Here is a 72,089-nt window from a genome sequence, read left to right on the forward strand (position 1 = left end):
GTTTTGCTCTCGGGGTGTTCAGAGCGCACACTGGACGCTCTGGCCGAGTAGTAGGGTTGATTTGAGCGCTCTGACCTGTAGAGGGTTCTTTGCACAGTGCTGATATTCTCCTATTCTTAAACTAACTTTAAACTTTAGAAAATTACAAAGACAACGGCTTCTGAGTATATGTAAAATATGTTTAGTTATGCAATTGCAGGCAGAAGTTAATACAGAGTCAACAGCAAAATGTAGCTCTTCATAAGTTCTGCAAAGTGTCTAAAACAATCTCTTCTTTTTATACTAACACTCACTCCCTTCCCATAGCCTGACCCTGAACTTGCCCTAGTATCAACAAAGTATTCTCCTAATCCTGTCTTTCCACAAACTCAGTATCAGGGGGTGAGGTGTCAGACAATGTGGCAATTGTGGTTGCAGGTTTCTGAGAACTTTCTGCTGTCAAGGCCTCCATAGTTTTTAAAAATGTAAGCAAATGCGCATAATAGATAATATATTCCCCATCAGACCTAACAACAGCAGTCAAGCACCCAAGCTAACTGGCTAATGTTGGCTTGCTACTTCCAGACACAAATGAGAGAACAGCTCACTCTGACAATTTTACTCGTCCTAGCAGAGCTGGTTAGGCTGTTTTTATGTTATCCAGAGCGTTGGTGACTGCAACTGTGCTGCTGGCAACAATTTAATACAGTTTTTTTGCCAACGTTTACTGACACCGGCCATATTCAACGGGTGTTGAGCGTTCATAAATTCATCAGTTGCTCTGCGCTCTGGCACACTCAGACGAGAGTGCTCTGTAATCGGAGTAGATAGCCAGAGCAAATTTACCAGCTACGTCTATTGATAGTTGTCGCAGTGACAACATAAACATTCTATTGAAATAGTTACTTGCATAGTGGAGTCTTTTGTTTAGACATGTAGCTAGCTAGCTAAACAATGAACCATAATCCCAACTCATAACGTTACTACCCTGCATGAATCTGCAGGTAGCTAACCAACGAGGTTCAATTTTAGCTAGCTAACATTAGGCTATAACTAACAATGCAAATGACTCTGAGATACGAATAATCTTACTACACAGATCATACATGTAATGTTAGCTAGCTAGCCAGCCAGCTAACTTTAGTTAGCAAGCTAACAGTACACTTTAACTTGAAATTAAAATGACTTTCTGACAAAATTAGAAATGTGTAATATCTGAAAATGTAGCTAGCTAGACTCTTACCCGTATACATGGATGGACGTTTCTCCCTCTCTGTCACGGATGCCATGGTTGCCCTTAGTTTGAAGATGTAATCCAGAGACAGGTGTTTTATACAACAACTCCGTCTGCATATTTGCAATCAAACGTCAATCATGGCTAGCGGGAAGGTTGCTGTGTTTTTCCGTGGCTAAACCAACTAGGCTCATCATTGTATTTATATATTCGTATTTACAGATGGCATACAAGTTTGTTATTAAGGTACATGAAAGTTCACAGATTCCCGAAGGCATTTCTGCCCAAAAACGCATTTTGAGTTTTAAAAAAAAGTTTACGTTCAAATGGCTCTCCTTTGAAGTAGTGACGCGCGACATACGCCTAGTCTCCTGAAACGAGTCACATATTCTGGGCGTTCTGCCAAAAGGTCTGATGAGGCGGTCATGACCATCTCCCCCTCATATCTCTACCCAGCACCTACAGGAACCAGTGGTTGTATGAGACAAGATGTACAATTCAAGGCTTACCCTCCAGACTATACATTTTTCCTCCATACCTGTTTGAGTAGAAAGTGTACCCTTTTGCTTTAGGATTATGTGCTCGCCAGGCATCAATGAGGTTGTAATCAGAATATATGCTGGAGAGCCTTGGTTGCATGTGAATTGTAGTTGGTCTTATTAGATTTGTCCCGCTTGTCCAAAATGGCATTCATGTCTGTCCCAATAACCAGATGGAATTCAGTTAATTCTAACAATATGCTGTTCAGAGAATCAAACAAACATAGGATCATAAGAATCTGACACATACACATTAATAAAGGCAATATTCTTTGCATTATTGATACATTTAAGGAAAGTGATTCTGCCTTCTTGGTCTTCAACTTTATGATTACACCTTTAGTTTTGTTTGGGGTTGATAGAAAAAGTAGTCAGTTTGTACAAATGGTTCTCTATTTTATGTGAGTCCTTTTGGAGCAGGTGTGTTTCTTGGAGCATTGCTATATCAACATGGTTTCTTGCTAGGACATCAAGACAGCTGGAACGTTTAATAGGACAGTTTAGGCCTTTCAAATTCCAAGTGAGAATAGCTAGTGTTGACACACACACACACACACACACACACACATATATATATATATATATTTTTTTATTTTTTTATTTTTTTAAAGAATGTATTATTAATGATGTCATTGTTATATTTAGTGTTAATGGTCAAAACATATAGATTTAATGTAAAAATGGGGAGAGGTCTGTCCGTAATAAAGAGACACCACACTCCAAAAAGTCCTGCATGCTCTAGTTTAGTATTTTCTTGATTATTGTCCAGCCGTGTGGTTGAGTGTTGCAAGGAAAGACCTAGTTAAGCTGCAGCTGGCCCAGAACAGAGTGACACGTCTTGCTCTTCATTGTAATCACAGGGCTGATATAAATACTATGCATGCTAGTCTCTCTTGGCTAAGAGTTGAGGAGAGACTGACTGCATCACTTTTTTATTAGAAACATGAATACCACCAGGGGTCTTTTCACAGTCCCCAAATCCAGAACAAATTCAAGAAAGCGTACAGTATTATATAGAGCCATTATTGCTGTCACGATCGTTTACTGATGAGACGGACCAAGGCGCAGCGTGATAAGCGTACATTTTATTAAGTACTTAACACGAACCAAAACAACAAACAAACGATACGTGAAGTCCTAGGTTACAACAAAACAAACCTTTACGGAACAAGATCCCACCCCGACTAGTGCCAAACAGGCTGCCTAAGTATGGTCCCCAATCAGAGACAACGAGCTACAGCTGCCTCTGATTGGGAACCACCCTGGCCAACATAGATCTACACGATCTCGAAAACACAACATAGAAAATATGACATAGAAACTCCACACCTTGGTTCAACATTTAAGAGTCCCCAGAGCCAGGGCGTGACAGTACCCCCCCCCCCCAAAGGCGCGGACTGCGACCGCGCCACACAAACACAACAGGGTAGGGGCCGGGTGGGCATTCCGCCTCGGAGGTGGATCCGGCTCCGGGCGTGACCACCACTTTCTCTCCACCTCCCCGTTGCGCCCCTGGTCTGGTCTGGGTCTGGCACCGCTGACTGGAGCTGGCCCCGACGACGGTGGATCGATCTGTACAGGCTCCGGACTGGAGCCGCTGGCCGGAGCTGGACTGGGCACCGGTGGAGCGGATTGCTCTGGCTCCGGAGTGGATCTGCTGACAGGAGTTGGACCGGACCCCGGTGGAGCGGATTGCTCTGGCTCCGGAGTGGAGTAGCTGACCGGTGCCGGACCAGGCACCGGTGGAACAGGCACGGGCCGTGCCGGACTGGACACACGCACCACTGGCGGGGAGCAGGAGCGGGCCGGACCGGGCTGACGACGCGCACCACTGGCTTGGTGCAGGAGCGGGCCGGACCGGGCTGATGACGCGCACCACTGGCTTGGTGCGGGGAGCAGGAATGGGCCGCACCGGGCTGACGACGCGCACCACTGGCTTGGTGCGGGGAGCAGGTACGGGCCGGACCGGGCTGACGACGCGCACCACTGGCTTGGTGCGGGGAGCAGGAACGGGCCGGACCGGGCTGACGACGCGCACCACAGGCTTGGTGCGAGGGGCAGGAACAGGCCGGACCGGGCTGGCGACGCGCACCACTGGCTTGGTGCGAGGGGCAGGAACAGGCCGGACCGGGCTGGCGACGCGCACCACTGGCTTGGTGCGAGGGGCAGGAACAGGCCGGACCGGGCTGGTGACGCGCACCACTGGCTTGGTGCGAGGGACAGGAACAGGCCGGGCTGCGAACACGCACCACTGGCTTGGTGCGGGGAGCGGGAACAGGCCAGGCTGGACTGTGAACACGCACCACTGGCTTGGTGCGGGGAGCCGGAACGGGCCGGGCCGGACTGTGGAGGCGGACTGGAGGTCTGGAGCGAAGAGCTGACACAACCCGTCCTGGCTGAATGCCTACTTCCACACAATACGTGTGAGGCATCAGCACAGGACGTACGGGGCTGTGCACTCGTACTGGCGCTACAGCACGTGGCACTGGCGCAGGATATACGGGACCGAGGAGGCGTACTGGAGACCACGAGCGTTGAGCCGGCACACCCTGTCCTGGCTGAATGCCCATCTTTGCACGACACGTGCGTGGTGCTAGCACAGGACGTACAGGACTGTGCCGGAACACTCGCGGCACAGTACTTGGCTCCGCATAACACGGAGCCTGCCCAGTCACACGCTTCCTAGCCTGAGTACGGGGAGTTGGCTCTGCACTAACCCTAGGCTCCGCCAACCACCCTTTTAGCCCCCCCCAAAAAAATTATTGGGGCTGTCTCTCGGGCTTCCTCCTCGGCCGGTACCCTCTGCGCTGCCGCTGCTCCTCTCTATAGCGCGCCTCCACAGTCTCCTCCCAAGGACGGCGATCCATTCCGGCCTGAATCTCCTCCCAAGTCCAGGATCCCTTCCCGTCCAGGATCTCCTCCCAGGTCCAGGCTGTCTGTTCCTGGACACGCTGCTTGGTCCTGTTGTGGTGGGATCTTCTGTCACGATCGTTTACTGATGAAACGGACCAAGGCGCAGCGTGATAAGCGTACATTTTATTAAGTACTTAACACGAACCAAAACAACAAACAAACGATACGTGAAGTCCTAGGTTACAACAAAACAAACCTTTACGGAACAAGATCCCACCCCGACTAGTGCCAAACAGGCTGCCTAAGAATGGTCCCCAATCAGAGACAACGAGCTACAGCTGCCTCTGATTGGGAACCACCCTGGCCAACATAGATCTACACGATCTCGAAAACACAACATAGAAAATATGACATAGAAACTCCACACCCTGGCTCAACATTTAAGAGTCCCCAGAGCCAGGGCGTGACAATTGCATGAAATTCCGTTCCATCTCATATTGCTCAAATGAACAGCAAACCTGGTTTCAAAAGACAGATAAAGCAACATCTAACGGCACAACGCCTCTCCCCTATTTCACCTAGATTGTTTGTGTGTATGTATTGACATGTACAGTGGCTTGCGAAAGTATTCACCCCCCTTGGCATTTTTCCTATTTTGTTGCCTTACAACCTGGAATTAAAATGGATTTTATGGGGGTTTGTATCATTTGATTTACACAACATGCCTACCACTTTGAAGATGCAAAATATTTGTTATTGTGAAACAAACAAGAAATAAGACAAAAAAACCGAATTTGAGCGTGCATAACTATTCACCTCCCCCAAAGTCAATACTTTGTAGAGCCACCTTTTGCAGTAATTACAGCTGCAAGTCTCTTGGGGTATGTTCTATAAGCTTGGCACATCTAGCAACTGGGATTTTAGCCCATTCTTTAAGGCAAAACGGCTCCAGCTCCTTCAAGTTGGATGGGTTCCGCTGGTGTACAGCAATCTTTAAGTCATACCACAGATTCTCAATTGGATTGAGGTCTGGGCTTTGACTAGGCCATTCCAAGACATTTAAATGTTTCCCCTTAAACCACTCGAGTGTTGCTTTAACAGTATGCTTAGGGTCATTGTCCTGCTGGAAGGTGAACCTCCGTCCCAGTCTCAAATCTCTGGAAGACTGAAACAGGTTTCCCTCAAGAATTTCCCTGTATTTAGCACCATCCATCATTCCTTCAATTCTGACCAGTATCCCAGTCCCTGCCGATGAAAAACATCCCCACAGCTTGATGCTGCCACCACCATGCTTCACTGTGGGGATGGTGTTCTCGGGGTGATGAGAGGTGTTGGGTTTGCGCCAGACATAGCGTTTTCCTTGATGGCCAAAAAGCACAATTTTAGTCTCATCTGACCAGAGTACCTTCTTCCATATGTTTGGGGAGTCTCCCACATGCCTTTTGGCGAACACCAAACATGTTTGCTTATTTTTTTTCTTTAAGCAATGGCTTTTTTCTGGCCATTCTTCTGTAAAGCCCAGCTCTGTGGAGTGTATGGCTTAAAGTGGTCCTTTGGACAGATACTCCAATCTCCGCTGTGGAGCTTTGCAGCTCCTTCAGGGTTATCTTTGGTCTCTTTGTTGCCTCTGTGATTAATGCCCTCCTTGCCTGGTCTGTGAGTTTTGGTGGGCCGCCCTCTCTTGGCAGGTTTGTTGTGGTGCCATATTCTTTCAATTTTTTAATAATGGATTTAATGGTGCTCCGTGGGATGTTCAAAGGTTCGGATATTTTTTTATAACCCAACCCTGATCTGTACTTCTCCACAACTTTGTCCCTGACCTGTTTGGAGAGCTCATTGGTCTTCATGGTGCTGCTTGCTTGGTGGTTCCCCTTGCTTAGTGGTGTTGCAGACTCTGGGGCCTTTCAGAACAGGTGTATATATACTGAGATCATGTGACCCTTAGATTGCACACAGGTGGACTTTATTTAACTAATTATGTGACTTCTGAAGGTAATTGGTTGCACCAGATCTTATTTAGGGGCTTCATAGCAAAGGGGGTGAATACATATGCACGCACCACTTTTCCGTTATTTATTATTTATACTTTTTTGAAACAAGTTATTTTTTTCATTTCACTTCACCAATTTTGTGTATGTCCATTGCATGAAATCCAAATAAAAATCCATTTAAATTACAGTTTGTAATGCAACAAAATAGGAAAAACGCCAAGGGGGATGAATACTTCTGCAAGGCACTGTAGGCTACATGTGCCTTTAAAAAAAATGTGATGTAGTTCTGTCCTTGAGCTGTTCTTGTCTATTAATGTTCTGTAATATGTCATGTTTCATGTTTTGTGTGGACCCCAGGAAGAGTAGCTGCTGCTTTTGCAACAACTAATGGGGATCCTAATAAAAAAAATAATACCAAATAACCCCATGGATGTGAAACAAAAAGCAGGACCCACAGGGAAACTCACCCATTGGTCATTCCCCACCCAGAACGTCCAATCCACCCACACACACACACACAGTTTCACATAACACACACCTTGAGGACTTCATGAGAAAATATAATGTTTTATGACACAGAGAATCATTTAAAAAAGCAATCATAAAATCATGTTTTGCCCATCTCATTCTTTTCCATAAAGCTGCCATAAGGTTTCTGTTTTTTTCTGAGCGTCTCAGTTTTTTGTCCCACAAGGTTTGACCTGCCTACTTGATCACCTACCAACTATTGGATCAACCCTGTGACTGGATTTCCAAGATAAGTCAATAACAATATTTTAGATTCACATACTCAACAAAAACAAACTTTACAATGTGGAACCAATAGACGAACCAAAACTGAACCAACACCATATGATTTCAAACATAAACGTTGCTTTTGAGTCATCCCAGACAGCTACTTTATTAGTTTAGGGCCCTAGCGACTTAGTTAGTGCATTCATCTTAAGATAGAAGTGGCTCTCACCAGGTCTCACTTTGCATTGCATTGCATTGCTTTCATTGCACTTATTCATGCCTTTTCTTCCCTGCCCTTTACAATACCCTGCATCGTGTACCTTTCTCTACATTGAGCCTCTATCTCTATTGCCACAGGGCATTTTCACATACCACGTTTGACTCTGAACATGTAAGGTTTGATCCACGCAGAAACTTGTGCGAAAACAAAAGGAATTCTGGTCAGACCTGGGTTCAAATGCAAAATATGTTTGCTCTAGTCTCAAGTGTAAGATCGATGGGGTTTGCCATTTTGGGACTATTCTATTGGTCCATTAAGATTGAAAAGTTCAATCAAACACAGATAAAGTACTTGAAATGATTTCAAATCGTATTTGAATCCAAGTCTGATTCTGGTCCAAACCAATTCTGTTAGGCTACCTGTCTGGGCGGTCCGTCCAGGATTAAGTACCCAAACACCAAGTATTTGGTAGCAAAACAAGCCACCAATTTGACTTCATGTAGAATTATTTTTCTGTTCTTGTGAAAAGATTATGGACTTGGCAGTGTGAACTGTGGACTGAATTTCAAACTGAAAACGTTCTCCCTTCCCTCCTCCCTTGAACCCTTGCCCTAACAAGTCTTGAACCATTGGATCGGTGAAAATGTTATGGCCGACACTCCACTGAGCCTATTGATGATTTACAACTGCACATGACCAAGAAGAAATAGAGTTTTTTCACTTCAAGGAAGAAGAACAAATGGCCTGGACTAAATTATAAAATATTCAAGTTCTTGTTTACTGTGTAATTTATCTCACCTGTGGTCAGTTGCAGGTGCCTATAGGGTAAAAATAGCCTTTCAACCAGTTTTGAAAAGATAACCGCATTTTAAATAGTACCAGATAGGGGTTCTTTGGCTTGTAAAAATAGCTGAACACTTTTTGGTGCTGTATATAACCCTTTATTTAAGGTTCAATAAAGAACTGTGCTCATACGGTTCTAAATGGAACTTGTATCGTGCTATAAAGAACCCTTTCTTAACATTCTATAAAGAACCATTAAAAAAGGTTTAAAAAAAGCACCAAAAAAGGGTTCCTGCTATGGTTACAACCCTTTTTGGGGCTATATAGAACACTTTTTTAATGGTTCTTTATAGATCGTTTATGGAGAATGGTTCTTTAAATAACCTTTCCAGTCTGAAAGGTTCTTTGTAAATCTTTTTGAAGAACCACGTGGTTTTTATTCTGGTCAGCCACATTATAATGTTAAAATTCCATAGGTTTTATTGTTGTGTTAATTGCCAAGTTGAATCAAGTGAGCTATCTCTGGAAATAGCTGATTTAGTCAAGCGTTCTTAATTGACACAATTGTGTATATATAATAATTTACAATTGCATAACATGTGTTGGATGTGGGTATGCAGACCCACGAGCCAATGCGGCCCCCACCCACATCAAGGTTGCCCATTCCTGCATTAGATAAATGAATGACACTCACACACGGTTGCACAAAAAGAGCTGTGAGCAAACCACGCCCCAAAATTTTCCAATGAGCCGCCTCCTCTACATTTTAATTATCATTTGTGAACTGTAAAGAACCATTGAACAGCTCAAAGGGTTCTGTGAGTCATTATGGTTCTACATAGAACCATCACCCTTCCCAAAGTACCCAAAGGAACCCTCATTTTGTAGTGTGTATGTAAAAGGAATGTAATAGTTTACCTTTAAAAACCTGAGTATGGTTTATTGATTTTGCACATTGCACCATCATGTAAACCAGAAAAGGCAAAGCTCATCGCATTAAGAGTTAGGGTGAGGTTGTGGTTATCAATACTTTGTTCTCATGTGGAAATGTGGTAAGTAGTGCTGGTGCAATATACATTTTTCACACAAGGGTGCTTTAGAAGGATATCAAAAGTATAACAAGCAATCTGGGCTATTGTAGCTGTAGAGAGAGATTTATTTTGAAATGGGTCTATATGGAGTTCCTGAAGGGCTTCATAGCAAAAGCATACGTACCACATCCATGTTTGTATGTATGTATGTATGTATGTATGTATGTATGTATGTATGCACAAACACATGCACTCACACATGCATACATACACACATATACACACCCACACACTCACACAAGTGTTACCATGTGCACACAAACCCACACATGTTTAAAATAAGTCTATGGTCTAATAGTATAAATATAAAGAGAATACCAAGGACATCTTTCATATGGGTCTCAAGCCCATATACAAATTGCATGGAACAAATGTGTGAAGAGATGCATCTATCGTGGGAATATTCTTTGTAAAAAGTGGATTCTTCATTTTGACATATGAGTTAAATAAAGGTGTATCTCGTGGTGGGTGTAGGGGTTTGCGAGAGGGGTGGGGGTACATTGAGGAAAGTCCCAGCAAAGAGATTACACAGTTGTTTTTGGTCAGAAGGCAAACAAACAGTCATAGCCCAAATGACTACACAGTAGTTTGGTTCTGAAAGAGGGATACCGTGTCCATATTAGCACAGCCTCAACAGGACTTATTTCAATCTCAGCAGGATTGCTTGGGTTTGGCAGTTAGTCAATCACAAAAGTACGGGGCTACACAGTAGTCTCGTTCTTCCATGGCCCAGTCCTTACATTACCTGTGGCATCCAACCCAAACCGAAAGTCCTCCTGTAGACTCCCATTGTGGCTTATCGTCCCTCTCCGGCTTAGTGTAGTGTGAGGCCGGGGCAGGGCCTGTATGGGTGGCTCCATCTCCATATGGAGCATCGTGTCCTCCGTCTTGGTGCTGCTGTACATGTCCGGGTCTTCTTCTTGCTGTTGGCCCGCCATTGAAAAGGGGTAATGTCCTGTGGGGCAGCGCCTGCGGCAGGTGTGCGTTTCGTGACAGGAGGGCTGGCCTTCCAGATGCAATGAGCCGTGACGGGAGAGTCCTACCTCGCCATGGTAGGAGAGCGCATCGTGCACGCTGTGACACGAGTTGTCTAGGCGCAGGGTGTGGCAACCCAATTGCTTGTCCAGGTGAGGGCTGGGGCAGGGCAGCTGAAGGTCCGGGTGGGGGCTGTGGCAGACCAGCGGCCCATCCAGGTGCACGCTGAGGGGGCTGTTGAGGTGGGAGCTGTGCACGCTGCCGTCCATGCTGGTGGATGCCATGTGGTAGTGGTAGTCCTTCAGGCTGGGCCGCTGCTGGTTAAACGAACGCGACTTAGTCCTGTCCTTTAGGCAGCTCTGCAGGTGCAGTTTGGGCCGTGGTAGCTTGTCGTGGAGCGATTGCAGAAGTGGTGACTGGGAGCTCTCGGCGAGAAGCGGAGTCGAGGGTCCATGGACTGCCACGCAGCAGGGCCCCGCGTGATTCTGACCCGGGCTCAGGGCCGGTGGTAGCAGCAGCAGCGGCGACGACGCCATTTTGTAATGCGTGGCGGGCGTGTGGAGGAGGTGCGGTGAGTGCAGCTGCTTCCCTGAGCAGGGCGAGTTGGCGTGGCAGTGGCCCTGTGACGGCTGTGGGTGCCCGTTGTGCCCGTGCGCATGCCTGCCTCCATTCACCTCCGCCTTCTGTTTCGACGGGCAGCAGGCCCACCAGCGATGCCATACGTCGTCCCGCTTGGCGCAGTGCTGGATGAGCAAGAACAGCCCCAGTGTGATGGAGAAGGCGCCGTACAGGCAGCTGAAGACCATGTCCAGGAAGTGGCCCTGCGACACGGCCAGTGCCCCCATGGCCCACGTGGCCAGGAACAGAAAAAGCGTGAAGGCTGTGGCCCGCAGCTGGGCCTTGAACGAGTGCTCGTTGGCCAGCACGGAGGCAGCGAACGGCAGGCAGCCGCTGTGGTGCCCCCCGCCAGTCTCCTCCGGGTCGGGCCCTGCCTGGTGGCAATGGAAGGTCTCGGCCGTGGCCAAACACTGCTGCTCCTCCTTCATCAGCTTCAACTCGTACTTCCTCTCCGGGTGGCGCTTGAGCTGGATGAAGGTCCACAGGAAGTAGATGCACATGACCAGGACCAGGAGGGTCACGGGGCCATAGAAACTACCCACACTGGCCTCCCACGCCATCCAGCAGCTGCATGGGCAGAAAGGGCACTGGTCAGTTCAGGGCACTGGTCAATTATGTCATTTGTTTTACTAAAATGTCATTAGGTACCAAATTCATTGACTGTTTTTGAGTTGTGCTATACAGTATGATACCATGATATTAAATCAAGTGACGTTTTTTTAAAGAATATCAATTTATTTGTATTTTATTCCATTTTCTTTCTTGTTACTGTAAATGTAATGAATTACCTATCAAACTAGCTTATCTCACAAGCTCTTGAATCGTATAAAATGTCACCTCCCCCGCACCTCTGCCGCCGCGAGAGAGCACGCTGCAGCACTTGTCTTGGCAGTATGCAAGGTATAGGCTACAAGCGCCGGGTGGTGAGGTTTGAGTAGTACTTTTGAGTTGTGTGCTGTCATCTCTCAGAGAAGGGGATAAGTAATCCGTTTTTTTGTCAAATGCATATGTCAGCTCCAAAACAAACTCAAATAAAGTAAAGTTAGATTATTTTGACAGAATAGCTAACTAGCTAACGGATTTACATAATATTTTAGCATGGCTCTTAATTAACATAGCACTGGTGCTCCCAACTTAAAAAATGTAGGAGCTCAACATAAAATGTAGAAGCACCAGAATATTGTTTTATTTTATTGATTGAGATATAGCAAGAGATCAGTCATTAATTCATTACTATGATCATTGATCTTCTAAAGAAGCATTCCCTTTTCCTTTCTTTCTGTGCCCCCATATGTTTAGATATACTGGTAAAGCATGAAGAAAACAACAGTTTGGATTAGTACAATTTAGTCAATTCTGACTACATACAGTGCCTTCAGAAAGTATTCATACACCTTGACTTATTTCGCATTTTGTTGTGTTACAGCCTGAATTCAAAATTGATTAAATATTTTTTCTCTCTCACCCATCTACACACAATACCCCATAATGACAAAGTGAAAACCTGTTTTTAGAAATGTTTGCAAATATACTGAAAATGAAATACAGAAATATCTAATTTACATAAGAATTCACACCCCTGAGACAATACATGTTAGAATCACCTTTGGCAGCGATTACAGCTGTGAGTCTTTCTGGGTAAGTCTCTAAGAGCTTTGCACAGCTTGATTGTATAATATTTGCACATTATTCTTTTTAAAATTCTTCAAGCTCTGTCAAGTTGGTTGTTGATCATTGCTAGACAGCCATTTTCAAGTCTTGCCATAGATTTTCTAGCCAATTTAAGTCAAAAACTGTAACTAGGCCACTAAGGAACATTCAATATCGTCTTGGTAAGCAACTCCAGTGTATATTTGGCCTTGTGTTTTAGGTTATTGTTCTGCTGAAAGGTGAATTTGTCTCCCAGTGTCTGTTGGAAAGAAGACTGAACAAGGTTTTCCTCTAGGATTTTGCATATGCTTAGCTCTATTCGGTTTCTTTATATCCTAAAAAACTCCCTAGTCCTTGCCGATGACAAGCACACCCATAACATGATGCAGCCTCTACCATCTTGAAAATATGAAGAGTGGTACTCAGTGATGTGTTGGATTTGCCCCAAACATAACGCTTTGTATTCAAGACAAAGCTAATTTCTTTGCCACATTTTTTGCAGTTTTACATTAGTGCCTTATTGCAAACAGGATGCATGTTTTGGAATATTATATATTCTGTACAGGCTTCTTTCTTTTCACTCTGTCATTTAGGTTAGTATTGTGGAGTAACTACAATGTTGATGATCCATCCTTAGTGTTCTCCTATCACAGCCGTTAAACTCTATAACTGTTTTAAAGTTACCATTGGCTTCATGGTGAAATCCCTGAGCGGTTTCCTTGACGCCTGTATCTTTGTAGGGACTGTGTGTATTGAGACACCATCCAAAGTGTAATTAATAACTTCACCATGCTCAAAGGTATATTCAATGTCTGCTTTTCATTTTTTTTTACCCATCTACCAATAGGTGCCATTCTTTGCGAGGCATTGTAAAACCTCACTGGTCTTTGTGGTTTGATCTGTGTTTGAAATTCACTGCTCAACTGAGGGACCTTACAGATCATTGTAAGTATGGGGTACAGAGATTTACATTTACATTTACGTCATTTAGCAGACGAGATGAGGTAGTCATTCAAAAATCATGTTAAACACTGTTATTGCTCACAGAGTGACAGACTCCATGCAACTTATTAAGCGACTTGTTAAGCAACTTTTTACTACTGAACTTATTTAGGCTTCCCATAACAAAGGGGTTGAATACTTATTGACTCAAGACATTTCAGTTTTTCATTTGTAATTAATTTGTAAAAATGTCTAAAAACATAATTCTACTTTGACATTATGGGTTATTATGTGTAGGCAAGTGGCACAAAATCCCATTTTAAATTCAACCTGTAACAACAAAATGTGGAAAAAAGGGTGTGAATACTTTCTGAAGGCGCTGTATGCCTAAGAGGCCTAAATGATATATGGCAAAAATGGAGGCTTCGGACATCTATCAGGCAATCACTGAACAAAAATGCCATAAGCCAATGACAAATGGGTAGAGGGACCGCAGAAAATCTATGCGAGCGTGATGGAGCATGGCTGTGGGACCTTAGAGGGGACTGGAGGGCAGCATACTCACTATAGGGCGTCGTCCCGACTGCCATAGTTCTCCATGCTGACGGCCACCGTGACCCCGACAATGATGAGAGGCACCCCGTCGCTGACCAAATATAATCTGAAGAGAGAGAGAGAGGGAGCAGAGGTAGATGAAAACAGTCATATCAGAATCAACTGAATCCACATAGGAGGGAGGGAGGGAGGGAGGCAGAAAGGGAGGGAGCAAAGAAGGGAGGGAGGGAGAGAGAGAGGGATGGAAAGCAGGAGATAGGGAGAGAAAGAGGAAGGGAGGGATGGAGAGAGGGAGGAAGGAAGGGCTCACTTAAATTGAACTTTCATCAACAAGCCGATCCTTCTGGCGAGTGACAGCACTGACTTCGGCACTCTGGCTCCTTCCCCATGTTGCTATGGCTACCACCTGTCACATGGTGTTGGCATCACTTAATCTCCTCTGTCCTTATGTTGTTTTCTCCATGACTTATCCTCCCTGAAACCTTTCTCACCTACGTACTGTGTATGTTTGTTGTCATGGATTAAATTAACACAGTGTGTGTTCACGGTACAACTCTGTAAAATTACCACCTGCTTTTTTAAGACGGATCTTAAAAATGCACAGAGATTTCGATTTGGTTTGGTTAATTTATTGTATTGGTACAAATGTTTGAATAATCCCTATAGGGAAGGTATTGACAAAACTATGTGTACAGCAGTGGAGGCTGCTTGGGGGGGACGGCTCATAATAATGGCTGGAACGGTGCAAATGGAATGGCATCAAACACATGGAAACCACGGGTGCAGGTAGCCTAGCGGTTAAGAGCGTTGGACCAGTAACCAACAGCTCGCTGGTTCCAATCCCCGAGCTGAATAGGAGTAAAATCTGTTGATGTGCCCTTGAGCAAGGCACTTAACCCTAATTGCTCCTGTAAATTGCTCTGGATAAGAGCATCTGCTGAATGACTAAAATGTAAAAATGTATTTGATACCATTCCACAAATTTCTCTCCAGCCATTACCATGAGCCCGTCCTCCCCAATTAAGGTGCCACCAACCTCCTGTGGTGTACAGAGGATAACCAGCAGTGTTCCAGAAATAATCCATGCCAAACGGTCATATGGATCCTATTGTTTTCTGCAAATATAATGACATTGATTTCATTCAATGTTTAATATTATCACTAGTGTATACAACTACAGTATATCCCTGGTATATGTTTGAAATGTAAGTGCCTTTATCAGGACCCACTGGACAACAGGATTCTACATCTCAAGGCACTACCATACCAAAATCTTTTAAGAAAATAATCAAGCATAACACAACAATAAAGCATAAACAGTTCAAGCAGGCCTGTATGATTACTAAGCTGAATTCTTAGACTGGAAAGTATTACATGTTGACATTACTTTAAATAATGCCTTGCCAATCTTTAGACCAGGGGAGTCAAACTCATTTTAGCTCAGGGGCCACATGGAGGAAAATCTATTCCCAAGTGGGCCGGACCGGAAAAATCATGGTATATATAACTTAAAAACAACAACTTCAGATTGTTTTCTTTGTTTTAATACGATCAACATACAACATAAAGCTGGAGCCTGAGGACAGTGTGTCCAAAATAGTACAAGCACAACATCACTATTAATCATAAAACACGTCAAGTTTATTTGAAAATTCTAAAGAAAAAGAACACACAAACACACAATGCCTCTGTGATTAACAGAACTGTTTCACAGATCACAGAACTATATCAGGGTGTCATTTCTCAGGCAGAAATGTAGATAAAAATAATGAAATCCTGTTCCCCAAACAAGTGCAAGAACCACAGAGTCAAGAATAGGTTAAATATACAAATAAAATAAAATCAATTAAAAACAATAGCACATCAACATAAAAACATATAAACATAAAGCTGGAGCCTGAGGACAGTGTCCAAAAGCACAACATCACTATTAATCATAAAACACCTCAAGTTATTTGAAAGTTCTGAGGACAAAGAACACACAAACACACAATGCCTCAGTGATTAACAGAACTGTTTCACAGATCACAGAACTATATCAGGGGGTCATTTCTCAGGCAGAAATGTAGATAAAAATAATGAAATCCTGTTCCCCAAACAAGTGCAAGAACCACAGAGTCAAGAATAGGTTAAATATACAAATAAAATAAAATCAATTAAAAACAATAGCACATCAACATAAAAACATATAAACATAAATCTGAAAGCGTTGCTCAAACTCCCGTAACAGTCCCGTTATTTTATCTTTGAACTGCTTCATGTCTGCCACATGTTGGGTCGCGCACACATTTTTCAGACAGGGGAAGTGAGCTGCATCACCACCGGCAAGTTGCATCTCCCACAATGACAGCTTCAACTTGAAAGAACGTATGCTGTCATAATACTGCGTGACAACTTTGTTGCGCCCTTGCAGCTGTTTGTTGAAGTTATTCAGGTGCTCTGTAACATCCACCATAAATGCAAGGTCCGGCATCCATTCTGCGGAATGAAATTCTAACACTGGTTTGCCCTTTTCTTCCATGAACTGTTCAATTTCTTCTCGTAAATCAAAGAAACGCCTCAGCACAGCACCTCGGCTTAACCATCTTACCTCAGTGTGGTATGGCAGGCCATAGATGTGGTCTTTCTCTCTGAGAAGGCTGTCAAACTGACGGTGATTCAGGCTTCTGGATCGGATGAAATTAACAGTTTGGATGACCACCTTCATGACGTTATCCATCTTTAATGACTTGCAACACAAAGCCTCCTGGTGCAAAATACAGTGAAAAGTCAAAAAATCACGTCCTCCATTTGCAGATTGCACTTTCTCTCTGAACTTTGTCACAACGCCTGCTTTTTTCCCGATCATTGAGGGCGCACCATCTGTAGCCAGGCTGACAGCGCGGGACCAGTCCACTCCGACCCTGTCCAGCGCGCCGACGAGTGCGGTAAAAATATCAGCTGCTGTCGTTGTATCTGTCATCGGCACCAACTCCACGAACTCCTCGGTGACGGTCAATGTGTCATCAACTCCGCGGATGAAAAAATGGCCAGTTGTGCAACATCTGTAATGTCCGTGCTTTCATCAATTGCAACCGAAAACGCAATAAATGACTTTACTTTTTGCTTCAACTGGCTGTCCAAATCCACTGAAAGATCGGAAATCCTGTCTGCAGCTTTCCCATTCAATTCCGTGATTAAATAGGATGACCATTTTTCTTGGAACACTCTGCACTCTGCGTCCACTTTTCTCTTTTTTGACAGAGACATATTGGGGCAATGAGGGTGCCAAAGCACATAATGTTAAAAGTAGAAGCCATAATAAATATCGCGGGCAAAACAAAGTAGCTCATTGGCTGCACGTGCTTGACCTACTTGCTCTGCCCCGGTATAAACAGTTTGCTTGCTTAACACAATTGCTATTGCGCCATCCAGTGGACGCAATTGGAACAGCAGTTTATTTTATTGAAAAATTGCAGCGCATTTTTATACTTTACCAATTTTTTTTAAATTATTATTATTATTATTATTATATATTTTTTTAATCATCTCGCGGGCCGGATTAAACCCGTTTGCGGGCCTGATCCGGCCCGCGGGCCGTACGTTTGACACCCCTGCTTTAGACCATCCGAAATCATAGTTTCCATCCAAAAATGATGTGAACATGGCAAGCTTTGACGATTTTTTGGGATCTGAGATTGTTTAGCTAGCTGGGTTTTGTCTGGGTTTACCTGAGTATAGTCGGCTTGGACTTTGGCTGTTTCGGCACATCTCTGTCTTGCGGTGGCGGCACCTTGGAAACGTCCTTACAAATATTCCTGGCTGTAAACGTCAACCACAGCATGGTCGAGAGCGAAGCGTAGTGGAGCACAATACCAACCTGAGTGGGTGAGAGAAATGTGTCACACATACATGAAAATAAGGAAGTGAAACTACCACTGGCAAGCTTTACCAAAGGTTATGTTTCGAGGTGCCGCCATGACAACTGTGTAATATACCGGCTATAATAGATGATCATTCTTGTGCAGTATACTGACACATACACACACACACACACACACATATAATAAAGTCCAATATTAGACCTGGAGTGGGCCTGTGGGTACATCCACTTTGAAGTGACCACATCTGTATTAGATGGACTTGTTCTGGTTTGAGGTGCAAGCAGAGCACAGGTGTTCTGCATTGTGTGTATGCGTGCGTGCATGTGAGAGAGAAAGAAAAAGAGATTTGCAATGAAAATCATACACATTTGGGATATTCATGGTCATGCCATACAGATGCTTCTACTGTATATCAGTGTTTCCACTGCGACTGATAACTATATGTATTTAGTAGGTAATTAGCTAGTAATTACCATTGGTTACCATTAGGAGTTACCATGTTATTTCCCCCCCAATCCTTTCCTGACATCCCAACCAGCCCATGGTTGTTACCTGGAAACAGATATGGTAGTTTCTATGTAACAACGCTGAATCGGCATCATTACCTGTTACTCTTTAGTTATATCCCTTCCCCATAACAAACATAACATAACAGTGACATATGTTCTTGTAAAGTGAAACTAAATTGCTGACATGACAAACAAAGCCTAGATCACAATCAGGTTCTTTATTGACAAAAAAGAAATGCACAAGATACAGTGGGGGAAAAAAGTATTTAGTCAGCCACCAATTGTGCAAGTTCTCCCACTTAAAAAGATGAGAGAAGCCTGTAATTTTCATCATAGGTACACGTCAACTATGTCACGATCGTCAGGGAGAGACCAATGCGCAGCGTTGAAGGTGAACATATTTATTAATGAATGATCACACGATCAAAACAACAGACGATAACGTGATGTCTACGGTGTAACACAAACCAAATAAGAACAAGAAACCACAAACACAAAGTGAAAGACAGACAGTTAAATATGGCTCCCAATCAGAGACAACCAGCTGACACTCGTTGCCTCTGATTGGGAGTCACTCAGGCCAACATAGAAATACAAACATAGAATTACACACCCTGGCTCAACATAACAGTGTCCCCAGAGCCAGGGCGTGACAGTACCCCCCCCTAAAGGCGCGGACTTCGACCGCGCCAACTAAATACCACAGGGGAGGGACCGGGTGGGCACTCCGCCTTGGCGGCGGATCCGGCTCCGGGCCTGATCCCCACTCCCTCTCCAACCCCCCAAAGTACCCCTGGTCCGGTCTGGCCCCGCTGGCCGGAGCTGGACTGCACACTGATGGAGCGGATTGCTCTAGCTCCGGCGTAACGCATCTGACCGGTGCCGGACCAGGCACCAGTGGAACAGGCACGGGCCGTGCCGGACCGACGACGCACACCACTGGCTTGGTGTGGGGAACAGGCACGGGCCGTGCTGGACTGACGACGCACACCACTGGCTTGGTGTGGGGAGCAGGAACGGGCCGAGCCGGGCTGACGAAACGCACCACAGACTTGGTGCGGGGAGCAGGAATGGGCCGGACTGGGCTGGCGACGCACACCACTGGCTTGGTGTGGGGAGCAGGAGCGGGCCGGACAGGGCTGACGAAACGCACCACTGAGTTGGTGCGGGGAGCAGGCCGGGCCGAGCTGGCGACACGCACCGTAGACTTGGTGCGGGGAGCAGGAACGGGCCGAGCCGGGCTGACGAAACGCACCACAGACTTGGTGCGGGGAGCAGGAATGGGCCGGACTGGGCTGGCGACGCGCACCACAGACTTGGTGCGGAGAGCAGGAACGGGCCGGACAGGGCTGACGAAACGCACCACAGACTTGGTGCGGGGAGCAGGAACGGGCCGAGCCGGGCTGACGAAGCGCACCACTGACTTGGTGCGGGGAGCAGGAACGGGCCGAGCCGGGCTGACGAAGCGCACCACTGACTTGGTGCGGGGAGCAGGAACAGACCGGACCGTACTGGGGACACACACCACTGGCCCTACATCGGGATCTGGAACGGGCCGGACCGGACTGGTAACACACCCCAGTACCTCTCGCCGTGCCTCTCCACCTTCCATCCCCTCTTCGACCAGTGGCCCCCGTAACCTGGCGGCCTCCTCTGCTAACCCGCTGGACCGCTCTATCGCGGCCTCCTGCTGCCCCGACGTTGTGAGCCCCCCCCTAAAAATGTTCTGGGGGTCTCTCCTCCCCGTGGGCCAGGCCTCTATCGTTCTCGCACAACTCTCGCTCTTCTGTCTCCAACTCCCGCTATTCAGCTCCTCAATGGGCTTGACCCAGTCGAAGCTCTTCCTCAACTGTTCCCAAGTCCACCCTCTCTGCTCCTCACTAGGCTTGACCCAGTCGAGGTTGCCACGGAGATCTGCTAGCGATGGCTCCTGGACACGCTGCTTGGTCTGGTTTTGGTGGTTTCTTCTGTCACGATCGTCAGGGAAAGACCAATGCGCAGCGTTGAAGGTGAACATATTTATTAATGAATGATCACACGATCAAAACAACAGACGATAACGTGATGTCTACGGTGTAACACAAACCAAATAAGAACAAGAAACCACAAACACAAAGTGAAAGACAGACAGTTAAATATGGCCCCCAATCAGAGACAACCAGCTGACACTCGTTGCCTCTGATTGGGAGTCACTCAGGCCAACATAGAAATACAAACATAGAATTACACACCCTGGCTCAACATAACAGTGTCCCCAGAGCCAGGGCGTGACAAACTATGACAGACAAATTGAGAAGAAAAAAAATCCAGAAAAACACATTGTAGGATTTTTAATGAATTTATTTGCAAATTATGGTGGAAAATAAGTATTTGGTCACCTACAAACAAGCAAGATTTCTGGCACTCACAGACCTGTAACTTCTTCTTTAAGAGGCTCCTCTGTCCTCCACGCGTTACCTGTATTAATGGCACCTGTTTGAACTTGTTATCAGTATAAAAGATTTTACATATTTATACACTGCTCAAAAAAATTAAGGGAACACTAAAATAACACATCCTAGATCTGAATGAATGAAATAATCTTATTAAATACTTTTTTCTTTACATAGTTGAATGTGCTGACAACAAAATCACACAAAAATTATCAATGGAAATCAAATTTATCAACCAATGGAGGTCTGGATTTGGAGTCACCCTCAAAATTAAAGTGGAAAACCACACTACAGGCTGATCCAACTTTGATGTAATGTCCTTAAAACAAGTCAAAATGAGGCTCAGTAGTGTGTGTGGCCTCCACGTGCCTGTATGACCTCCCTACAACGCCTGGGAATGCTCCTGATGAGGTGGCGGATGGTCTCCTGAGGGATCTCCTCCCTGACCTGGACTTAAGCATCTGCCAATTTATATATATATATATATATTTTTTTTTTTTTTTTTTTTTTTTTTTTTTTTTTTGGTCATTTAGCAGACGCTCTTATCCAGAGCGACTTACAGGAGCAATTAGGGTTAAGTGCCTTGCTCAAGGGCACATCGACAGATTTTTCAACTAGTCGGCTCGGGGATTAGAACCAGCGACCTTTCGGTTACTGGCACAACGCTCTTACCCACTAAGCTACCTGCCGCCAACTCCTGGACAGTCTGTGGTGCAACGTGGCGTTGGTGGATGGAGTGAGACATGATGTCCCAGATGTGCTCAATTGGATTCAGGTCTGGGGAACGGGCGGGCCAGTCCATAGCATCAATGCCTTCCTCTTGCAGGAACTGCTGACACACTCCAGCCACATGAGGTCTAGCATTGTCTTGCATTAGGAGGAACCCAGGGCCAACCGCACCAGCATATGGTCTCACAAGGGGTCTGAGGATCTCATCTCGGTACCTAATGGCAGTTAGGCTACCTCTGGCGAGCACATGGAGAGCTGTGCGGCCCCCAAAAGAAATGCCACCCCACACCATGACTGACCCACCGCCAAACCGGTCATGCTGGAGGATGTTGCAGGCAGCAGAACGTTCTCCACGGCGTCTCCAGACTCTGTCACATCTGTCACGTGCTCAGTGTGAACCTGCTTTCATCTGTGAAGAGCACAGGGCGCCAGTGGCGAATATGCCAATCTTGGTGTTCTCTGGCAAATGCCAAACGTCCTGCACGGTGTTGGGCTGTAAGCACAACCCCCACCTGTGGACGTCGGGCCCTCATACCACCCTCATGGAGTCTGTTTCTGACCGTTTGAGCAGACACATGCACATTTGTGGCCTGCTGGAGGTCATTTTGCAGGGCTCTGGCAGTGCTCCTCCTGCTCCTCCTTGCACAAAGGCGGAGGTAGCAGTCCTGCTGCTGGGTTGTTGCCCTCCTACGGCCTCCTCCACGTCTCCTGATGTACTGGCCTGTCTCCTGGTAGCGCCTCCATGCTCTGGACACTACGCTGACAGACACAGCAAACCTTCTTGCCACAGCTCGCATTGATGTGCCATCCTGGATGAGCTGCACTACCTGAGCCACTTGTGTGGGTTGTAGACTCCGTCTCATGCTACCACTAGAGTGAAAGCACTGCCAGCATTGAAAAGTGACCAAAACATCAGCCAGGAAGCATAGGAACTGAGAAGTGGTCTGTGGTCACCACCTGCAAACCAGTCCTTTATTGGGATGTCTTGCTAATTGCCTATAATTTCCACCTGTTGTCTATTCCATTTGCACAACAGCATGTGAAATGTATTGTCAATCAGTGTTGCTTCCTAAGTGGACAGTTTGATTTCACAGAAGTGTGATTGACTTGGAGTTACATTGTGTTGTTTAAGTGTTCCCTTTATTTTTTTGAGCAGTGTATATTTACTTACCTTGAAACAAATCTACAGTGGGGAAAAAAAGTATTTAGTCAGCCACCAATTGTGCAAGTTCTCCCACTTAAAAAGATGAGACAGGCCTGTAATTTTCATCATAGGTACACGTCAACTATGACAGACAAATTGAGTGGAAAAAATCCAGAAAATCACATTGTAGGATTTTTAATGAATTTATTTGCAAATTATGGTGGAAAATAAGTATTTGGTCACCTACAAACAAGCAAGATTTCTGGCTCTCACAGACCTGTAACTTCTTCTTTAAGAGGCTCCTCTGTCCTCCACTCGTTACCTGTATTAATGGCACCTGTTTGAACTTGTTATCAGTATAAAAGACACCTGTCCACAACCTCAAACAGTCACACTCCAAACTCCACTATGGCCAAGACCAAAGAGCTGTCAAAGGACACCAGAAACAAAATTGTAGACCTGCACCAGGCTGGGAAGACTGAATCTGCAATAGGTAAGCAGCTTGGTTTGAAGAAATCAACTGTGGGAGCAATTATTAGGAAATGGAAAACATACAAAACCACTGATAATCTTCCTCGATCTGGGGCTCCACGCAAGATCTCACCCCGTGGGGTCAAAATGATCACAAGAACGGTGAGCAGACATCCCAGAACCACACGGGGGGACCTAGTGAATGACCTGCAGAGAGCTGGGACCAAAGTAACAAAGCCTACCATCAGTAACACACTACGCTGCCAGGGACTCAAATCCTGCAGTGCCAGACGTGTCCCCCTGCTTAAGCCAGTACATGTCCAGGCCCGTCTGAAGTTCGCTAGAGTGCATTTGGATGATCCAGAAGAGGATTGGGAGAATGTCATATGGTCAGATGAAACCGAAATAGAACTTTTTGGTAAAAACTCAACTCGTCGTGTTTGGAGGACAAAGAATGCTGAGTTGCATCCAAAGAACACCATACCTACTGTGAAGCATGGGGGTGGAAACATCATGCTTTGGGGCTGTTTTTCTGCAAAGGGACCAGGACGACTGATCCGTGTAAAGGAAAGAATGAATGGGGCCATATATCGTGAGATTTTGAGTGAAAACCTCCTTCCATCAGCAAGGGCATTGAAGATGAAACGTGGCTGGGTCTTTCAGCATGACAATGATCCCAAACACACCGCCCGGGCAACGAAGGAGTGGCTTCGTAAGAAGCATTTCAAGGTCCTGGAGTGGCCTAGCCAGTCTCCAGATCTCAACCCCATAGAAAATCTTTGGAGGGAGTTGAAAGTCCGTGTTGCCCAGCGACAGCCCCAAAACATCACTGCTCTAGAGGAGATCTGCATGGAGGAATGGGCCAAAATACCAGCAACAGTGTGTGAAAACCTTGTGAAGACTTACAGAAAACGTTTGACCTGTGTCATTGCCAACAAAGGGTATATAACAAAGTATTGAGAAACTTTTGTTATTGACCAAATACTTATTTTCCACCATAATTTGCAAATAAATTCATTAAAAATCCTACAATGTGATTTTCTGGATTTTTTTTCCTCATTTTGTCTGTCATAGTTGACGTGTACCTATGATGAAAATTACAGGCCTCTCTCATCTTTTTAAGTGGGAGAACTTGCACAATTGGTGGCTGACTAAATACTTTTTTTCCCCACTGTATGGACAAGGAGGGCCTGCAATCAATCAAAGTGTGGTTTGCGGTCACTCCTTGTCCATATAACGCATCCAAGGTAAGGAAACACACATCTAAATATGTAAAATTGCTGAGCTATCCCTTTAATGGGAGCCTCAAAGGCATGGGGAGAGAGAGAAGCCAACTTACCATTTGACAGCAGAATGGGTATTTGATCTGATTAATGCCGCCTGCGAACACACTGAACGTCACCGCTGTGTGAAACAGGAAGTTAAGAAGTATGTGCCATCCATTCCTGCTGATGCGGATCACACTGCACAAAAACAAGGAATTTCAATAAATGCGTCGCCTGGAGTAAAGAAAATCAAGTAACAATGTCTGTCTGTCTGTCTAGGATAGACAGCCTTCTGTGTGTAATTCATTAATTGTAATGCATTATAGGCATTTATATACATTTACATTACATTTGAGTCATTTAGCAGACGCTCTTATCCAGAGCGACTTACAGTTAGTGAGTGCATACATTTTTCATACTGGCCCCCTGTGGGAATCGAACCCACAACCTGGCGTTGCAAGCGCCATGCTCTACCAACTGAGCTACAGGAGGCTACAATGTTATAAGGAACCATGAGTTATGAATGCTTATAGCAAGGCTTGTAATGGGTGTAGTACAAGGCATTATAAAGGCATTACACACACTGGTGGTTCAAATGAAACTGTCAGCAGAAAGCATATTAGAAATGGACTGGCTGTGTGGAATGCTTTATGAATGCACCACTGGCCTAGGCCCTAAGCCTTCGATGTTTGCAGATCTGACTGGGTAGGTATAAGCAAAGAAGTGGTGAAACTTCCACCATATTGCTTCGACCTTACAGATCTGCAAACTTTGAATGGTTAGTGCCAAGGGGAAGGGGTTGGGTACAATTGGGACCGGCTGTGTGAGTCAGGAAGCTATAAAAGCACTCTTCAAGCCACATGAATACTAGATTTCACCAGGCTAAACTCCAAATCGCTCCCTAGCCCCTAACCCTATATGCACTTCATATGATAGGCTGATAAGCTGATACACTCTCAGAAAAAAAAGGTTATTGAGGGGTTCTTTGTCAGGGCGGAGGGTTATATGTGTAACCATTTTCACCAAATGGTTATCAGGAAGGGTTCTTTACTGTTGTGATGGTTAGGAAGAACCATGTTTTTTCTTCAATCTACCTTTTATGCCATGAAATGCTACTCATAGGCCTGTTTCCTCCTATTTTATGGCCTAAGATATTTGAACTACTCTCCATACAGTATGGTGTAAATTACAGGCCTATTGATTAGATTATTTTATTTCACAATTAAATATAATTGTAAGTCTTGTCAGAATATTTTTACGTTAAAATGTAATTGAAAAAAGTATTATGAGGTTCATAGCCATCAGTTTTGTTGTTGTTATGAAAGTGGGAACTGCAACTCAGTAGCCAGTAAGTTATTGTAATTTTACAAGATAAGTATTACAGTATAATCTTATTTTGAGCACACTTGGGACTCAACCTCACCTGGAATTTGAACTCACAACCTCTTGATTGCCAACATCCTGAATGTCCTGCTACGCACCCAGGTCTGTGGGCATAACAGAGATTGGCCACTGATTTATTGGCAAGAAACCATTTCTGCACTTTGCTAAAAGTTGCCTAGAATCAACTAAATAATTGTCAGATTAACTAACAATACCAATGTCAAAATAGCAGTGCTCAGCGACAGTTGATGTAAAGTGTGCCTAAATGCTCTGGGGATTTGAACTTGGAACCTTTTGATCGGGAGTGCATCAATGTTTCTGCTGTGTCACCATGTATATATATATGTGTATATATATATATATATATACACAGTGGGGAAAAAAAGTATTTAGTCAGAGAAAGAATGCTGAGTTGCATCCAAAGAACACCATACCTACTGTGAAGCATGGGGGTGGAAACATAATTCTGTGGGGCTGTTTTTCTGCAAAGGGACCAGGACGACTGATCCGTGTAAAGGAAAGAATGAATGGGGCCATGTATCGTGAGATTTTGAGTGAAAACCTCCTTCCATCAGCAAGGGCATTGAAGATGAAACGTGGCTGGGTCTTTCAGCATGACAATGATCCCAAACACACCGCCCGGGCAATGAAGGAGTGGCTTCGTAAGAAGCATTTCAAGGTCCTGGAGTGGCCTAGCCAGTCTCCAGATCTCAACCCCATAGAAAATATTTGGAGGGAGTTGAAAGTCAGTGTTGCCCAGCGACAGCCCCAAAACATCACTGCTCTAGAGGAGATCTGCATGGAGGAATTGGGCCAAAATACCAGCAACAGTGGGTGAAAACCTTGTGAAGACTTACAGAAAACGTTTGACCTGTGTCATTGCCAACAAAGGGTATATAACAAAGTATTGAGAAACTTTTGTTATTGACCAAATACTTATTTTCCACCATAATTTGCAAATAAATTCATTAAAAATCCTACAATGTGATTTTCTGGAGAACTTGCACAATTGGTGGCTGACTAAATACTTTTTTCCCCCACTGTATATATATATACACTGTGTACAGTGCACTCGGAAAGTATTCAGACCCCTTCCCATTTTCCATATTTTGTTACATTACAAACTTATTCTTAAATGGATTAAATAAAATAAAAATCCTCATCAATCTACACACAATACCCCATAATGACAAAGCAAAAACTGGTTTTTATAAATGTTTGCAAATGTATTAAAAATAAATATCAGAAATACCTTATTTACATAAGTATTCAGACCTTTTGCTATGCCCCCAGGTAGTAAGGGTAGGTAACAACACATCTGCCACGCTGATCCTCATCACGGGGGCCCCTCAGGGGTGCGTGCTCTGTCCCCTCCTGTACTCCCTGTTCACCCATGACTGCATGCCCAGGCACGACTCCACGACTCCAACACCATCATTAAGTTTGCTGACGACAACAGTGGTAGGCCTGATCACCGACAATGATGAGACAGCCTATAGGGAGGAGGTCAGAGACCTGGTCGTGTGGTGCCAGGATAACAACCTCTCCCTCAACGTGCTCAAGACAAAGGAGATGATTGTGGACTACAGGAAAAAGATGACCGAGCACGCCCCCATTCTCATCGACAGGGCTGTAGTGGAGCAGGTTGAGAGCTTCAAGTTCCTTGATGTCCACATCACCAACAAAATATCATGATCCAACACACCAAGACAGTCGTGAAGAGGGCACGACAAAGCCTATTCCCCCTCAGGAGACTGAAAAGATTTGGCATGGGTCCTCAGATCCTCAACATGTTATACAGCTTCACCATCGAGAGCATCCTGACTGGTTGCATCACTGCCTGTTATGGCAACTGCTCGCCCTCCGACCGCAAGGCACAACAGAGGGTAGTGCGTATGGCCCAGTACATCACTGGGGCCAATCGTCCTGACATCCAGGACCTCTATATCAGGCAGTGTCAGAGGAAGGCCCTAAAAATTGTCAAAAGACTCCAGCCACCCTAGTCATAGACTGTTCTCTCTGCTACCGCACGGCAAGCGCACCTGGAGTGCCAAGTCTAGGTCCAAAAGGCTTTTCTTTTTTTTTCTTTTTTTTGGGGGGGATGGATCAGCTTAATATTGTATCTTCTATCAATGTAATTGTCTGCATCACTTCCAATCCCCCATGTTTTTTATATATATACTCCCCTTCATTACTTTTCAACCCCGCCATCCTTTCCCTACTTGGAGTAAATTAGTGAACAACAATGCCCAGGCCTCTACTTCCGGTCTATACTTACTATCTACACTTTATGGACAGAGTTAATTTTACAATAATTCTATTATGTATATATATAATTTTTTTTTTGCTCCTGAACTTCTTCTACTCTCAACCTCTCCAATCATTTTCATGATGTCCATCCGGTTTGCTTCTATATGCCATATCTTTCTAACTGTGCTCTTTCCCAAAAGCTCCCAACTTACAACCTATATACTTATTATGGACACAGTATGCTTACATTATTAGCTATCTTTGTTATTATTTGTTGTTATTCCCATCCGTCAACTCTATTCAATACCTCCCATCTATCTCTTAACACCATCCATATAGGATTTCTATTTGCCATATATATTTCAACCGTACTGTGATGTTTTACAAAAGTTCTGAACCTTTCTATTCTCATTGCTTCTACAGATTGTGAATTAAAAATAAACATTTTTGCTAAAAGTATTATTATATTATTGATTGATTGACTATGACTTTTCAGATCACCCAGTAATGCTATCTGCAAGGTTAGCTCCAGGTAAATATTGCAATCCTTTAGCCATTCCTGGACCTGTGTCCAAAAACAAGCTACAAATGGACAGAACCAAAACAAATGATCTAATGATTCTGTCTCTTCACAGCAAAATCTGCAGAGCTGGGAAGATTGTATCCCCCATATAAATAACATTCTATTGGTAGCAAGAATTTTATATAATCATTTAAATTGAAAGATTCTAATTTTTGAATCCAGTGTCGTTTTGCGTGTCTGTTCATAAACACTATGCCATGGGATCGGTACGTCAAAGATCTCTTCCCAACTATTTTGCAATCTATATGGGACGGCTGTCAATCCTTTGGTCCTTAAGTGAAACTGATATACTTTTTATTTATCACAGTTTTCCTTAACCAATTATGTTCTTTAATGCAAGGCCGACAGACAAGTTCCTTACTTTCTCCCCCTTCCACTTTCCTCTTCCACTTTTGCGGTAAGGCTGCAATTATTTGGTTGTAATTTTGGGTAGAGCAGACATTTCCATATGTTTTTGTTAGCTGCATGTGCGACATAACTCCACCAGTCCTACCGATGATATCATTTACGAAGATTATACCTTTTTTAAACATTCTGTCAAAAAATAACGGTTTTTTGTCAATTAGTATATTTGAATTTAACCACAATATTTGTTGCATTATTTGTTCTGTCGTTTCTGGAGGATTAAATTGAAATTGCAACCAACTTTCTATGGCTTGTTTTAGAAATAGTGATATTTGGGAGATGATTTCCTTTTCAAATAACTGCAAATTAGTTGTTGTAATCTGAATAAAGGGAAAAAGGCCTTTCTTGAACATTGGGTGGACAATCTTACTAATTTGCTTGAGAACCAGTTCGGGTTTAAGTATAACTTTTGTATGACTGAAGCTTTTAGTGATAGGTCTAATGCTTTAATATTTAATAATTTCTGTCCTCCGAATTCATATTCATTATATAAATATGCCCTTTTAATTCTGTCTGGCTTGCCGTTCCAAATAAAATTGAATATTTTTTTCTCATATAATTTAAAAAACTGTTCGCTAGGCGTAGGCAAGACCATAAGCATATAGGTAAACTGGGATAATACTAAAGAGTTAATCAGGGTGATTTTTCCACAAATTGACAGGTATTTTCCTTTCCATGGTAGTAAGATCTTATCTATTTTTGCTAACTTTCTATTAAAATTTATTGAAGTGAGATCATTTATTTCCTTTGGGATATGTAATCCGAGTATATCCACACCACCATCAGAACATTTTATTGGTAAACTACATGGTAATGTAAAAATTGTATTTTTTAGTGATCCAATACGTAATATAGTACGTTTGTCATAATTTGGTTGTAATCCAGAGAGGTTAGAACATGTATCTAGATCCTCTATGAGGCTGTGGAGGGATTCTAGTTGTGGATTTAAAAGAAAACATGAATCATCAGCGTACAATGACACCTTTGTTTTTAAGCCCTGTATTTCTAATACTCTGATATTATTATTGGATCTGATTTTAATAGCTAACATCTCGATGGCCACAATAAATAGATATGCCGATAGTGGACAACCTTGTTTCACTCCTCTTGACAGTTTAAAACTTTCTGAGAAATAGCCATTATTTACTATTTTACACCTAGGGTTACTATACATGATTTTGACCCATTTTATAAGAGATTCTCCAAAATTGAAATGCTCCAGGCATTTATATATAAACCCCAGTCGAACTTTATCAAATGCCTTTTCGAAGTCTGCTATGAATAGCAGGCCTGGTTTCCCATATTTTCCATAGTGTTCTATTGTTTCCAATACTTGCCTTATATTATCTCCAATGTATCTTCAATGTAAAAAACCTGTCTGATTAGAATGAATAATATCCGACAATACCTTTTTAATTATATGCGCTATTTTGTGCATTTTTCCCCATATTCCATCCAGTTTGCTTTATTTTAATAATATATTACACTTGATCTTTCTTGAATAAGTTTCTCCATTTCTTTTAGTTTTTCCTCTAATTTATTCTGAGCCTCTATGTTACAGTTTTTATTGCCATCCATCTGTTCTGTTAGACTTTCTATTTCCTTTCTTAGTATAAACTCTTTTGACCTAAATTGCTTTTGTTTTCGAGATGAGTACTGAATTGCATGGCCTCTAAAGGCACATTTAAAGGTGTCCCATACAATAAGGGGATTCGCTGTACCTATGTTATGTTGGAAAAAGTCAGTTATAAATTCCTTTGTTCTAATTATAAATAAATTATCATCCAATAGGCTTTGATTAAATGTCCAATATCCTCGCCCACGTGGAAATTCAGTAAGAGTAATGTATATGCCTATTATATGATGGTCCAACCGCATTCTGTCCCCTATCAACGCTTTTTTTACTTTTGGTGCCAACGAGAATGAGATAAGAAAGAAGTCAAGACGACTAGCTTGATTCAGTCTCCGCCATGTATATCTCACTAGATCAGTATATTTAAGCCTCCATATAATTCTACTAATTCTAATGTATCCATGACATTCACAATTTCCTTAAGAGCATGTGGGTGATTGTTTGTGGTGTGATTTCCTTTACGGTCCATTGAGCTATTTAAAACAGTATTATAATCCCCCACCATAACAGTATTGTCTTGAATTGCTTGCAGGCTTGATAATTTATTATATATATTGTCAAAGAATTGTGGATCATCATTATTTGGTCCGTAAAGGTTAATGAGCCATATCTGTTTATGGTCCAATAACATATTTAAAATAATCCATCTACCTTGCGTATCTATTTTGACAATTTGCACATTCGAATCGAAATTACTATTAATTAATATCATCACCCCTTTTGAATTTCTTTGCCCATGGGAGAAGTATATTTCCCCCCCATTCTTTTTTCCACGCTACTTCATCTCGAATTGTTGAATGAGTTTCTTGTATACAATAGATATTATATTCCTTCTCTTTGAGCCATGTAAATATTGTTCTTCTTTTGTTATTATCAGCTAAGCCATTACACTTATAACTGGCTATACTTATTTCACCATACACCATAATGAGATACAAGTTTCAAGTCTATTTATCATTATATATGTTTGTAAATTTACCAATAAAAAAATACCGTAATGACTGAGTGTCCATATAGCTGTACCGTGATATTTGCATTGCTACGGAGTAACCCTTCAATTGTTCTCCACTAATTCCCCCGCTAAAGCCCCTCCCCATCCCAAGTTGAGCCGTCATCCCAGTGATCAGCATCCCACACACGTCCCTCCGGATCCCTAAGGCCCCGAGAGGCCAGGACCCATCCATCGAAAACAGCACACAGTGCCACCCACAAAACAGAAGCAGATTAACCGCCAAAAGCATTTCCAATGCTTTCACCTCTATATATATATATCTATTTAACTATTTAAAAAAAATTATGCATATCCTATTTTCCATCATTATCAATTAATATGCGTAATAATGTCGGCAGTTCACGCGTAGGATTCTAACATATAACCCGGATTGCCATTGTATTACATTTAATTAATTGACAAGCAATTATTATCCTAGCAAATAATTCCCGTGGTCCATCCCATACCCCCCCACAACAGATGCCAGACAAGCACACACGCACACACTCACATACTCCAACACACTCAACCCCCCTCCTCCACAATCCACCATAAAATCAGATACTCAACGGCTGTTATATCCCAGAGCCCAACTCGAGAAATAACTTGATTTACGAGTGCACATACAGTTAAAGCTGATTGAGAAAGCGTGCCGATTGAGCAGAAATTGATAACAATTTGAGATTTGATTAATCTACTTAATCTATGTCAAGTCCGAGGTGATGGAGATCAGATCCACCCTCTTCACCTGAGACACAAACACTCTGATCCCCTGTTGTAACCATTTACAAACGCACCCATTTGCAAACGCACCCGCATCTGCCGCAAGGGGGAAAGGACGCCAGAGAGAACACAGGACCAACCACCACAACCATCCGCCAAAACAACAACCTCCCGCCAAAAAAGCCATGTTCTAATTATTTGTATTTAAAGATGTGTTATTCTGCTTGTTATGTCGTTTTATCCTTTTATAAAATACTATACTTACTATAAATGTTATTTAATATTACAATCCCTATCATTGCTAGTATCAGGTGCTCCAATATTCGACTCCTCTATTACAACTTTTAGAATAGCCATGGAGTAGTCTTTGTGTCTCTGAACATTTGGTTGTCAATATATAGTTTATCCACCACGAGTGCAACACGTTTCCCATTTAATCTGTTTTCCTTGAAGATTGGATACAGAATTTGCGCCTTTCTACAATCTCCCTCGGGAACTGATCATTCATGCCTATTTTCGTGCCAGCAAGTCTTTTTCCTAGGCTTTTCACCATAGCTTTATCCTTAAAAAAAGCAAATTTGGCAACGATTGGGCACTCATATTTCTGTCCTCTTTTTCCGAAACGGTGTACACGTTCGAGTTGGATTTTATCGACAGCCTCGAGTGGGATTTGTAGCGCTGTATGCAGGAAGTCCTTCATAATATTCTCTGTTATTTCTCTCTCCTTTTCCTGAATACCCGTAAGTACTAGATTTTCCCTCATCGATCTAGTTTGGATGTCTAGTAAGGCTTCTCTCAGAAGGTTGTTCTCCTTTTTTAGTTCCCTAACGTCCGTTTCCATTTTAGAGACTGTCACTTTTAATTATCTGGTTTCTTTCTCCATTACCAAAGCTTTTTCGTCACTCATTTGAAGACTCGCTTTCAACTCTTTTACGTCTTTACTGACCAATTCTAGTATGCCCAATTTGTCATTTATCGACTTCAACAGGTCGCTTTCCACACTTACCATACCCAGTGGTGAAAAGCATATATCATCTGTATCAGTCGATGAGTCGCGTTTCCTTTTGGGGATCAGCTCTCCACGCTTGTCTTCAGTCATGTTTGGGTGTTGCGTGTTGTTGTAATATTTGTCGATATATTTCTCTAGCCTTATGATCTGTTTTGTGTTATTATCCAGATTGAATTATATTAACTGCGAATATATGAAATGCTAATATTTAGTCTAATTTTTGAATATTATGTTTTTATCTTGAGGTGTTTTGTACCGCTTTCTATTCAATACGCCATCTTGTCTACGCGTGCCCAGCTTCTACCCCCAACCCATAAGACTCCTGAACAGCTAATCAAATGGCTACCCGGACTATTTTAATTGTTCCCCCCACCCCCTCTTTTACACTGCTGCTACTCTCTGTTTATTATCTATGCACATTCACTTTAACTCTACCTACATGTACATATTACCTCAATTACCTCGACTAACCTGCCCCTGCACATTGACTCTGTACCGGTACCCCCTGAATATAGCCTCGCTACTGTTATTTTACTGCTGCTTATTTTTTACTTATCTATGTTTTACTTAACACTTATTTTTCTTAAAACTGCATGGTTGGTTAAGGGCTTGTAAGTAAGCATTTCACTGTAAGGTCTACACCTGTTGTATTCGGCGCATGTGACAAATATCATTTGATTTGATTTGAATTGTGACACGAAATTGAGCTCAGGTGCATCCTGTTTCCATTGATCAGCCATGAGACGTATAAACAACTTGATTGGAGTCCACCTGTGGTAAATTCAATTGACTGGACATGATTTGGAAAGGCACACGCCTGTCTATATAAGGTCCCTCAGTTGACAGTGCACGTTAGAGCAATAACAAAGCCATGAGGTCGAATTAATTGTCCCTAGAGCTCCGAGACAGGATTGTGTTGAGGCACAGATCTGGGGAAGGTTACCAAAAAATGTCTGCAGCAAAGGTCCCCAAGAACACAGTGGCTTCCATCATTCTTAAATGTAAGAAGTTTAGAACCACCAAGACTCTTCCTAGAGCTGGCCGCCTGGCCAAACTGAGTAATCGGGGGAGAAGGGCCTTGGTCAGGGAGGTGACTAAGAACCCGATGGACACTCTGACAGAGCTCCAGAGTTCCTCTATGGAGATGGGAGAACCTTCCAGAATCCCAACCGTCTCTGCAGCACTCCACCAATCAGGCCTTTACGGTAGAGTGGCCAGACTGAAGCCACTCCTCAGTAAAAGTCACATGACAGCCGCTTGGAGTTTGCCAAAAGGCACCTAAAGCACTCTCAGACCATGAGAAACAAAATTCTCTGGTCTGATGAAACCAAGATTGAACTCTTTGGCCTGAATGCTAATCATCACGTCTGGAGGAAACCTGGCACCATCCCTACGGTGAAGCACGGTGGTGGGTCACTCTATTCACTTGTGTGTGTGGTGTGACCTGCTCCCTTATTAATACATTTTGAATAAAGTAATATCCTGATTGGTGATTGACCTTGTCTCTCCTAATTAATTAATTAAAATGTCCACGTCACTCCCCAAATACAGGTGACTCAAGGCTGTAATCGCTGCCAAAGGTGCTTCAACAAAGTACTGAGTAAAGGGTCTGAATACTTATGTAAATGTGATATTTCAGGGGTTTTTAAATACATTAGCAAAAATGTCTAAAAACCTGTTTTTGGTTTGTCATTATGGGGTATTGTGTGTAGATTGATGAGGGTAAAAATCTCTTTAGTCCATTAAAAAATAAAGGCTGTAACGTAACAAAACGTGGAAAAAGTCCAGGGGTCTGAATACTTTCCGAATGCACTGTATATATATATATATATATATATGCAAATATTTTGGGTAGCCATTTCATTAGCTGTTCAGGAGTCTTATGGCTTGGGGTAGAAGCTATTAAGAAGCCTTATGGACCTAGACTTGGCGCGCCGGTACCGCTTGTCGTGCGGTAGCAGAGAGAAAAGTCTATGCCTAGGGTGTCTGGAGTCTTTGACAATTTTTAGGCCCTTCCTCTGACACCGCAAACTTAATGATGGTGTTGGAGTCGTACCTGGCCATGCAGTCATGGGTGAACAGGTAGAACAGGAGGGGACTGAGCACGCACCCCTGAGGGGCCCCCGTGTTGAGGATCAGCGTGGCAGATGTGTTGTTACCTACCCTTACCACCTGGGGAGGCCCGTCAGGAAGTCCAGGATCCATGACCAGCCATGACCAGCCTTTCAAAGCACTTCATGGCTACAGACGTGAGTGCTACGGGTCTGTAGTCATTTTGGCAGGTTACCTTATTGTTCTTGGGTACAGGGACTATGGTGGTCTGCATGAAACATGTTGGTATTACAGACTCAGGTTGAAAATGTCAGTGAAGACACTTGCCAGTTGGTCAGCGCATGCTCGGAGTACACGTCCTGGTAATCCGTCTGGCCTTGCGGCCTTGTGAATGTTGACTGTTTAAAGGTCTTACTCACATCGGCTATGGAGAGCGTGATCACACAGTCGTCCGGAACAGCTGATGCGCTCATGCATGTTTCAATGTTGCTTGCCTCAAAGCGAGCATAGAAGTAATTTAGCTAGTCTGGTAGGCTCGTGTCCCTGGGCAGCTCGCGGCTGTGATTCCCTTTGTAGACTGTAATAGTTTGCAGGCCCTGCCACATCCGACGAGCGTCGGAGCCGGTGTAGTACAATTCAATCTTAGTCCTGTATTGATGCTTTTCCTGTTTGATGGTTCGTCGGAGGGCATAGCGAGAGTTCTTATAAGCATCCGGATTAGAGTCCCTCTCCATGAAAGCGGCAGCTCTATCCTTTAGCTCAGTGCGGATGTTGCCTGTCATCCATGGCTTCTGGTTGGGGTATGTATGTACGGTCACTGTGGGGACGACTTAATCAATGCATTTATTGATGAAGCCGGTGACTGATGTGGTGTACTCCTCAATGCCATTGGAAGAATCCCGGAACATATTCCAGTCTGTGCTAGCAAAACAGCGGCCGGCTACGACAGAGTCTGGATTCGAACCAGGATCTCTAGTGGCACAGCTAGCACTGCAATGCAGTGCCTTACACCACTGCGTCACTTGGGAGACACTAGGAGCGCCACCTCTGGATGAGAGTTTTCCTGTTTGCATATGGCCTTATACAGCTCATTGAGTGCGGTCTTAGTGCCAGCATTGGTTTGTGGTGGTAAATAGACAGCTACAAAAAATATAGATGAAAACTCTTTTGGTAAATAGTGTGGTATACAGCTTATCATGAGATACTCTACCTCAGGCGAGCAAAACCTTGAGACTTCCTTAATATTAGATTTCATACACCAGCTGTTGTTTACAAATATACACAAACCGCCACCCCTTATCTTACCGGAGGCAGCTGTTCTATCTTGCGGATGCAGCGTACAGTGGCTTGCAAAAGTATTCACCCCCCTTGGCATTTTTCCTATTTTGTTGCCTTACAACCTGGAATTAAAATAGATTGTTTGGGGGTTTGTATCATTTGAATTACACAACATGCCTACCACTTTAAAGATGCAAAATATTTTTTTTTGTGAAACAAACATAAAAGAAGACAAAAAAAGAGAACTTGAGCATGCAGAACTATTCACCCCCCCCAAAGTCAAAACTTTCTAGAGCCACCTTTTGCAGCAATTACAGCTGCAAGTCTCTTGGGGTATGTCTCTATAAGCTTGGCACATCTAGCCACTGGGATGTTTGCCCATTCTTCAAGGCAAAACTGCTCCAGCTCTTTCAAGTTGGATGGGTTCCGCTGGTGTACAGCAATCTTTAAGTCATACCACAGATTCTCAATTGGATTGAGGTCTGGGCTTTGACTAGGCCATTCCAAGACATTTAAATGTTTTAAACCACTCAAGTGTTTATTTAGCAGTATGCTTAGGGATTTTGTCCTGTGGAAGGTGAACCTCCGTCCCAGTCTCAAATCTCTGGAAGACTGAAACAGGTTTCCCTCAAGAATATCCCTGTAATTAGCGCCATCCATCATTCCTTCAATTCTGACCAGTTTCCCAGTCCCTGCCGATGAAAACCATCCCCACAGCATGATGCTGCCACCACCATGAATCACTGTGGGGATGGTGTTATTGGGGTGATGGGTTTGCGCCAGGCATAGCGTTTTCCTTGATGGCCAAAAACCTCAATTTTAGTCGCATCTGACCAGAGTACCTTCTTCCATATGTTTGGGGAGTCTCCCACATGCCTTTTGGCGAACACCAAACGTGTTTGCTTATTTTTTTCTTTAAGCAATGGCTTTTTTCTCGCCACTCTTCCATAAAGCCCAGCTCTGTGGAGTGTACATTTTACATTTTAGTCATTTAGCAGACACTCTTATCCAGAACGACTTACAGTTAGTGAGTGCATACATTTTTCATACTTGCCCCCCGTGGGAATCGAACCCACAATCCTGGCATTGCAAGCGCCATGTTCTACCAACTGAGCTACAGGAGGCCTTGACAGCTTAAAGTGGTCCTATGGACAGATACTCCAATCTCCGCTGTGGAGCTTTGCAGCACCTTCAGGGTTATCATTGGTGTCTTTGTTGCCTCTCTGATTAATGTCCTCCTTGCCTGGTCCGTGAGTTGTGGTGGGCAGCACTCTTTTGGCAGGTTTGTTGTGGTGCCATATTCTTTCCAATTTTTAATAATGGATTTAATGGTGCTCCATGGGATGTTCAAAGTTTCTGATATTTTTTTATAACCCAACCCTGATCTGTACTTCTCCACAACTTTGTCCCTGACCTGTTTGGAGAGCTCCTTGATTTTCATCGTGCCGCTTGCTTGGTGGTGCCCCTTGCTTAGTGGTGTTGCAGACTCTGGGGCCTTTCAGAACAGGTGTATATATACCGAGATCATGTGACAGATCATGTCACTTAGATTGCACACAGGTGGACTTTATTTAACTAATTATGTGACTTCTGAAGGTAATTGGTTGCACCATATCTTATTTAGGGGCTTCATAGCAAAAGGGGTGAATACATAGGCACGTACCACTTTTCCGTTATTTATTTTTTAGAATTTTTTTAAACAAGTCATTTTTTCATTCCCCTTCACCAACTTGGACAATTTTGTGCATGTCCATTACATGAAATCCAAATAAAAATCAATTTAAATTACAGGTTGTAATGCAACAAAATAAGAAAGGCGCCAAGGTGGATGAATACTTTTGCAAGGCGCTGTATGTTATCCATGTCGTCGTTCAGCCACGACTCCGTGAAACATAAGATACGTGATCCGTGATCGTAGTTTGTCTATTTTGTTATCCAATGATTGTACGTTGGCTAATAGGACTGATGGTAGAGGCAGATTACCCACTCGCCGTCGGATCCCTAAAAGACACCCCGACTTACATCCCCGATATCTCCGTCTCTTTCTCATGTGAATGATGGGGATTTGGGCCTTGTCGGGTGTCTTAAGAGAATCCTTCGTGTCCGACTCGTTAAAGAATAAATCTTCGTTCAGGAAGAGGTGAGTAATCGCTGTCCTGATATCTAGAAGCTCTTTTCGGTCATAAGAGACAGTGACAGAAACATTATGTACAAAATAAGTTACAAATAACGCAAAAAAACACACAGACGATAGCACAACTGGTTAGGAGCCCGTAAAATGGCAGCCATCTCCTCCGGCACCATTATCTCCACTATGGAGGAGGAGGTGTGATGGTGTGGGTGTGCTTTGCTGTTGACACTGTGATTTATTTAGAATTCAAGGCACACTAAACCAGCATGGCTACCACAGCATTCTGCAGCAATACGCCATCCAATTTGGTTTGCGCTTAGTGGGACTATCATTTCTTTTTCAACAGGACAATGACCCAAAACACACCTCCAGGTTGTGTAAGGGCTATTTGACCAAGAGGGAGAGTGATGGAGTGCTGCATCAGATGACCTGGCCTCCACAATCACCCGACCTCAACCCAATTGAGATGGTTTGGGATGAGTCGGACGGCAGAGTGAAGGAAAAGCAGCCAACAAGTGCTCAACATGTGTGGGAACTCCTTCAAGACTGTTGGAAAAGCATTCCAGGTGAAGCTGGTTGAGAGAATACCAAGAGTGTGCAAAGCTGTCATCAAGGCAAAGGGTGGCTATTTGAAGAATCTCAAATCTCAAATATATTTTGATTTGTTTAACACTTTTTTGTGTTCCATATGTGTTATTTCATAGTTTTTATGTTTTGATGTCTTCACTATTATCCTACAATGTAGAAAATAGTAAAAATAAAGAAAAACACTTGAATGAGTAGGATTGTCCAAACTATATAAACTGAACAAAAAAAGTTATGAAACATGCAACAATTTCATAGATTTGACTGAAATACAGTTCATATGAGGAAATCAGTCAATGGAAATATATTCATTAAGCCCTAATCTATGGATTTCACATGACTGGATATACAGATGCATTATGCCTGCGCATACCATAACCCCACCACCACCATGGGGAACTCTGTTCACAACGCTGACATCAGCAGACTGCTCGCCCACACGACGCCATACACGTGGTCTGCGGTTGTGAGGCCGGTTGGACGTTCTGCCAAATTCTCTAAAATGACGTTGGAGGCAGCTTATGGTAGATAAATGTACATTCAATTCTCTGGCAACAGCTCTGGTGGACATTCCTGTAGTCAGCATACCAATTGCAGGCTCCCTCAAAACTTGAGACATCTGTGACATTGTGTTGTGTGACAAAACTACACATTTTAGAGTGGCCGTTTATTGTCCCCAGCACAAGGTGCACCTGTGTAATGATCATGCTGTTTAAAGTATTCAGACATCTCCGGTATACATTATATGTAGTGTTTTCACCATTACCGATCATTTGCTCTTTAATCCCACCCCTCAGCTACTCTCAGCCTATCCCACCTATCACCGTAGACAAACCTTGTTTGATTTCCATGTGCCATATATTTTTAAACTGTGCTGTGATGTTTTATATGAATTTTGAACCTTATTGTTGATTGATTAACTATGGCTTTCAAATGACCCAACACTGCTATTTGTAGGGTTACTTTTAAATTAATGTTATGATTTTTTAGCCATTCCTGAACCTGTGACCAGAAACAAGCTACATAGGGGCAATACCAGAATAAATCTGCAGAGCTGAGATTGTTGTTTGCCCCATATATACATTTGAAGTCGGAGGTTTACATACACTTAGGTTGGAGTCATTAAAACTTGTTTTTCAACCACTCCACACATTTCTTGTTAACAAACTATAGTTTTGGCAAGTCGGTTAGGACATCTACTTTGTGCATGACACAAGTAATTTTTCCAACAATTGTTTACAGACAGATTATTTCACTTATAATTCACTGTATCACAATTCCAGTGGGTCAGAAGTTTACATACACAAAGTTGACTGTGCCTTTAAACAGCTTGGAAAATTCCAGAAAATGATGTCATGGCTTTAGAAGCTTCTGATAGGCTAATTTACATGATTTGAGTCAATTGACGGTGTACCTGTGGATGTATTTCAAGGCCTACCTTCAAACTCAGTGCCTCTTTGCTTGACATCATGGGAAAATCAAAGTAAATCATCCAAGACCTCAGAAAACAAATTGTAGACCTCCACAAGTCTGGTTAATCCTTGGGAGCAATTTCCAAACGCCTGAAGGTACCACGTTCATCTGTACAAACAATAATACGCAAGTATAAACACCATGGGACCACGCAGCCGTCATAACGCTCAGGAAGGAGACGCATTTTGTCTCCTAGAAATGAACGTACTTTGGTGCGAAAAGTGCAAATAAATCCCAGAACAACAGCAAAGGACCTTGTGAAGATGCTGGAGGAAACAGGTTCAAAAGTATCTACAGTGAGGGAAAAAAGTATTTGATCCCCTGCTGATTTTGTACGTTTGCCCACTGACAAAGACATTATCAGTCTATAATTTTAATGGTAGGTTTATTTGAACAGTGAGAGATAGAATAACAACAAAAAAATCCAGAAAACGCATGTCAAAAATGTTATAAATTGATTTGCATTTTAATGAGGGAAATAAGTATTTGACCCCCTCTCAATCAGAAAGATTACTGGCTCCCAGGTGTCTTTTATACAGGTAACGAGCTGAGATTAGGAGCACACTCTTAAAGGGAGTGCTCCAAATCTCAGCTTGTTACCTGTATAAAAGACACCTGTCCACAGAAGCAATCAATCAGTCAGATTCCAAACTCTCCACCATGGCCAAGACCAAAGAGCTCTCCAAGGAGATCAGGGACAATATTGTAGACCTACACAAGCCTGGAATGGACTACAAGACCATCGCCAAGCAGCTTGGTGAGAAGGTGACAACAGTTGGTGCGATTATTCGCAAATGGAAGAAACACAAAAGAACTGTCAATCTCCCGCGGCCTGGGGCTTCATGCAAGATCTCACCTCGTGGAGTTGCAATGATCATGAGAACGGTGCGGAATCAGCCCAGAACTACACGGGAGGATCTTGTCAATGATCTCAAGGCAGCTGGGACCATAGTCACCAAGAAAACAATTGGTAACACACTATGCCGTGAATGACTGAAATCCTGCAGCACCCGCAAGGTCCCCCTGCTCAAGACAGCACATATACAGGGCCGTCTGAAGTTTGCCAATGAACATCTGAATGATTCAGAGGAGAACTGGGTGAAAGTGTTGTGGTCAGATGAGACCAAAATCGAGCTCTTTGCCATCAACTCAACTCGCCATGTTTGGAGGAGGAGGAATGCTGCCTATGACCCCAAGAACACCATCCCCACAGTCAAACATGGAGGTGGAAACATTATGCTTTGGGGGTGTTTTCTGCTAAGGGGACAGGACAACTTCACCGCATCAAAGGGACGATGGACGGGGCCATGTACCGTCAAATCTTGGGTGAGAACCTCCTTCCCTCAGCCAGGGCATTGAAAATGGGTCGTGGATGGGTATTCCAGCATGACAATGACCCAAACACACGGCCAAGGCAACAAAGGAGTCGCTCAAAAAGAAGCACATTAAGGTCCTGGAGTGGCCTAGCCAGTCTCCAGACCTTAATCCCATAGAAAATCTGTGGAGGGAGCTGAAGGTTGGAAGCCAGTGGAGTGTGCGGAGGAGCGGGGTGACATGAGAGAACTTGGGAAGGTCGAACACCAGACGTGCTGCAGCGTTCTGGATAAGTTGTAGGGGTTTAATGACACAGGCAGGGAGCCCAGCCAACAGCGAGTTGCAGTAATCCAGACGGGAGATGACAAGTGCCTGGATTAGGACCTGTGCCGATTTCTGTGTGAAGTAGGGTTGTACTCTTTGAATGTTGTAGAGCATGAACCTGCAGGATCGGGTCACCACTTTGATGTTAGCGGAGAACGACAGCGTGTTGTCCAGCGTCATGCCAAGGTTCTTTGCACAATGGAGTTGTCAACCTTGATGGCGAGATCAGGAGCGGACAGTCCTTCCCCGAGAGGAAGAGCAGCTCCGTCTTGCCGAGGTTCAGCTTGAGGTGGTGATCCGACATCCACACTGATATGTCTGCCAGACATGCAGAGATGTGATTTGCCACCTGGTTATCAGAAGGGGGAAAGGAGAAAATGAATTGTGTGTCGTCTGCGTAGCAATGATAGGAGAGGCCATGTGAGGATATGACAGAGCCGAGTGACTTGGTGTATAGAGAGAATAGGAGAGGGCCTAGAACTGAGCCCTGGGGGACACCAGTGGTGAGAGCACGTGGTGCGGAGACAGATTCTCGCCACGCCACCTGGTAGGAGCGACCTGTCAGGTAGGACGCAATCCAAGAGTGAGCAGCGCCGGAGATGCCCAACTCGGAGAGGGTGGAGAGGAGGATCTGATGGTTCACAGTATCAAAGGCAGCGGATAGGTCTAGAAGGATAAGAGCAGAGGAGAGAGAGTTAGCTTTAGCAGTGCGGAGAGCCTCCGTGACACAGAAGAGCAGTCTCAGTTGAATGACCAGTCTTGAAACCTGACTGGTTTGGATCAAGAAGGTCATTCTGAGAGAGATGGCAGGAGAGTTGGCTAGAGACGGCACGCTCAAGAGTTTTGGAGAGAAAAGAAAGAAGGGATACTGGTCTGTAGTTGTTGACATCGGAGGGATCGAGTGTAGGTTTTTTGAGGAGGGGTGCAACTCTCGCTCTCTTGAAGACTGAAGGGACATGGCCAGCGGTCAAGGATGAGTTGATGAGCGAGGTGAGGTAAGGGAGAAGGTCTCCGGAAATGGTCTGGAGAAGAGAGGAGGGTATAGGGTCAAGCGGGCAGGTTGTTGGGCGGCCGGCCATCACAATTCGCAAGATTTCATCTGGAGAGAGAGGGGAGAAAGAAGTCAAAGCATAGGGTAGGGCAGTGTGAGCAGGACCAGCGGTGTCATTTGACTTAATTATTATTATTTTTTTAGAAATGAGGATCGGATGTCGTCAACCTTCTTTTCAAAATGGTTGACGAACTCATCCACAGAGAGGGAGGAGGGAGGGGGAGGAGGAGGAGGATTCAGCAGGGAGGAGAAGGCAAAGAGCTTCCTAGGGTTAGAGGCAGAGGCTTGAAATTTAGAGTGGTAGAAAGTGGCTTTCGCAGCGGAAACAGAGGAAGAGAATGTAGAGAGGAGGGAGTGAAAAGATGACAGGTCCGCAGGGAGTCTAGTTTTCCTCCATTTCCGCTTGGCTGCCCGGAGCCCTCTTCTGTGAGCTCGCAATGAGTCATCAAGCCACGGCGCAAGAGGAGAGGACCGAGCCGAGAAGAACAGCATCTAGTAAAGATGAGGTCAAGCGTATTGCCTGCCTTGTGAGTAGGGGGGGTGAGGTCAAAAGAGGAAAGGAGTGGAAAGAAGGAGGCAGAGAGAAATGAGTCAAAGGCAGACGTAGGGAGGTTAAAGTCACCCAGACCTGTGAGGGGTGAGCCATCCTCAGGAAAGGAACATATCAAGGCGATAAATGACAAGGATGTTAAGGCTAGTGAGGGGAAAAAGAGAGAATGTCCACTTGGGAGAGATGAGGATTCCTGTGCCACCGCCGCGCTGACCAGATGCTCTCGGGGTATGCGAGAACACATGGTTAGACGAGGAAAGAGCAGTAGGAGTAGCTGTTTTCTGTGGTAATCCATGTTTCCGTCAGCGCCAAGAAGTCGAGGGACTGGAGGGTAGCATAGGCTGAGATGAACTCTGCCTTGTTGGCCGCAGAACGGCAGTTCCAGAGGCTGCCAGAGACCTGGAACTCCACGTGGGTCGTGCGCGCAGGGACCACCAGATTAGAGTGGCAACAGCCACGTGGTGTGAAGCGTGTGTATGGCCTGTGTAGAGAGGAGAGAACAGGGATAGACTGACACATAGTTGACAGGCTACAGAGAAAGGCTACAATAATGCAAAGGAGATCGGAATGAAATGTACTAAACATCTGGGAAAGCGAGAGAGTGGGGCCTCCTCACTTACGTTTCACTGAAACACTCAAATATAACTCTCCCAACTTCCACTTTAGAAATTATAATTGTTGTAAACTACAGCAATTCAATGTTTCTAGGAATGGACTCTAACTTAGTTTATTCAGCTAGCTAACTTGGTACACCGAATCCTATGACGCCAAAGCCAACTAGCATGCCAGCCTCCAATAACACGGTTTAGCACCAATACTCGGTTACAACAAACCACCAATGTGTTAACACGCCAAGCAGATAATTCGTGTCCGTGTCTAACGTTGTGTAAAGTTTTGGGTTAGCTTTGACAGTTTGAGTGAGTATGTCGTCAACTTATTCAGCCAGTTAATTAGCTAGAATAGTTAGCATACTAGCTAGCCATTGCTCTCTGCCAACGAACTAACCCCTCCTCCCATGGCACGAACACACAGAGAGCCAAGCTAACATTAGCTAGTCACCGATGTCCCGAATTCCCTTGAACGACTATGGTTACCAGTATGTAAAAACAAAACAAAATAAATGTAGGTTATTGCATACCCTTAGTAGCTACTGTTAGCCAGTTAAGTGCAAAGCTAGCCACTGAATCGATTCAGCCTGTTCGCGTCTGTCCCAACGGAGAGAAAGCGGCTACAAATATTAAAGCTAGGTCGTTCCAGCTATTGTTTAGTTAGCTATCCAGGTAGCTACATTTCGAGTACAGTAGCTACTAACTACCTAACGTTAAAGCTTCAGATAATGAGGTTAGAAAAACAGCTGAACGGTAGGTAGCTAGCTGGCATAATTACAGGTACTCTTAAACTTGAAATAACATTGCAAACAACTATCCACAGTTGCTAATACAGTGGGTGAAAAAAGTATTTAGTCAGCCACCAATTGTGCAAGTTCTCCCACTTAAAAAGATGAGAGAGGCCTGTAATTTTCATCATAGGTACACAACAACTATGACAGACAAAATGAGAATTTATTTTCCAGATAATCACATTGTAGGATTTTTTATGAATTTATTTGCAAATTATGGTGGAAAATAAGTATTTGGTCAAAAACAAAAGTGTCTCAATACTTTGTTATATACCCTTTGTTGGCAATGACACAGGTCAAACGTTTTCTGTAAGTCTTCACAAGGTTTTCACACACTGTTGCTGGTATTTTGGCCCATTCCTCCATGCAGATCTCCTCTAGAGCAGTGATGTTTTGGGGCTGTCGCTGGGCAACACGGACTTTCAACTCCCTCCAAAGATTTTCTATGGGGTTGAGATCTGGAGACTGGCTAGGCCACTCCAGGACCTTGAAATGCTTCTTACGAAGCCACTCCTTCGTTGCCCGGGCGGTGTGTTTGGGATCATTGTCATGCTGAAAGACCCAGCCACGTTTCATCTTCAATGCCCTTGCTGATGGAAGGAGGTTTTCACGCAAAATCTCACGATACATGGCCCCATTCATTCTTTCCTTTACACGGATCAGTCGTCCTGGTCCCTTTGCAGAAAAACAGCCCCAAAGCATGATGTTTCCACCCCCATGCTTCACAGTAGGTATGGTGTTCTTTGGATGCAACTCAGCATTCTTTGTCCTCCAAACACGACGAGTTGAGTTTTTACCAAAAAGTTCTATTTTGGTTTCATCTGACCATACGACATTCTCCCAATCCTCTTTTGGATCATCCAAATGCACTCTAGCAAACTTCAGACAGGCCTGGACATGTACAAATCCTGGCACTGCAGGATTTGAGTCCCTGGCGGCGTAGTGTGTTACTGATGGTAGGCTTTGTTACTTTGGTCCCAGCTCTCTGCAGGTCATTCACTAGGTCCCCCCGTGTGGTTCTGGGATTTTTGCTCACCGTTCTTGTGATCATTTTGACCCCACGGGGTGAGATCTTGCGTGGAGCCCCAGATCGAGGGAGATTATCAGTGGTCTTGTATGTCTTCCATTTCCTAATAATTGCTCCCACAGTTGATTTCTTCAAACCAAGCTGCTTACACATTGCAGATTCAGTCTTCCCAGCCTGGTGCAGGTCTACAATTTTGTTTCTGGTGTCCTTTAACAGCTCTTTGGTCTTGGCCATAGTGGAGTTTGGAGTGTGACTGTTTGAGGTTGTGGACAGGTGTCTTTTATACTGATAACAAGTTCAAACAGGTGCCATTAATACAGGTAACGAGTGGAGGACAGAGGAGCCTCTTAAAGAAGAAGTTACAGGTCTGTGAGAGCCAGAAATCTTGCTTGTTTGTAGGTGACCAAATACTTTATTTTCCACCATCATTTGCAAAAAAATTCATTAAAAATCCTACAATGTGATTTTCTGGATTTTTTTCTCTCAATTTGTCTGTCATAGTTGACGTGTACCTATGATGAAAATTACAGGCCTCTCTCATCTTTTTAAGTGGGAGAACTTGCACAATTGGTGGCTGACTAAATACTTTTTTCCTCCACTGTAGTTACCAGTAGCTACCCGCTAGCTAGCTTTATTGGTCCAGGTAGTGAGTTAGCTAGCCATTAATATTATAGACTGATCATGTCTTTGTCAGTGGGAAAACATACAAAATCAGCAGGGGATCAAATACTTTTTTCCCTCACTGCATATCCACAGTAAAACGAGTCCTATATCGACATAACCTGAAAGGCCGCTCAGCAAGGAAGAAGCCACTGCTCCAAAACCACCATAAAAAAGCCAGACTACGGTTTGCAACTGCACATGGGGACAAAGATCGTACTTCTTGGAGAAATGTCCTCTGGTCTGATGAAACAAAAGTAGAACTGTTTGGCCATAATGACCATCGTTATGTTTGGAGGAAAAAGGGGGTTGCTTGCAAACCGAAGAACACCATCCCAACCGTGAAGCACGGGGGTGGCAGCATCATGCTGTGGGGGTGCTTTGCTGCAGGAGGGACTGGTGCACTTCACAAAATAGATGGCATCATGAGGAAGGAAAATTATGTGGATATATTGAAGCAACATCTCAAGACATCAGTCAGGAAGTTAAAGCTTGGTCGCAAGTGAGTCTTCCAAATGGACAATAACCCCAAGCATACTTCCAAAGTTGTGGCAAAATAGCTTAAGGACAACAAAGTCAAGGTATTGGAGTGGCCATCACAAAGCCCTGACCTCAATCCTATAGAAAATGTGTGGGCAGAACTGAAAAAGCATGTGCGAGCAAGGAGGCCTACAAACCTGACTCAGTTACACCAGCTCTGTCAGGAGGAATGGGCCAAAATTCACCCAACTTATTGTGGGAAGCTTGTGGAAGGCTACCCGAAACGTTTGACCCAAGTTAAACAATTTAAAGGCAATGCTATCAAATACTAATTGAGCGTATGTAAACTTCTGACCCACTGGGAATGTGATGAAAGAAATAAAAGCTGAAATAAATCATTCTCTCTACTATTATTCTGACATTTCACATTCTTAAAATAAAGTGGTGATCCTAACTGACCTAAGACAGGGCATTTTTACGAGGATTAAATGTCAGGAATTGTGAAAAACTGAGTTTAAATGTATTTGGCTAAGGTGTATGTAAACTTTCGACTTCAACTGTTTTATAACATTCTGTCAGTGGCAAGAATTTGTTATGATAATTTAATTGGAAAAACTTGAGGTGTTGAATCAAGTGTTGTTTTTTGTATCAGTTCAAACACCATTTGCCATTGAATCGGTATATCGAAAATCTCTTTCTAGCTATTTTGCAACCTTTATTGTGCAGCTTAAAAAATTATTGTGCTATATTTTTCTATTTATGCCAATCTTTTTCAGCCATTTTTTTTCTTTAATATATATCAGACAAACAACTTCCCTACCTTCTCCTTCTTCCATTTGCCTCCACAATTTTTGTGGTAATGCTGCAATCAGTTGGTTGTAACTCTGGATTTAGCAAACATTCCCATATATTTTCGATAGCTACATGCGTGACATAACTTAACCATTCTTATTCATAATATCATTAATAAATATATTATTTTTTAAACTTTGTTTCCATTAAGTATTTTTTCTATCTGTCAGTATATTTCAGTTTAACCACAATATTTGTTGTAATATTTGTTCTGTCTTTTCTGGAGGATAACATTTAAATTGTAATCAGCTTTGTATGCTTGTTTATTAAGAAAGGGTGATACTTTGAACAAAGTTTCATTTTCGATTAATCGAAAATGAGAAGTTGTAATCTGTATAAAGGCAAAAAAGCAATTTTTTAACAAAGGATGAGCCTTTCTTAGTTATCTAATGGAGCAGTTTGGGTTTAGTTGATGTTTTAGTGAAGCTTTTAGTGAGAGGTTTAATGCTTTAATATTTAATAATTCCAAACTCATATTCATTATATAAGTAGGCACATCCGGGATGCTGACCTTCTATTAAGATTGCCCGTCTTAATCTTTTATTTTTATTGGCCAATCTGAGATATGGCTTTTTCTTTGCAACTCTGCCTAGAAGGTCAGCATCCCGGAGTCGCCTCTTCACTGTTGACGTTGAGACTGGTGTTTTGCGGGTACTATTTAATGAAGCTGCCAGTTGAGGACCTGTAAGGCGTCTGTTTCTCAAACTAGACACTCTAATGTATTTGTCCTCTTGCTCAGTTGTGTACCGGGGCCTCCCACTCCTCTTTCTATTCTGGTTAGAGCCAGTTTGCGCTGTTCTGTGAAGGGAGTAGTACACAGCGTTGTACGAGATCTTCCGTTTTTGGCAATTTCTCGCATATAATAGCCTTCATTTCTCAGAACAAGAATAGACTGACGTGTTTCAGAAGAAGGTTATTTGTTTCTGGCCATTTTGAGCCTGTAATCGAACCCACAATTGATGATGCTCCAGATACTCAACTAGTCTGAAGAAGGCCAGTTTTATTGCTTCTTTAATCAGCACAACAGTTTTCAGCTGTGCTAACATAATTGCAAAAGGGTTTTCTAATGATCAATTAGCCTTTTAAAATGATAAACTTGGATTAGCAAACACAACGTGCCATTGGAACACAGGACTGATGGTTGCTGATAATGGGCCTCTGTACGCCTATGTAGATATTCCATTAGAAATCAGCCGTTTCCAGCTACAATAGCCATTTACAACATTAACAATGTCTACACTGTATTTCTGATCAATTTGATGTTATTTTGATGGACAAAAAATGTGCTTTCCCATGAAAACAAGGACATTTCTAAGTGTCCCCAAACAGAAATATATTTCTCCCTCCCAGTCCTTTTTCCACACAACCCAATCTATAGTTGTAGAGTGATTTTCCTGTAAACAAGAAATATTATATTCTGGGGTGGAAATGTAATAATCATTACATATTATGCTGTTTTTACTTAGATAATTGTCTATTGTTATATGTTAGTATTTTTGCTGATACAGGCTTGTCTTGTGTGAAATCTGAGCGTACAGATTTATGAGCTGTTTGAGTGCGACCGCAGTATGTGACCTCCTGTGTTTACGATTGGCAGGAATTTAGCTATGTGGGAAGTGCAGGGAGGAACAGAGAATGGTGGCAATATCAGCTATCTTGATCAACACAGACGAGCTAAATTACTTTTTACAACTCTGTTCCCAGGGCCTGTTTCTGCACATCTGCTAACTGTCACAAAGAACATATAAAAGGATGTACTTTCTATAAGAGGAGAGAGACAATTCTGTTCGTGAAGCTTTCAACTCTTAACTATTCTCAGTGATGGTTGATTGCTTCATTTTTGCAAATCTTATAATACATTTTTGTTTGAAAGAATCTGCAGTGTCTCTTCCTATAGAATTTCTGCGACAATTCTTTCTCTATTAGCCAGGTAAAAATGTATCTGCTGAGCCATTACAATTGTAACTGGTTATACTTATTTCCCCACTTACCATAATGATACCCACGTTTCAGTTATACTTACCATAACCAATGTTTGTAAACTTCATCAAAAAGCTCCATCAAAAAGCATGCTAATGATTGAGTGTCCATTTAGCTGTACCATAATATGTGCACTGTTAGGCATACTGTAGCTGCAACTGTGTAAACCTCCAATTGTCCTCTAATATTCCACCCACTAAAACCTCCCCGCATATCTAGGAGGTGTGTTGTCTGTAGCCCTTTCCTGCAGTCAATTACCAAAAGTGCCCTCTTTGGCCTCATGAGTGGAATGTTACTAATATTTTTCAGAATTTCATAATGAATCATCATAAATAAAAAACAAATAATATTTTGTGTTTTAATGCCAAACGGTTTTGTTATATTTCAGTCTTCTGCTATGTATATAAAGTGTAGTATTGGGATGGAAACTCAAAATTAATACATTTAAACTCTATATCTGACATGGTACATGTGTCTTCTTTTTTTAAGGTGTATACTTTTGTTTCAAAGTAGATTTGTTTAAGACTATCAAGAGTCACTCTGTGTGACCCTGATTTAGCTCACTGCAGTAAATGGTTAAGACCATCAGTCCACCTCCCTGACCCATGACGTGCTTTTGCGTCCTAAGCAAACCTTTGTCAGCCAATTGGCATAGGCCAGAGGGAAATATGGGCAGTCCCATGATAACCTAATTTAATACTGTCACCCTTCATTCAAACATTCAAAGGCCAAAAGGTATTTTGCATGTCTATGAGGGTGCTTCTTAAGAGAGAATTAGCCATAACATGCAAAACGGTCAGAAACTTTTAATAATAATAATAATAATAATAATAATATAAAATAATAACAGCACAATATTATAGATTCATGCTCATATTAAGATAATCCTAGCAAAGGCTATAAGCATGTCAGCCCAGTCTGTTCAGTTCATCGGATACATATTTACATATTTATTTCAAAAAACATATACAGTACATAAACTGAGTGATCAAAACATTAGGAACACCTTCCTAATATTGAGTTGCACCCCCTTTTGCCCTCAGAACAGCCTCAATTCATTGGGGCATAGACTTTACAAGGTGTCGAAAGTGTTCCACAAGGATGCTGGCCCATGTTGACGCCAATGCTTCTCACAGTTGTGTCAAGTTGGCTGGATGTCTTTTGGGTGGTGGACTATTCTTGATACACACAGGAAACTGTTGAGTGTGAAAAACCCAGCAGAATTGCAGTTCTTGACACACTCAAACCTACTACTATACCCTGTTTAAAGGCACTTAAATATTTTGTCTTGCCCATTAACCCTCTGAATGGCACACATACACAACCCATGTCTCAATGCTTAAAAATCCTTCTTTAACCTGTTTCTTCTCCTTCATCTACACTGATTGAAGTGGATTTAACAAGTGACATCAATAAGGGAACATAGCTTTCACCTGGATTCACCTGGTCAGTCTATGTCATTCAAATAGCAGGTGTTCCTAATGTTTTGTACACTCAGTGTACACACTGAACAATAAGGGTATGGTTAGCGTACAGTGTTGGGGTACAAAACGGTCAAAGGTACACATAAGGTACCTTCAGAGGTACACATATGATGGTGCTGTTCGGTACATATTAAGGTACATGTGTGAATAATCTAGTAGAATGATAAATTTTTCTACCCAATATATTGAATATAAGGAACAATCATCTATGTTCTTTGAAATGTAGGTGGGGCACTGTACTGGTGGGGCTCATTAGCATATATGGGGGCATGGTCTAAAATATGTTGTATTTGTGCCAACCGTGCTTTATGGTTATATTAATGTTCTGAGCACCTCTTTTGTCCACTTCCAGTTCTCAAAAGTGAGTTTACAATTTAATCAACTTTCAAAGCAAAATTACTTTCCCATTGTTCCTCAACTGTAGCGTATGATATACAATTTTGTAGCTCTGAGTCTCTACTTTTATCCAATGTAAAAAACACAACTTCAAATTTTGCTGGCTCCCATGAGAGGTTGACTCACAAATAATCTGAATACAGCAATAATTTGTAATCGCTTACAGAAATGACACCTTAATTCAGTTCTAAAATACAGTAGCTTATTATGTATTTTCACTGTAGCCGGTAGAGACATTTTTTACAGTGTAATGAAGAACCCTCTGGTTCCTGGTAGAACCGTCCGCAGATGGTTTAACAAAGAACCATTATAAAAATGTTCTTCACAGCCCAAGAAAAGGGTTCCCCTACAGGGGCAAAATTAATAACCCTTTTTTGGTACTAACTATTTAAAAAAATCTGAGAGTGTAGGCTAGGTGGAATTTCCACCATATTGTATACACCTATATATCAATCCTTCCAGATCTACCCATGAACCCCTGCATTTGTGTGGCTCAGTTAGTAGAGCATGGTGCTTGCAAAGCTAGAGTCATTGGTTCAATGTCTACTGAGGCCACTGTTATGAAAATGTATATGTGCAATACTGAAAGCCACTTTGGATAAAAACGTCTGCTAAATGGCATATATTATTATAAGAAATTGTGAGTCTTTACCTGTAATGCATTATGTAAGTCATGATTGACACCAGCACACAGAGCAGCATGACCGCTGTGCATGCATACACGACCGGGTGCAGGTAATCTCCTGGGTATGGTGGGAAAGACAGCACCCTCTTCAAATCCTGAAACACAAGCACAGACCATGTAGGGACATGTTTTTCATTGTATGTATCTCACTAGACAGTGAGACGTGTCATTCCACGAATAGAGTGCCTTTTGGGTAGTGTAACGTTGTAAAAAATAACTATTGATTTCAACTAATTTTAACATTCTGTCATAAAGAGCACAGGTTAAACATCATAACAAACAGTTTTCCCATCTCAAGAGGTTAAATTAAGAAAAATTACAAAAAAAGTGACCATTAAACTGACAGGGTTGACCGTAACAGGGTTGACGATTTCATCTTAAATCAGCCATAACTCCCCTTGTGACAGGGGGAATGGAAGCTTGTAAAAAATGTGAACTTGTTAAAAAATGTCTAACCTATCTATCGGTAACAGGGTTGATGTGTTATGCTCGACGCGATCAGTTTTCTACCACAAAACACCATAAAATGGCCAAAAATTGTAGAACTAGCTCATCTACTTTTATAATATGATTAGATATTTTTATTTTATTAATTGTTTTACCATATTAAAATAATAATTCAGTTCACGTTATAGGGTTGACCTTTAAACCTGAGCTAAATAAGTAAACATTTTCAGAAATCACATTTCCAAAGCAAACAAAATAATTAGGGCTTTACAATGATGGTGAAACTTTTTTATTTGGGGGATATTAAAGTATTACAGTATTACAAATCAGCATGGCATGGTTTGAGTATGGTTTTAAGTGACTGAAATGCATCAGAAAGGTATCGGGAAGTTCAGGAAAACATCAAGGAAAATCATCAGGCAATAATTGTGTATGATCTTCTGTGTAAAAAAAGTAATTTCATGCTGATTTGGTGCCAGGTCCTGTACAGTCTGTTCTAACGAGCCCAGCGTGGCTTATCAAGAATGGAGTCATAATAGTGTATAGCCCCAACCAGAAGTCCAATCAAAAGTTAAAGCCAAATTAGTAAGAAGAAAACAGAAACCACTGTTTGTCCCAACCACTAATAGAGGATATCGAAGATTATCTCACTGCACATTTTAATTCACGGGCAATAAAGACAAAACATCGGGTAAAAAACCTAGGTATTATTTTAGATTCTGAGCTAAATTTCTTTGGAATGTGACCAAAATAGCTTTTTACCACCTGAAAAACATTGCCAAGGTGCGGCCGTTTCTCTATCAGGCTGATACAGAGAGACTCATACATACTTTTATTACAAGCAGGCTTGACTACTGTTATGCTCTCCTGTTTGGTCTACCCAAGAAGGCCATTGGCCAAATGCAAAACATACAGAATGCTGCAGCACAGGTACTGACCAAGACAAGACGGAGAGCACAAATTACACTGGTTTTAAGGTTGGGTGTCTGTGAGTTTTAGAATTCATTTTAACATTCTTCTATAGATTTTTAAATCAATCCACGATTGTGCACCCCAATACATGTCAGACATGTTTTTAAATGATGTACCCAGTAGGTCCCTCAGGACCTCTGGCGCTGGCATTTTAACTATCCCAAAGCCTAGGACCAAGAGGCATGGAGAGGCAGCCTTTAGTTATTATGCCCCCAGCCTCTGGAATAGCCTGCCAGAGAACCTTAGAGGGGCTGAAACTGTGGATATATTTAACCTCTATGGGATCGGTGTCCCGTATACGGGACGGTGATTAGCATGACTGTTGTAAGTAACAGCAAACTTTCCAGGACATAGACATGCTTATATGGGCAGAAAGCTTACATTCTTGTTAATCTAACTGCACTGTCCAATTTACAGTAGCTATTACAGTGAAAACATACCATGCTATTGTTTGAGGAGAGTGCACAACAACAAAAAACTTATCACGGCAACAAGTTTGATACATTCACCTCTGAAGGTAAATAATGTACTTACATTCAGTAATCTTGCTCTGATTTGTCATCCTAAGGGTCCCAGAGATCAAATGTAGCATATTTTGATCAAATCCATTTTTATATTGAAATGTTGGAACTGGGTTCTACAGTTTGAACCCCTGCTGTCTCTGGCTCCACACCCACCCCGCCCGGCCATCTAGATGTGTGAAAGTTAGTGTATAAGCTAATGATCCATCATGTATGACATTCCTGGGAGTGTGTAAACTTACATTTTGTATTACCATACCATTTTTGTATGTTCTCTATAGTTATGTACTTGAAAATGTATCAATTGACCAATTCGGCACATTTGGGCAATTGTGGCCTTTCTCTTGCATTTCAAAGATGATAAAAAAAATAAAACACGCATGTTTTTTTGTTTGTATTATCCTTTACCAGATCTAATGTGTTATATTCTCCTACATTCATTTCACATTTCCACAAACTTCAAAGTGGTTCCTTTCAAATGGTATCAATAATATGCATATCCTTGCTTCAGGTCCTGAGCTACAGGCAGTTAGATTTGTGTATGTCGTTTTAGGCGAAAATTGAAAACAAGGGTCCGATCCTTAAGAGGTTAAAATAGATCTTAAAATGCATCTTTTTAGCTTTGCTTTTCCTTTGGGTGCTTTTTAGTCGTTCAGTTTTTGTCATTTTGTTTTTTATTTTATGTGTGTTGTGTAGTAAAAAAAAAAAATCTGATTTTTTTCCTGTGAAGCCTATTGCGTTGCATTCTATGTCTGAAATGTGCTGTATAAATAAAGATTGATTTGAATTGATGATACATGTATGTGATCCAACTGTTAAATTGAGTGTTTTATCAAAATGTACACACATAATGGGCTCTATTTGAACAAACCTAACACAATGTTAAATCTAAGTGCTGGCAGTAGCGCTATAGGTTCGGTCGGGGGATTGTGGAGGCCAGGTCATCTGATGCAACACTCCATCACTCTCCTTCTTGGTAAAATAGCCCTTACACAACCTGGGAGGTGTGTTGGGTCATTGTCCTGTTGAAAAACAAATGATAGTCCCACTAAGCCCAAACAAGAGGGGATGGCGTATCGCTGCAGAATACTGTGGTAGCCATACTGGTTAAGTGTGCCTTGAATTCTAAATAAATCACAGACAGTGTCATCAGCAAAGCACCCACACACCATAACACCATGCTTTACGGTGGGAAATACACATGCGGAGATCATCCGTTCAACCACACTGCGTCTCAGAAAGACACGGCAGTTTGAACCAAAAATCTTACATTTGGACTCCAGACCAAAGGACAAATGTCCACCAGTCTAATGTCCATTGCTCGTGTTTCTTGGCCCAAGCAGGTCTCTTCTTCTTATTGGTGTTTTTTTTGCAGCAATTCAACCATGAAGGCCTGATTCACACAGTCCCCTCTGAGCAGTTGATGTTGAGATGTGTCTGTTACTTGAACTCTGTGAATCAGTTATTTGGGCTGCTATTTCTGAGTCTTGTAAGTCTAATGAACTTATCCTCTGCAGCAGAGGTAACTCTGGGTCTTCCATTCCTGTGGCGGTCCTCATGAGAGCCAGTTTCATCATAGCGCTTGATGGTTTTTGCGACTGCACTTGAAGAAACTTTCAAAGTTCTTGACATTTTCCGTATTGACTGACCTTCATGCCTTAAAGTAATGATGGACTGTCGTTTGTCTTTGCTTATTTGAGCTGTTCTTGCCATAATATGGACTTGGTCGTTTACCAAATAGGACTATCATCTGTATACCCCCCCACCCCCACCTTGTCACAACCCAACCGATTGGCTCAAAAGCATTAAGAAGGAAAGAAATTCCACAAATTAACTTTTTAGAAGAGACAACTGTTAATTCAAATGAATTCCAGGTGACTACCTCATGAAGCTTGTTGAGAGAATGCCAAGAGTGTGCAAAATATATAGTTTGATTTGTTTAACACTTTTTTGGTTACTACATAATTCCAGATGTGTTATTTCATAGTTTTAATGTCTTCACTATTATTCTACAATGTAAAAAATTGTAAAAATAAAGAAAACCCTTGAATGAGTAGGTGTGTCCAAACTTTTGACTGGTAGTGTATATTCTTTTGTGCTATTTTCACAGCCGGAATTGTGAGCGCAATAGCTGGCGGTGGTGTGAAAGGGTTAGGTTTTGATGAATAAACACTGCACAAAATGATTTGTTTGAACATGTATACGAAGGTATACCTTCAGAAAGTATTCACACTCCTCTACTTTTTCCACATTTTGTTGTGTTACAAAGTGGGATTAAAATTGATTTAATTGTACTTTTTTGTCAATGATATACACAAACAACTGTAATGTGAAAGTGGAAGAAAAATTCTGACATTTGTAAATAATATATGAAAAATAAGTATTCAATCCCCTGAGTCAATACATGTTAGAATCACCTTGGGCAGCGATTAAAGTTTTGAGACTTTCTGGGTAAGTCTCTAAGAGCTTTGCATACCTGGATTGTACAATATCTTCACATTATTCTTTATAAAATTCTTCAAGCTCTGTCAAGTTGGTTGTTGATCATAGCTAGATAGACATTTTCAAGTCTTGCCATAGATTTTCAAGCTGATTTAAGTCAAAACTGTAAGTAGGAAACTCTTGGTAAGCAACTCCAGTGTATATTTGGCCTTGTGTTAAAGGTTATTGTCCTGATGAAAGGTGAATTTGTCTCCCAGTGTCTGTTGGAAAGCAGACTTAAATTGTGGAGTAAATACAATGTTGTTTTCTCCTATCACAGCTATTAAACTGTTTTAAAGTTACTTTTGGCCTCAGGGTGAAATCCCTGAGCGGTTTCCTTCCTCTCTGTCAACTGTTAGGAAGGACGCCATTATCTTTGTAGTGACTAGGTGTATTGATACACCATCCAAAGTGTTATTAATAATTTCACTGTGCTCAAAGGAATATTCAATGTCTGATTGTTTTTTTACTTTACCCATCTACCAATAGGTGCCCTTCTTTGCGAGGCATTGGCAAACCTCCCTGGTCTTTGTGGTTCAATCTGTGTTTGAAATTCACTGCTCGACTGAGGGACCTTACAGTAATTGTACGTGTGGGGTACAGAGATGAGGTAGTCATTAAATAATAATGTTAAACACTATTATTGCAAACAGAGTAACTCCAATCAACTTATTATGTGATTGGTTAAGCACATTTTTTTTCTTAACTTATTTAGGCTTGCCATAACAAAGGGATTGAATACTTATTGACTCAAGACATTTCATCTTTTCATTTTTAATTAATTTGTAAATATTTCAAAAAACATAATTCCACTTTGACATTATGGGGTATTTATTGTGTGTAGGCCAGTGAAAAAAAATTCTCAATTGAATCCATTTTTAAATTCAGGCAGTAACACAACTAAATGTGGAAAAAGTCAAGGGGTGTGAATACTTTCAAAGTAGGGCCTGTGCTAAAATTTGATTACATACTGACAGTTACACATTACTATGTATTCAGATATCCCCAGATTTCCTATACCCACACACACTGAATCATCTTTATACACTATAAGAACGCTCAACGTATGTCCAATTGAGAACGTACATCAACACGTCCAATTGAGAGTGTGCTTCACCACATTAGCACAGATAGGTAATTGCCTGACGAATCAAACTGAATTGTTCCACTGCTCTATGTTCGCAACTTCAAACTGCAGTAAAACAGTGGGACCCAAATGAATAAGACTGATAACCGAAACATGTTTTTTCCCCTCGGAGTAAGATTTTGTAGGTAATGGGCAGGCTCATGGATCTGGGCTCATTTATAAGCGATGCATATGCTCAAAATATGCCCCAAAACACGCTTGCACATGTTTTCACGCAAAAGTTGGCATTGTAAAAACTGAACTTGACGTGAGAATGTGCTTATTCTCCTGCAAATTGTAGACCATGCATACGCACAGTTTCCAGTGGTTGAAATGTTGCATTGCAAGAAGGCAAAAGGAGCCTAGTTGCCTTGTGCAAATGGGGAATATATGACGACACTCTTAGTTATAACAAAAACACTGGCAGCCTAGCTAAATACAGTGCATTCAGAAAGTATTCAGACCCCTTGACATTTTCCACATTTTGTTACGTTACAGCCTTATTCCAAAATTGATTAAATGTTTTTCCTCATCAATCTACACACAATACCCCATAATGACAAAGCGAAAACAGGTTTTTAGAAATGTTAGCAACTTTATTAAAATAAAAAACTGAAATACCTTATTTACATAAGTATTCAGAGCCTTTGCTGAATAATTATGTAAATGTCATATTTCAGTTTTTTATTTTGTATAAAACAAATATATATACAGTGGGGAAAAAAGTATTTAGTCAGCCACCAATTGTGCAAGTTCTCCCACTTAAAAAGATGAGAGAGGCCTGTAATGTTCATCATAGGTACACATCAACTATGACAGACAAATTGAGAAAAATCCAGAAAATCACATTGTAGGATTTTTTATGAATTTATTTGCAAATTATGGTGGAAAATAAGTATTTGGTCACCTACAAACAAGCAAGATTTCTGGCTCTCACAGACCTGTAACTTCTTCTTTAAGAGGCTCCTCTGTCCTCCACTCGTTACCTGTATTAATGGCACCTGTTTGAACTTGATATCAGTATAAAAGACACATGTCCACAACCTCAAACAGTCACACTCCAAACTCCACTATGGCCAAGACCAAAGAGCTGTCAAAGGACACCAGAAACAAAATTGTAGACCTGCACCAGGCTGGGAAGACTGAATCTGCAATAGGTAAGCAGCTTGGTTTGAAGAAATCAACTGTGGGAGCAATTATTAGGAAATGGAAGACATACAAGACCACTGATAATCTCCCTCGATCTGGGGCTCCACGCAAGATCTCACCCCGTGGGGTCAAAATGATCACAAGAACGGTGAGCAAAAATCCCAGAACCACACGGGGGGACCTAGTGAATGACCTGCAGAGAGCTGGGACCAAAGAAACAAAGCCTACCATCAGTAACACACTACGCCGCCAGGGACTCAAATCCTGCAGTGCCAGACGTGTCCCCCTGCTTAAGCCAGTACATGTCCAGGCCCGTCTGATGTTTGCTAGAGTGCATTTGGATGATCCAGAAGAGGATTGGGAGAATGTCATATGGTCAGATGAAACCAAAATAGAAATTTTTGGTAAAAACTCAACTCGTCGTGTTTGGAGGACAAAGAATGCTGAGTTGCATCCAAGAAAACCATACCTACTGTGAAGCATGGGGGTGGAAACATCATGCTTTGGGGCTGTTTTTCTGCAAAGGGACCAGGACGACTGATCCGTGTAAAGGAAAGAATGAATGGGGCCATGTATCGTGAGATTTTGAGTGAAAACCTCCTTCCATCAGCAAGGGCATTGAAGATGAAACGTGGCTGGGTCTTTCAGCATGACAATGATCCCAAACACACCGCCCGGGCAACGAAGGAGTGGCTTCGTAGGAAGCATTTCAAGGTCCTGGAATGGCCTAGCCAGTCTCCAGATCTCAACCCCATAGAAAATCTTTGGAGGGAGTTGAAAGTCCGTGTTGCCCAGCGACAGCCCCAAAACATCACTGCTCTAGAGGAGATCTGCATGGAGGAATGGGCCAAAATACCAGCAACAGTGTGTGAAAACCTTGTGAAGACTTACAGAAAACGTTTGACCTGTGTCATTGCCAACAAAGGGTATATAACAAAGTATTGAGAAACTTTTGTTATTGACCAAATACTTATTTTCCACCATAATTTGCAAATAAATTCATTAAAAATCCTACAATGTGATTTTCTGGAATTTTTTTCTCATTTTGTCTGTCATAGTTGACATGTACCTATGATGAAAATTACAGGCCTCTCTCATCTTTTTAAGTGGGAGAACTTGCACAATTGGTGGCTGACTAAATACTTTTCCCCCCCACTGTATATATATATATATATATATATATATATATATGTTTTTGCTTTGTCATTATGGGGTATTGTGTGTAGATTGATGAGGGAAAAAAACAATTTAATCAATTTTAGAATAAGGCTGTAACGTATCAAAATGTGGAAAAAGTCAAGGGGTCTGAATACTTTCCGAATGCACAGTATATTAACATTAGATATTGGCGAGAACTGGAACACGTCTATCCAGAGCATCCCAAACATGCTCAATGGGTGACATGTCTGGTGAGTATGCAGGCCATGGAACAACTGGGACATTTCCAGTGTCCAGGAACTGTGTACAGTTCCTTGCGACATGGGGCCGTGCATTATCATGCCGAAACATGAGGTGATGGCGGCGGATGAATGGCACGACAATGGGCCTCAGGATCTTGTCACGGTATCGCTGTGCATTCAAATTGCCATCGATTAAATGCAATTGTGTTCATTGTCTGTAGCTTATGCCTGCCATACCATAACCCCACCGCCACCATGGCATCAGCTAACCGCTCACCCACAAGACCCCATACACGTGGTCTGCGGTTGTGAGGCCGGTTGGACGTACTGCCAAATGATCTAAAACGACGTTGGAGGCGGCTTATGGTAGAGAAATTAACATTACATTCTCTGGCAACAGCTCTGGTGGACATTCCTGCAGTCAGCATGCCAATTGTATGCTCCCTCAAAACTTGAAACATCTGTGGCATTGTGCTGTGTGACAAAACTGCACATTTTAGAGTTGCCTTTTATTGTCCCGAGCACAAGGTGCACCTGTGTAATGATAATGCGGTTTAATCAGCTTCTTGATATGCCCAGTGGTAGAAAAAGTACCCAATTGTCATACTAGAGTAAAAGTAAAGATACGTTAATAGAAAATGACTCAAGTAAAAGTGAAAGTCACCCAGTAAAATAATATTTTATTTAAATTGCTTATATTAAGCAAAACAGACTGCACAATTTTTTTATTTTTCATTTATTTACGGATAGCCTGGGTGTTGTGTGATTTCATAGTGTTGTGTGACCCAGGGGGAGAGTTGGTAGATAAGTGGCTTGGTACCACAGAGTCTACATTCCGTTATGTCAAAGGAGATTACTGAGGTTGATCTTAGAATAATTGATGGACAGGATATAGTGACAGGGGTAAAGAGTAATAACATCAAAGAAAGGGAGTGCCCATGGAGGTTTACCAGATGGTCGTGAAGAAACGTGTAGCAGAGAGTATATAAGTGAGAGTATTTCATTCTAAGTCAGTTCGGAATGGTAAGAGGCAGGGCTATGTCTGTCATATCGAACTATGGTACCATATTACATATCTTATATGAACTCCCCATCAAAAGTGTCTAAGTATATCATTACATTCTTAATTACTTGATACCCTAGAAACTCATCATAACAGATTGGCGTATAAACGAACAGGATGCAGTTCACAGCTGAACTAACAGGTAAGCAGACTTTCATTTTTTTGATTATGTCAAATTCTGCTTATCTGTGGTAAGGCTTTGCTGTAACGGACTTTTAAAATTCTATATTTTAAAAGGGGGACAATGAGTGGTATTGCGTTATTTAGTGGGATGTAAGGAGAATTATCAAATTAGACAATAACAGGGTGCTATGATTCTAAGAAGGGTTTGGTCAGAGTAATGACTAAAAAAACAACAGAGAAGAAGGAGAATGGGTGTAACAATAGTGGGCGTAGGGTCTTTTAATGTGGGCGACATTGTGGAATGGGTCAGAGGTTCGGGTCCTCAACATGACGAGATTATACAGTGTACGACATTATGAAATAGAATAAGGTATTTTGGTACATAGGGTCGAGTCCTGTGTCGACAGAATATAGATATGAAGAGGTCCGAGTCCTTGGTAGAAGGTTATAAAGGCCCTATAAGGTATTTTGGTGTAGGTTCGAGGCCTACGGTTGAAGGTTAAAATTCTTCGGTTGAAGACTACAGTCCTTAGTAGAAAGACAATCCTAAAAAGGTGAAAAGTTGTGAGGTTCAAGTCCTCAGCAGACTTAGGGATAAATGTTAGAGCCCTTTATCATTATGGTTTGAGGTCATGAATGTTTAAGAGTTTGATAAAGGACATGGTTTGAGGCCATGAATATTTAAGAGTTTGATCAAGGATATGGTTTGAGGCTATGAATGTTTAAGACTACTGTGGTAGAACATTATAAAATGAGGAGAGAATTAGACATGTGAATTACTCAAAACGGCCAGGAGATGGAGCCAATGCAATATAACATATTGAATCATAGCACCAAAACGACAAATAGGAACTAAAATGTAATACAGATCAGGATGGGGATTTTAATTTAAGTATTTAATTACTAAAATTGCATGAACTAATAGCAGTAATGAATGGCCAGCTTAGTAGACCGATATCTGGAAAAACAGTCACCATTAAGAGTAAAGTGGAGCGTCATTTAACTTGAAGAGAGAAACAGGAAATGACAAAATTATTACAGGCAAATCCGCAGTTAGAATAAGTATTTTGTAAAAGTAATGTAAAGTTAAGAAATTGAATGGGACAACATGGGCTATCTTATGAACAAAGAGCAGAAGGTAATTTGAATCTGAGGGGTGCATTATAAGTTGTAAAAATGGGTATAATAATTTGATATAAGTTTGGATAATAAGTTCCAATATATAACATAATTAATTCATAGAATATCAAGGAGTGGTATGGAGATTGTGAGGTTATTTTAGAGAGTAGTGGAAAGGTCTGTATTTTCTGGATAGGCAGGGCAGTGTCCGGGAAATTACAGTCTATTTTTTGGTCCGCTGGGAAAATGTTTGAAGAAGTGATTTGTGTCGATTAAGAATGGTTAAAAACAGCACGAAGGGATTCTTTGATGTGAGTACCTAGAAGTTTCTAACGTTATATATGTATTAACTTGCTCACCCAAACGTAGACGTATGTTATGGGTGGGGGAGTAATTAATATGGGTTTTCTAAGTTTGTACCGTTGTTGGATCATGTGATAGAGATAAGGTTTAAGGAATAAACTGACCATAAGTAATGTGGTTATAGACGTAATGTATAATATAGTACAAAGCCAATATAGGGTTTCCATTGAACTAATTATCAGGGTAGAGCTAAGGTAGTGAAGTGAAGTAACTTCATTTTGTATCAGAGGGTAAGATGACAAACCATTATAATCGAGCTATTTGTGGAATTTATTTCTCATTTCAATGGCATAGAGTAAAATCTGTATTCATGAGTGTAATTCAACTGATGGTATGTGTTGCTTGAACGGATACTACAGAGTATTTGGTTTGGTGATGTAGAATGGAAGGCTTGTAGCATGTTTTGGTTCAAATAGAAAGACTCACTTATTTAACAGGTATAGAGAGACGATTGCATGGTTTTTTGGCATTGACTAAGGGTTTGCTAGATTAAATTATTGAGAATGGTGGTGTAATGTCTATAAATAAATTGAATATTGATACTCTGGATATAAATTCAATATAAGATGGTAAACTACAGCAAGTGTTTGGTATTGTAGCCTGAGCAAGGACAGTTACCTAAATCTGATGTATCCTAATAATGGCAGATTGGTGCTTTCATATGAGCTGTGGCTATGATCTTAGTTGATTAAAGGGGAAATAGAATGTAGTTTAGGATGCACAAAGAAGCGAATGTCTTATCTTTATGGGAAGTGAAGCAAGGGAATTCTGAGAATAAAAGGAAATATAACATTGACTGAGGACTATGGATACTTTTGGTTGAGGTCAATACAGAAGTATTATGGACATACTATCGTAATAGATTAAATGAACCAAACATGACGTTACTACAGTAATTTAGGATGGTTAATGTTGTTACGTTAGTTTTTAAACCCTAGGATAGAGGGAAATGCAGAATGCTGTTTGAGAATGTGTTATTTTGTCTACTAGTAAAAAAAAGAAGAATTTCCATGTTTTTTGTCTGCAGGTGTAAACATTGGGGCTCGCTGAAACGTGAGAGAGCTGTAAGGGACATTATGGGTTATGTTAGGTGTACAAGGATCAATGGTTGCTGAGGAGAAGGAAGTCGTAGGGGGTTGAATGTTTGGTGTGTGTCACGATCGTCGTAGGAGTGAGTAGACCAAGGCGCAGCGTGTGAACCAAACATGACTTTATTTAATTAAAGTACTAACAAAACACGACTCGTGAAGTCCACGGTTAACAATACCGACACGGAACAAAAACCCACAACACCCAAGGGAAAACATACAGTTTAAATATGGCTCCCAATCAGAGACAACCCACAACAGCTGACACTCGTTGCCTCTGATTGGGAGCCACTCTGGCCAACATAGAATACACAACCTAGAACACCCAACATAGAAAATGAACACATAGAATGAACACACCCTGGCTCAACATATAGAGTCCCAGAGCCAGGGTGTGACAGTACCCCCCCCTAAAGGCGCGGACTGCGACCGCGCCTCAACAAAACCCCAAACAGGGGAGGGCTGGGTGGGCATTCCTCCTCGGAGGCGGCTCCGGCTCCGGCCTTGACCACCACCCTACCATAATTCCCCCGTAGCGCCCCTGGTCCGGTCTGACCCCGCTGGCTGGATCTGGACTGGACATTGACGGAGCGGATTGCTTACGCTCCGTTGTGGAGCAGCTGACCGGTCTTACCAGGCTGACGACTCGCACCCCGGGCTTGGTGCGAGTAGCAGGAACGGGCTGAACCAGGCTGACGACTCGCACCCCTGGCTTGGTGCGAGTGGCAGGAACGGGCTGGACCAGGCTGACGACTCGCACCCCTGGCTTGGTGCGAGTGGCAGGAACGGGCTGGACCAGGCTGACGACGCACACCGTAGGCTTGGTGCGTGGAGCAGGGACAGGCCGGGCCGGGCTGTCGACGCACACCGTAGGCTTGGTGCGCGGAGCAGGGACAGGCCGGGCCGGGCTGTCGACGCACACCGTAGGCTTGGTGCGTGGAGCAGGGACAGGCCGGGCAGGGCTGGCGACGCACACCGTAGGCTTGGTGCGTGGAGCAGGGACAGGCCGGGCTGGGCTGTCGACGCACACCGTAGGCTTGGTGCGTGGAGCAGGGACAGGCCGGGCTGGGCTGTCGACGCACACCGTAGGCTTGGTGCGTGGCGCAGGGACAGGCCGGGCTGGGCTGTCGACGCACACCGTAGGCTTGGTGCGTGGAGCAGGGACAGGCCGGACCGGGCTGGCGACGCACACCGTAGGCTTGGTGCGTGGAGCGGGAACAGGCCGGGCTGGGCTGGCGACGCACACCGTAGGCTTGGTGCGTGGAGCAGGAACAGGCCGGACCGTACTGGGAACACACACCACTGGCTTTAAACGGGGATCAGGAACGGGCCGGACCGGACTGGCAATACACCTCAGTACCTCTCGCCGTGCCTCTACAACTTCCTTCCCTCGTAACCCGGTGGCCTTCTCTCCTCGTCTCCCATTACGCCCTGTGGCAGCCTCCTGCTGCCCAGTCGCCCATGCCGTGTGCCCCCCCCTAAAAAATTCTTGGGGGTGCCTCTCGTCCTTCCGACGATGGCACTGCTGACGCCGCTGCTCCTCTCCTGCCTGGGTGTCCCCCTTCATAGCCCTCCGGTACCGGACGGCCTCCTCCTCGGTAATCTGCCCCCAACCGAGGAGGACATCCACCAGCGTCACCTCCTGCGTGTGTTCCTGGACACGCTGCTTGGTCGTTGTATGGTGGGTTTTTCTGTCACGATCGTCGTAGGAGTGAGTAGACCAAGGCGCAGCGTGTGAACCAAACATGACTTTATTTAATTAAAGTACTAACAAAACGCGACTCGTGAAGTCCACGGTTAACAATACCGACACGGAACAAAAACCCACAACACCCAAGGGAAAACATACAGTTTAAATATGGCTCCCAATCAGAGACAACCCACAACAGCTGACACTCGTTGCCTCTGATTGGGAGCCACTCTGGCTAACATAGAATACACAACCTAGAACACCCAACATAGAAAATGAACACATAGAATGAACACACCCTGGCTCAACATATAGAGTCCCAGAGCCAGGGTGTGACAGTGTGAAAGGGCTAGCTAGTTAGTGGTGAGAACTTGTGACGTTTAGAGTGGTGACGTAACAGTCCCCTGCAGCTCAGTTGGTAGAACATGGCGCTTGCAATGGCAGGGTTGTGGGATCGTTTCCCACGGGGGGCCAGTATGAAAATGTATGGACTCACTAACTGTAAGTCGCTCTGGATAAGAGCGTCTGCTAAATGACTAAAATGTAAAATGTAAATGTAACTTGGTCTGCGACATGGAAGTAGTTGTTTAACGTGCTTTGCAAGGACAGCAGATTTTGTGGAGCGACGGGTAATGGTGTTTCGATGGTGAACGTTGTGGATATGGGCAGAGGGTTCCTGGTTCGAGCCAAGGTAGGGACAGAAAGCAAAACTTTTACGTTGACCTAGATCACTAGGTGAATTAAATGTTTTATTTTACCTTTATTTAACTAGGCAAGTCAGTTAACCAGGGGGTCTGTAGTGACGCCTCAAGCACTGAGATGCAGTGCCTTAGACCGCTGTGCCACTCGAGAGCCCATTGATAACATTATGTGAAAGGGATTGTCTTACCAACACATAGAGGATAGTATAACATAGTAATTAAAGTTGCATAGCTGTGAATAGATGTTTTGTTAGTTTTGACTATAACTTCACAATCATTTGTCATCTGTTGAAGTAACGTTAGATGGAAAGTCAGCGGTAGAGTATGATAGATATTGTAGAGGGTTTTCTGTGTTACAAAGTAAGTAGCTTTATTGGGAGATGTGAAAGGTTGACATGGATTGTTTAATAATTATTTATATTTAGGCGAATGAAAATATGTTATTAGGTAGTAGTGCTTTGTGGAGAAAATATACTAATGACATGATTTCGTAAGAGGGTGAAAGGAAGTAGTGATAGTTGGGCTGTATTGACATATGGACGCATTGAGATGAAACATATCTAGGTAGTTGAATATGGAACATTCTTTGACAATTTTTTATTATTATTATTAAATTCTATAGTTTGTTTAAACAACAATGAGTTATGCAGACAGTTCATTAATTCTAAAAACGATAATCTGTTTATGGTATGTTGAACAATGGGAGATAGTTGTTACTATTAGGCTGATGAAGAAGTAAACATTTTTGTAAGTTATGAAGTTATTAAACAATAGGTTTATATTTTAAAACATCAATGCAACAGGTTGCGATTATTAAATTACTAGAAAGGGGTTATAAGTTTATATTAGAAGGTGTAGTGAACTTAATGAAACGTGGTATTATCTAGTGTCTTCTGAGTGGGAGTTTTTTCCCCCAGGATTGATGGAAGTCTACTATAGTACTATGTTAAGGGAAAGTAGGAGACAACGTATCAAACAATTTTTAAATAGATGCCTGCGATAACATATCAAGTCATACTTACGCATAGTACGTGATTGTATTGGCTAATGAATTAAATATGACATTTACAGGGGTGACAGGAACAATAGAAGGGGAAACAGATATTTCCTATGTTATTGATCAAGTAAACGACAATGGATCATTTGATATGGGATCACAAGGAGCAGATTTAGGGGTTCAATAATCATTGTGAGATTTAAAGAGGATATGGTCTGAAGGGTAATCAATTAAAAATATTCATTATCAACCCGAGGAACTTTGAGTGGTTTTCATCTTTTGAGAGATTTTATATAATATTTCTATGGAGTAGTTATGTGGTATTAGATTGATACAAACGATTATTGATGAGATAGGACTGTGTATATCTGTATCATGTTTTGTGTGTACTTACTATCTTTGGATTACTGATTGTAATTGAATGTTAATGAAATGTATAATTTATCTTCCAGGAGAAAGGGGATTTCCTTATCTCATTGGAATGTTGCCCAGGGCTAGGGGGAGCAATTTAGTGACGTTAGGCAGTATTAGGTCGTAAAAGGGAGCTACCAAATTAAATAAGGCCTGGCTATTTTTGTTTGATGTTTTCCAATAGGGTTTTTCAAATAAACACACAACCCACCTAGGATGGTGTTTATAAAGGGTTGTTATTTTGATTTTAGGGGGTTTTCAACAGGTCAAAGGTGATAAGTCTTAAAGGAGCACACACAGTGAATTTTATGAAGTTTTTATTTTCTTTTTTGAGTGAGTTTTGGGTATACACATGATTTCTTATGAGAAGAAATGTCATGAGGACTTAATGTATCCTTGGGATAAGTAACATTTCTGATATGTTTTGAATGTTGGTAATGATTAGTATACTATAGAAGGGAACAATTCGTTGAATGTTTCAATGACCTCTTAAATCTGTTCTGACTTTCTAGTGTGACTTGATCACCCACACTGGAAATCCTAAAGGCATGAGATGAGGACTTTAAGATAGTTTCTTTTACCGAGTTGAGGGTAATTTATAATACTGAAAATTGTGAAGAAGTTTATAATTTGGTAATAATATGATTCGAACCATAAAATAACAAGAGAGAGAGAGAGAGCTTTCCCTGAATGAGGGATAACTGTTGCTAGTCAATTGTACTATTCTTGAATTACTTTACGGGATAGAAGTAAGTTGAGGTATTATTAAATGTTGTCATTTTAATTTCATTTATTATTTTGGTTTAATAGGCAATGTTAGTGTTTTGTTTTTAAAAGCATGAATCACGTTGTGACTCATGTGTTCAGAAAAGGGGGTAGTACTGATGGTAAGAGGATGTATTGGAACATTTGCATATTGTAGTAAGAATATGAGCAGTAGTAATTAATGTGTTATGGGTTAGATTAAATGTTTTAGGTGAAAATGTATTTGTGGTATAAGGTAGAATGTAGTGGAGGCATGTCTATGGAAAGAGTGACTATAACAATATGCAAGAATGTGCACTTCCTAATAGTGACTTTTCCTGACTGAATGATAAGAAACAGTGTAAAGTAGCATACTGTGTCTCAACTAACAATGTTCTGCAGACTTTCTTTCAAAAAATGTGAAGGCTTCTTGGCAAGAACTAAGAGGAGAATCTGGGCATTTTCTGTGTATGGGAGACTGTGTGGCAGTAAAGGATTACAGAAGTCAGAGCTGGACAGAATCTAGGTGGAGTGGTTAGTACTAGGTGTTGCTGGCTACATCAATGGAGGGGACAGTAGCAGAGAGAGATTTGTGCATCTATTTGTCCCACTGTAGGAGGTAATGCAAATCAGAGGAGGAAGATGGAATTGCCACTGGGGAGCATTGTTTTTGTGTTTGTGTCTATGTCTGTGTGTCGTTGCAGCAGTGAATCTTGAATTCCATATTGGTGCGATGCAAGAAGGACACACTACACAGAGCAATGTGAACAGAAATTGGGTAGTATATTTGAAATTGGTTTTAAGAATAATTGTTAAAACATAATAATTTGTCATATGGTAAATGTTTATATGGATTTATTGGATTAGAAATGAAATCAATTAAAATGTTATGTTTGTCTTCTAGTGAGGTAAATACAGATGGTGTCTTGATGCATAGTAGGGATAATTGGGCCTAGAATGGTGTGAACCTAAATAAAAAGAAGTAACAAACTATGAACCGGCTGAAGATGAATATCAGAGGCGTTGAAGATATTTTGTAAAGCACCACTTCTACAGGCAACTGGTGTACAACAGACAATGGAAGCTATCAAATGATTTTCTCATGTTTTTATCTCAAAGGAGTGGGACAGGAGTCCACCATTGAGTGATAATGGAGAAAGATATGTTCAAATGCAACACTGCATCGCAGTGCTAACTGTGCCACTAGAGATCCTGGTTCGAATCCAGGCTCTGTCGCAGCCGGCCGCGACCGGGAGACTCATGGGTGGCGCACAATTGGCCCAGCGTCGTCCAAGGTAGGGGAGGGAATGGCCGGCAGGGATGTAGCTCAGTTGATAGAGCATGGCGTTTGCAACGCCAGGGTTGTGGGTTCGATTCCCACGGGGGGCCAGTATAAAAAATTATAATATACAGTGGGGAGAACAAGTATTTGATACACTGCCGATTTTGCAGGTTTTCCTACTTACAAAACATGTAGAGGTCTGTAATTTTTATGATAGGTACACTTTAACTGTGAGAGACGAAATCTAAAACAAAAATCCAGAAAATCACATTGTATGATTTTTAAGTAATTAATTTGCATTTTATTGCATGACATAAGTATTTGATCACCTACCAACCAGTAAGAATTCTGGCTCTCACAGACCTGTTAGTTTTTCTTTAAGAAGCCCTCCTGTTCTCCACTCATTACCTGTATTAACTGCACCTGTTTGAACTCGTTACCTGTATAAAAGACACCTGTCCACACACTCAATCAAACAGACTCCAACATCTCCACAATGGCCAAGACCAGAGAGCTGTGTAAGGACATCAGGGATAAAATTGTAGACCTGCACAAGGCTGGGATGGGCTACAGGACAATAGGCAAGCAGCTTGGTGAGAAGGCAACAACAGTTGGCGCAATTATTAGAAAATGGAAGAAGTTCAAGATGACGGTCAATCAACCTCGGTCTGGGGCTCCATGCAATATCTCACCTCGTGGGACATCAATGATCATGAGGAAGGTGAGGGATCAGCCCAGAACTACACGGCAGGACCTGGTCAATGACCTGAAGAGAGCTGGGACCACAGTCTCAAAGAAAATCATTAGTAACACACTACGCCGTCATGGATTAAAATCCTGCAGCGCATGCAAGGTCCCCCTGCTCAAGCCAGCGCATATCCAGGCCCGTCTGAAGTTTGCCAATGACCATCTGGATGATCCAGAGGAGGAATGGGAGAAGGTCATGTGGTCTGATGAGACAAAAATATAGCTTTTTGGCCTAAACTCCACTCGCTGTGTTTGGAGGAAGAAGAAGGATGAGTACAACCCAAGAACACCATCCCAACCGTGAAGCATGGAGGTGGAAACATCATTCTTTGGGGATGCTTTTCTGCAAAGGGGACAGGACGACTGCACCGTATTGAGGGGAGGATGGA

At 42.5% G+C, this 72,089-nt stretch overlaps 1 protein-coding gene across 1 annotated transcript; it reads right to left on the reverse strand.

Annotated features, from left to right (window-relative positions):
- Positions 1–10,126: 10,126 nt before the first annotated feature.
- Positions 10,127–53,293, reverse strand: adgra1a (adhesion G protein-coupled receptor A1a; the record flags this gene model as incomplete). Its single annotated transcript, XM_084167626.1, has 5 exons — positions 10,127–11,585; positions 14,176–14,271; positions 17,876–18,024; positions 24,653–24,776; positions 53,244–53,293. The coding sequence occupies 5 exons, from the start codon at positions 53,291–53,293 to the stop codon at positions 10,127–10,129; spliced, it is 1,878 nt and encodes a 625-aa protein (XP_084023752.1).
- Positions 53,294–72,089: the final 18,796 nt, after the last annotated feature.

This window comes from Coregonus lavaretus, assembly GCF_964263955.1.
Source record: "Coregonus lavaretus genome assembly, chromosome: 1".
Classification (NCBI taxonomy): Eukaryota; Metazoa; Chordata; class Actinopteri; order Salmoniformes; family Salmonidae; genus Coregonus; species Coregonus lavaretus.